We start from the raw sequence: 72,089 nt of genomic DNA on the forward strand, positions 1-72,089 counted from the left end.
ATAGGGAGAAGTAGTACATACCCCCAGTGATAGCAACTCATACAGGGAGAAGAGGGACATGCCTCCAGTGATAACGACTATTATAGGGAGAAGTAGTACATGCCCCTAGTGACAGCAACTTGTACAGGTAGAAGAAGTACACACCCCCAGTGATAACAACTCTTATAGGGAGAAGTAGTACATGCCCCCAGTGATAGCAACTTATACAGGTAGAAGAAGGACACCCCCCCAGTGATAACAAATCTTATAGTGAGAAGTAGAATAGTAGAGAAAAAGGACATGCCCCCAGTCATAGCAACTCATTCAGGGAGAGGAAGGACACGCCCTGTAATAGCAACGCATACAGGGATAAGAAGGACACCCCCCAGTGATAGCAACTCATACAGGGAGAAGAAGTACATGTCCCCAGTGATAGCAACTTATTGAGGTAGAAGAAGGACACACCCCCAGTGATAACAACTCTTATAGGGAGAAGTAGTACATGTCCCCAATGATAGCAAATGATAACAACTCTTACAGGTAGAAGAAGGACATGCCCCAGTGATAGCAACTCATGCAGGAAGAAGAAGGACACACACCCAGTGATAACAACTCATAAAGAGAGAAATACATGTCCCCAGTGATAGCAACTCATAGAGGGAGAAGAAGGACACACCCCCAGTCATAACAACTCATTTAGGGAGAAGAAGGACACACCCCCAGTGATAGCAACTCATAAAGGGAGAAGAAGGACACGCCACCAGTGATAGCAACTCATACAGGGAGAAGAAGGACACACCCACAGTGATAGTAACTCATACAGGAAGAAGAAGGACATGCCCCAGTGATAGCAATTCATACAAGAAGAAGAAGTACACACCCACAATAATAGTAACTCATACTGGGAGAAGGAGGACACAACAGTGGTAGCAACTATACAGGGAAAAAAACTCATACAGGGAGAACAAAGACATACCCCCAAGGGGAATAAGTGCACACCCCCAGTGATAGCAACTCATACAGGGAGAAGAAGGACACGCCCCTGTAATAGCAAAGCATACAGGGATAAGAAGGACATGCCCCCAGTGATAGCAACTCATACAGGGAGAGGGACTCTCCCAAAGTGATAGCAACTCATACAGGGAGAAGAAGGACATGCCCCCCAGTGATAACAACTCATGCAGAGAGAAGAAGGACATACCCCCAAGGAGAAGAAGGACGCACCCCCAGTGATAGCAACTCTTACAGGGAAAAGGAGAATATGCGCAAAGTGATAGCAACTCATACAGGGAGAAGTGCACGCCCCCACTAATAGCAACTCATACAGGTAAAAGAAGAACACACCCCCAGTAATAGCAGCCTATACAGGGAGAAGGACATACCCAAAGTGATAGCAACTCATAGAGGGAGAAGAACACGCCCCCAGTGATAGCAACTCATGCAGGGAGAAGAAGGACATGCCCTCCCAGTGATAGCAACTCATACAGGGAGAAGAAGAACACTCCCCCAGTAATAGCAACTCATACAGGGAGAAGGACATGCCCCCCAGTGATAACAACTCATGCAGAGAGAAGAAGGACATGCCCCCAAGGAGAAGAAGGACGCACCCCCAGTGATAGCAACTCATACAGGGAAAAGGAGAATATGTGCAAAGTGATAGCAACTCATACAGGGAGAAGTGCACGCCCCCACTAATAGCAACTCATACAGCGAGAAGAAGGAAACACCCCCAGTGATAGAAACGCACACAGGGAGAAGAAGGACATGCCCCCAGTGATAGCAAATCATAAAGGGAGAAGGACATGCTAAAAATGATAGCAATTCATACACGGAGAAGGACATGCCCCCAGTGATAGCAATTCATACAAGAAGAAGTATGCACCCACAATAATAGTAACTCATACTGGGAGAAGGAGGACACACTGTAACGGGTCTGGGAGGCGGAACCTCTGAGCTACTGTACAAGGGGGCGGTCCTTGTAAGGAAGCGGGTGGCTCCCAGGGAAGACGGGCAGGTAGTCACGGCAAGTGACAGGGACTGTCTCTGGGTAGAAGGGCAGGTAGTCACGGCAAGTGACAGGGACGGTCTCTGGGTAGAAGGGCAGGTAGTCACCGCAAGTGACAGGGACAGTCTCTGGGTAGAAGGACGGGTACTCACGGCAAGTGATAGGGACAGTCTCTGGGTAGAAGGACAGCAGGCAGGTGACTGGTGAGCGCTCCCAGGTGAGCGGGCGAGAGAGTCTGGACAGGCAGGTGGTCACGGCAAGTGACGGCAGAGCCTCCAGGTAGACTAGCAGGCAGGTAGCAGGTGAGCGCTCCCAGGTGAGCAGGCAAGAGTCTCTGGACAGGCAGGTGGTCACGGCGAGTGACGGCGGAGCCTCCAGGTAGGCTAGCAGGCAGGTAGCAGATGAGCGCTCCCAGGTGAGCGGGCAGGCTGGTCCATAGACAGACTGACAGGAGTCGGAAGGCAGACCGTCGGACCGCAGGCTTGCAAGCAGGTAAACGGATATCAGGCAGGTTTCAAGCAGGAATCTGACAGGTGACTGGCAGGTAACTGGTAACGGGACCTGAGGGCTGAAGCAGAGTGAAGGCTTTGCAACAACATTGCTCGGGCACCTCCATTTTGGAGGAGGTGCCTTATATATGGTGAAGTCCTCCGGCCATTGGCCGGGGACTCCTTAGAACGGCGCACGCGGCCCCTTTAAGAGAGGGGGAGCGCGCGCGCCCTAAGCACCGTGACCGGGAAGCAGCGCGCGCTGCCAGCAGAGCGGGAGGAAGACGCCGGGCACGGAGCGGAGAGGTGAGGGGAACAGCGTCCCAGCCTAGCAGGAGGCAGGGACGCCGACGCTACAGTACCCCCCCTTTAGGCCCCCCCTTTTTTAGGCCAGAGGGAAATTTATCAAGGATGAGAGGGGCATGGATGTTCTCCCGGGGCTCCCACGTTCTCTCCTCAGGACCAAACCCCTTCCAATCTACCAGAAAAAAGGTTTTTCCTCTTACCCTTTTGGTGGCCAGAATGTTCTCTACCTCAAACTCGTTCTCAGCGGAAACCGGAGCAGGAGGCGTACCTGTAGACTTGGAAAAAGAGTTAAGTACCACGGGTTTGAGGAGAGATACATGGAAGGAGTTAGGGATCCGTAAGTTGGCCGGGAGTTTTAATTTATAGGCCACCGGGTTGATCTGTTTGATAACCTCCAGTGGGCCGATGAACCGAGGCCCTAACTTGTAGGAAGTAATCTTGAGCCGGACATATTTGGACGAGAACCAGACTTTATCTCCAGGAGGGAATTGTGGAGGATCCAGGCGTTTCTTGTCAGCGTGTTTTTTCATCCGCTCGGACGACTGAAGGAGTGCGGATAGGGTACTCTCCCAAATGGAGGAGAATTCGCTAACGAGAGATTCCGCAGCTGGATTGTCCACCGAGGTGGAGACGGGAAATGGGATCCGAGGATACTGACCGAAGACTACAAGAAACGGGGATTTGGAGGAAGATTCGCTCTCGTGATTATTGTAAGAGAACTCGGCCCATGGTAGGAGATCCACCCAGTCCGAATGGTGGGCATTAACGAAGTGCCGGAGGTAACTGGTTAGGTTCTGATTGATCCGCTCCACTTGACCATTGGACTGTGGGTGGTAAGCGGAGGAGAAGTCCAGAGTGACGTCAAGCAACTTACATGTGGCTCTCCAGAAGCGTGAGGTGAACTGAACCCCACGATCTGACACGATGTGGAGGGGCAGGCCATGGAGATGGAAGATGTGGCGGATAAAGTCTTTAGCCAGTTCGGGTGCAGACGGGAGACCCGGCAGGGGAATGAAGTGCGCCATCTTGGAGAAGCGATCAGCGACCACCCAAATGACCGTACAACCGGCAGAGACAGGAAGATCCGTTATAAAGTCCATAGCAATATGCTGCCACGGGGCAGCAGGTACTGGAAGAGGAAGAAGGCGACCGGCTGGCAGGTGTCTCGGAACTTTGTTGCGGGCGCAGGACACACAGGCAGAAACAAAGTCTATTACATCTTTGTGCAGGGTAGGCCACCAGTAATGCCGGGTAATGAGCTGGAGGGTCTTTTTCTGACCGGCGTGGCCAGCTAGCTTAGACGAGTGACCCCAGTGTAGGATCTTCTTCCGATCAGGTACTGTTACGAACGTCTTACCGGGAGGGAGACGATTTAGATTCACGGGAGCCACTTGCATTACTCTGGCGGGATCAATGATGTGCTTAGGTTCCTCCTCTAGATCAGATACCAGGAAGGATCGGGACAAGGCGTCAGCTTTGATGTTTTTGTCTGCCGCGCGAAAATGAAGAACAAAATTAAAGCGGGCAAAAAACAAGGACCACCGGGCTTGGCGCGGGTTAAGTCTCTGGGCGCTCTGAAGGTAAGCCAAGTTCTTGTGGTCCGTGTAAATTATTACCGGGTGAAGAGCCCCCTCGAGCAGGTAACGCCACTCCTCCAGTGCCAGCTTAATGGCTAACAATTCTCAGTCTCCAATAGAATAGTTGCGCTCAGAAGAGGAGAAGAGTTTGGAGAAAAAACCGCAGGTTACCATTCTTCCGGAAGATGACTTTTGGGTAAGTACCGCCCCGGCTCCAGAGGAGGAAGCGTCAACTTCTAGGAAGAATTGTTTTTTGCCGTCCGGACGATGCAGCACCGGGGCGGAGGAGAAGGCCTGTTTTAAGGAAAGAAAGGCCTCCTCAGCATCGGGCGGCCATCTTCAGGGATTAGTACCCTTACGGGTGAGCGCAGAGATAGGGGCAGTCCGGGAAGAGAAGTGCGGTATGAAGAGGCGGTAATAGTTGGCGAAGCCCAGGAACCGCTGAATAGCCTTCAACCCCTCTGGTCGGGGCCACTTCTGGATGGCAGACAGTTTCTCAGGATTCATTTGTAGGCCGGTCTGAGAGATTATGTAGCCCAGAAATGGAAGAGAGGTCTGCTCAAAGATGCACTTCTCATATTTAGCGTAGAGGTGGTTCTGCCTGAGCCTGAGCAGGACCTGACGAACATCCCTCCGGTGAGTATTAAGGTCCGGAGAGAAGACCAAGATGTCGTCCAGGTACACCACCACGCAGGAGTAGAGAAGGTCACGGAAGATGTCATTGACCAACTCTTGAAAGACGGCAGGAGTGTTACAGAGACCGAAGGGCATTACAAGGTACTCATAGTGGCCGTCCCGGGTGTTGAATGCCGTCTTCCACTCATCCCCCTGACGGATACGGACCAGGTTATACGCCCCACGGAGATCCAGTTTGGTGAAGATTCTAACCCCCCTCAGGCAGTCAAATAATTCAGGAATGAACAGGAGGGGGTATTTATTCTTCACTGTAATCTGGTTAAGACCTCTATAATCTATACATGGATGGAGTGAGCCGTCCTTCTTTTTGACGAAGAAGAAGCCTGCTCCCGCCGGGGAAGTAGATTTCTGGATAAATCCCCTGGCCAGATTCTCCTCAATATATTCTGACATGGACCGGGTCTCCGCTGCGGACAAAGGGTAGATATGCCCACGGGGAGGAGTAGAGCCGGGTATCAGGTCGATTGGACAATCGTATGGTCTATGAGGGGGTAATGTCTCTGCTTCTTTTTTATTGAAGACATCCGCATAAGACCAATAGGGAACCGGTAGACCGGGTAGATTGACTGGGGTAGGAGAAGGACGAGCAGGATGAACGGGAACTAGACAAGTCCTATGGCAGTCCTGTCCCCAGCGAAGGATTCTCCGGTCTGCCAGTCAAGCACGGGTGCATGTTTCTGGAGCCAAGGTAGGCCTAACAAGAGAGCGTGAGAGAGTCCAGGCAGAACATGAAAGGAGATGCTCTCAGAATGCAGCATTCCCACCTGCAGAGTTATGGATTCGGTGATGAGTTGGATGGGATGTGGTAAGAGGCCCCCATCCACGGCGGCGACAGATAAAGGTACGGCCAGAGGTTTGGTGGGAATGCGGTATTTCTCTACCAGAGACTGAGAAATGAGATTTCCAGCAGCTCCTGAGTCAAGTTGAGCCAGTTCGAAATAGCGGTTCTCTCCGCAGGTGATAGAGACTGACAGCATCAGAGATGGAGAGGGTTTACTTTTGTCTAGGGCGACCTCTCTGAGCGATCCTAGACACAGGCGTTTCCCGACCTCTCTGGGCAGGAACGGATCCGGTGCTCCTTAATGCCACAGTAGAAGCAGCTCCCCTCGGCACGGCGTAAGTCTTGACGGGTTTTGACCATCTTGGTCTGGTCGACCTGCATAGGCTCAGGTGAGTGTGCCTGGGGAGTAACGGAGGGAGTGACGGGTTTCTGGAAGGTGGGGGCTAGACGTGGAAACCTCCTCTCACGGGTGACCTCTTTGGCGCGCTCCTGGAATCGGATGTCAATCCGGGTGGCAAGTGTTATTAAGTCGTCGAGAGTGGTAGGAATGTCCCGACCGGCGAGTTCATCTTTAATACGGCTGGACAGACCCTCCCAGAAGACAGACACCAGAGCGTCGTTATCCCAGGCCAGCTCCGAAGCAAGGGTACGGAACCGTATGGCATATTGGCCCACGGTGAGATCTCCTTGACGGAGGCGTAGCAGAGACGATGCGGATGAAGTCTTCCGTCCGGGTTCGTCGAAGACTTTCCGGAAAGCCGTGAGAAAGGCTGGCAGGTCGGACACTAGGGGATCTCCTCTCTCCCACAGAGGATTTAGCCAAGCCAGAGCCTCCCCCGTGAGGTGGGACATGATAAAGGCTACTTTGGACCGGTCGGAGATAAACTGGTGGGACAAGAATTCAAAGTGCAGGGTGCACTGGTTTATGAAGCCCCGAGCTTGAGCGGAGTCACCTCCGAAACGAGAAGGTGCAGAAAACCGGGGTCCGGGACAGGATACCATGGTATTGGTGGGCAGCGGCGCTGCCGGGTTGCGAGTCATGACACTAGCGGTGGTTGCTGGTGGAGCAGACAGAGTGTCCAGGCGAGAGTTGACACTCCGCAGGTGACTCAGGATGGACTCCTGTTGGGACCTCTGACGGGACAGTTCATGACATAGGTCCGAGAGCGAGGGAGCTTGGGTGCCACCGGATTCCATGGCCCGAACAAACTGTAACGGGTCTGGGAGGCGGAACCTCTGAGCTATTATATAAGGGGGCGGTCTTTGTAAGGAAGCGGGTGGCTCCCAGGGAAGACGGGCAGGTAGTCACGGCAAGTGACAGGGAAAGTCGCTGGGTAGAAGGGCAGGTAGTCACGGCAAGTGATAGGGACAGTCTCTGGGTAGAAGGGCAGGTAGTCACCGCAAGTGACAGGGACAGTCTCTGGGTAGAAGGACGGGTACTCACGGCAAGTGACAGGGACAGTCTCTGGGTAGAAGGACAGCAGGCAAGTGACTGGTGAGCGCTCCCAGGTGAGCGGGCGAGAGTCTCTGGACAGGCAGGTGGTCACGGCAAGTGACGGCTGAGCCTCCAGGTAGGCTAGCAGGCAGGTAGCAGGTGAGCGCTCCCAGGTGAGCAGGCAAGAGTCTCTGGACAGGCAGGTGGTCACGGCAAGTGACGGCAGAGCCTCCAGGTAGGCTAGCAGGCAGGTAGCAGGTGAGCGCTCCCAGGTGAGCAGGCAAGAGTCTCTGGACAGGCAGATGGTCACGGCAAGTGACGGCGGAGCCTCCAGGTAGGCTAGCAGGCAGGTAGCAGGTGAGCGCTCCCAGGTGAGCAGGCAAGAGTCTCTGGACAGGCAGGTGGTCACGGCGAGTGACGGCGGAGCCTCCAGGTAGGCTAGCAGGCAGGTAGCAGATGAGCGCTCCCAGGTGAGCGGGCAGGCTGGTCCATAGACAGACTGACAGGAGTTGGAAGGCAGACCGTCGGACCGCAGGCTTGCAAGCAGGTAAATGGATATCAGGCAGGTATCAAGCAGGAATCTGACAGGTGACTGGCAGGTAACTGGTAACGGGACCTGAGGGCTGAAGCAGAGTGAAGGCTTTGCAACAACATTGTTCGGGCACCTCCATTTTGGAGGAGGTGCCTTATATATGGTGAAGTCCTCTGGCCATTGGCCGGGGACTCCTTAGGACGGCGCGCGCGGCCCCTTTAAGAGAGGGGGAGCGCGCACGCGCGCTCTAAGCACCGTGACCGGGAAGCAGCGCGCGCTGCCAGCAGAGCGGGAGGAAGACGCCGGGCACGGAGCGGAGAGGTGAGGGGAACAGCGTCCTAGCCTAGCAGGAGGCAGGTACGCCGACGCTACACACAACAGTGATAGCAACTATACAGGGAAAAGAATGACCTGCCCCCAGTGATAACAACTCATACAGGGAGAACAAAGACATGCCCCCAAAGGGAATAAGTGCACACCCTCAGTGATAGCAACTCATACAGGGAGAATAAGGACACGCCCCTGTAATAGCAATGCATACAGGGATAAGAAGGACATGCCCCCAGTGATAGCAACTCATACAGGGAGAGGGACTCTCCCAAAGTGATAGCAACTCATAAAGGGAGAAGAAGGACATGCTTCCCAGTGATAACAACTCATGCAGAGAGAAGAAGGACATGACCCCAAGGAGAAGAAGGACGCACCACCAGTGATAGCAACTCATACAGGGAAAAGGAGAATATGCGCAAAGTGATAGCAACTCATACAGGGAGAAGTGCACGCCCCCACTAATAGCAACTCATACAGGGAGAAGAAGGAAGCACCCCCTGTGATAGCAACTCTTACAGGGAAAAGGAGAATATGCGCAAAGTGATAGCAACTCATACTGGAAGAAGGATATCCCAAAAGTGATAGCAATTCATACACGGAGAAGGACATGCCCCCAGTGATAGCAACTCATACTGGGAGAGGAAGAACACACCCCCTGTAATAGCAACTTATACAGGGAGAAGGACATGCCCAAAGTGATAGCAACTCATACAGGGAGAAGGACACGCCCCCAGTGATAGCAACTCATACAGGGAGAAGAATGACATGCCCTCCCAGTGATAGCAACTCATACGGGGAGAAGAAGAACATTCCCCCAGTAATAGCAACTCATAAAGGGAGAAGAAGGACATGCCCCCCAGTGATAACAACTCATGCAGAGAGAAGAAGGACATGCTTCCAAGGAGAAGAAGGACGCACCCCCAGTGATAGCAACTCATACAGGGAAAAGGAGAATACGCGCAAAGTGATAGCAACTCATACAGGGAGAAGTGCACGCCCCCACTAATAGCAACTCATACAGGGAGAAGAAGGAAGCACCCCCAGTGATATCAACTCTTACAGGGAAAAGGAGAATATGCGCAAAGTGATAGCAACTCATACTGGAAGAAGGACATGCCAAAAGTGATAGCAAATCATACACGGAGAAGGACATGCCCCCAGTGATAGCAACTCATACTGGGAGAAGAAGAACACACCCCCTGTAATAGCAACTTATGCAGGGAGAAGGACATACCCAAAGTGATAGCAACTCATACAGGGAGAAGGACACGCCCCCAGTGATAGCAACTCATACAGGGAGAAGAATGACATGCCCTCCCAGTGATAGCAACTCATACGGGGAGAAGAAGAACATTCCCCCAGTAATAGCAACTCATAAAGGGAGAAGAAGGACATGCCCCCCAGTAATAACAACTCAAGCAGAGAGAAGAAGGACATGCCCCCAAGGAGAAAAAGGACGCACCCCCAGTGATAGCAACTCATACAGGGAAAAGGAGAATATGCGCAAAGTGATAGCAACTCATACAGGGAGAAGTGCACGCCCCCACTAATAGCAACTCATACAGGGCGAAGAAGGACATGCCTTCCCAGTGATAGCAACTCATACAGGGAGAAGAAGAACACTCCCCCAGTAATAGCAATTTATACAGGGAGAAGGACATACCCAAAGTAATAGCAACTAATTTGGGGAGAAGGACACGCCCCCAGTGATAACAACTCATACAGGAAGAAGAAGGACACGTCCCCAGTGATAGCAACTCATACAGGTAGAAGAAGGACATGCTCCCAGTGATAACAACTCATACAGGGAGAAGAAGTACATGCCCCCAGTGATAGCAACTTATAGAGGTAGAAGAAGGACACACCGCCAGTGATAACAATTCTTATAGGGAGAAGTAGTACATGCCCCAATGATAGCAACTTATACAAGTAGAAGAAGGACATGCCCCCAGTGATAGCAACTCATACAGGAAGAAGGACACACACCCAGTGATAGCAACTCATACAAAAAGAAGTACTTGACCCCAGTGATAGCAACTCATACAGGGAGAAGAAGGACATGCCTCCAGAGATAGCAACTCATACAGGGAGAAGAAGGACATGACCCCAGTCATAGCAGCTCATTTAGGGAGAAGAAGGACACACCCCCCAGTGATAGCAACTCATACAGGGAGGACATACCCAAAGTGATAGCAACTAATTTGGGGAGAAAGACATGCCCCCAGTGATAGCAGCTCATACAGGGAGAAGGACACACCCCCCAGTGTTAGCAACTCATACAGAGAGAAGAAGGACATGCCCCCCAGTGATAACAACTCATGCAGAGAGAAGAAAAACATGCCCCCAAGGAGAAAAAGGACGCACCCCCAGTGATTGCAACTCATACAGGGAAAAGAAGAACATTATTCACAAAGTGATAGCAACTCATACAGGGACACACCCCCAGTGATAGAAATGCATACAGGGAGAAGAAGGACATGCCCCCAGTGATAGCAAATCATAAAGGGAGAAGGACATGCCAAAAGTGATAGCAATTCATACACAGAGAAGGACATGCCCCCAGTGATAGCAACTCATACTGGGAGAAGAAGAACACACCCCCAGTAATAGCAACTTATACAGGGAGAAGGATATATCCAAAGTGATAGCAACTAATTTGGGGATAAGGACACGCCCCCAGTGATAGCAACTCATACAGGGAGAAGAAGGGCATACCCTCCCAGTGATAGCAACTCATACAGGGAGAAGAAGGACATACCCTCCCAGTGAAAAATATCTAATAACACCTATTTGGATTTAACTAAAGTTAATCCATTAGGTGCCAAATACTTTGATTGCTAAAATCTTTGATACAGACAGGCGAAATTAAGAAAAAAAACAAAAACAAACGTTTTATTTAGCTCAGCAGCCCCTATTACACCATGTGCCCAGCTGAACATGAAACATATAATTAATTCCTCCAGCTGCTTACTAATAATAGTACCACAAAAAATATAGTGCCCGGAAACTTGACTCCCAAAAAAATTGATTGTGCCCCTCAATAATTTCTTGACTGAATATCAGTGAAGTAAGTCCTTTATTCCAAATACAATCTGGTCATTGTCACCACTAGATATGTATTCCACAACGCTGTAATATTCTGGGTTAAATGGAATATCCCATAATGGGCAATCCATACACAGGACAGCGCTGGTGATACATCACAACAACATCATTACTCAGCCTTGAGCTCCATTACAAGTATCTCTCTAGGAAGTGACTTGCGGACCTCTCCTTCATCCTATGTTCCTCCTTCCTTGTGGGACCAATAATCTTTAATTTGTCTTCTAATATCACCGCTACATGGATGACAGACAACTTCATATATCAGTAGAGGAAATCGCATATATATAGTCCCCGGTGCCACTTCTCAATTTCAGTCTATGGGCCTCAATTCATCATGAAGTCATCTAGTCATGGTCAGGATTAAATAAAAGCCCAGTAGACCCTTTACTATCTGTGATAAGCTTACACAAGACTGTGATATCCTGCTCTCCACTGGGAAAATTGCTATATAATCTGCCATGGAATACAGTTTCCAGACATTGCTTTCACATCAGTTATAATGTATACAGATTAAAGGGAGTGTGTCAACAGGATTGACCCTACACAACTGCTGACAGTATTGGAGAGGAGATGTGTAAACCTCATCTTGGTGTATGTTCTTAGTATTAGCAAGACTGATAAGGAGATGTATTATTTCTTCTCGCGCCACACTCACATATGTCCAGTGGGCGGCCCCATCAATTGCAGCGGCCCAGGCTCCATGCAATAACCTCCCCTCTGCTCTAAGTGACAGCTCTCATGTGCAACCAAGCGTCCACTAGACTCATCACTTACAGCACGACAGAGGGGTCAGTGCAGAGAACCCAGGGCACTAAGCATGAAACAACCACATTTGGAAAACATGGGATAGCAATATGAGAGGGGCGGTCAGGAGGAGGCGTATTTGACTGAGCTCCTCCTACCCCCATCAACCTAAGGTTGTTTCTAATCACTGCTGGATCCTACCAGCCCTTTAAATTTATAGACGTTTAGCCATGGAGACTTATGTTTGATATATATTAGGTTTAGGGTCCCATCAAAGAAAAGTACGCCTTGTCATGGCTGATGGGCTCTCATGAATTAGCCAATTTAGGCGCTAAGTACCTTCATTTTATAAGTATGTTCCATACAGCAGTAATGCAGTCAAAATGACGTATATTCAATGTTTGCTGACATATTAGCACTTACAGTGGCTGCTTTATTCGTTTTTGTATATTATCAGTCATACGTAGCTGCTTGCACCTGTTCACACTTGCTTTATTGTGTTAGGACACACATGTCAAACTCTGGCCCATTGGCCAAATCTGGCCCATAGGGTGGTTATATTTGGCCTGTGACACCAGAACAGCCACCCCTGTGTTGGGCCATTATTCAGTATGGAGGACTATGAGGCCCATTATTCTGTATTGAGGGCTATGAGGGGTCATTATTCTGTATGGAGAACTATATGGAACCTATTATTCTGTACTGAGGACTATGGGGGGGCATTATTCTGTATGGAGGACTATGTGGGGCCATTATTCTGTATTGAGGGCTATGAGGGGTCATTATTCTGTATGGAGAACTATATGGAGCCTATTATTCTGTACTGAGGACTATGGGGGGGGCCATTATTCTGTATGGAGGACTATGTGGGGCCATTATTCTGTATGGAGAACTATGTGGGGCCCATTATTCTGTATTGAGGGCTATGAGGGGTCATTATTCTGTATGGAGAACTATATGGAACCTATTATTCTGTACTGAGGACTATGGGGGGGCATTATTCTGTATGGAGGACTATGTGGGGCCATTATTCTGTATTGAGGGCTATGAGGGGTCATTATTCTGTATGGAGAACTATATGGAGCCTATTATTCTGTACTGAGGACTATGGGGGGGGCCATTATTCTGTATGGAGGACTATGTGGGGCCATTATTCTGTATGGAGAACTATGTGGGGCCCATTATTCTGTATTGAGGGCTATGAGGGGTCATTATTCTGTATGGAGAACTATATGGAGCCTATTATTCTGTACTGAGGACTATGGGGGGGCCCATTATTCTGTATGGAGGACTATGTGGGGCCATTATTCTGTATGGAGGACTATGTGGGGCCCATTATTCTGTATGGAGGACTATGTGGGGCCCATTATTCTGTATGGAGGACTGTGTGGGGCCATTATTCTGTATGGAGGACTATGTGGGGCCATTATTCTGTATACTAGTTGGCTCGTGACTTTGTCCATGTTTTTCATTTTGGCCCTCTGTGTGTTTGAGTTTGACATCCCTGTGTTAGGAGGTGCTGGTCAGTTTTTTTTTCTATAAAAAATGTAGTGAAGAGCAAAGAAAGTGGGTGACATTATCAGTATATGGGGGCTAGGATTGAAGGATATTATTAATTTATGGTGCCTTAGTAGGAGACATTATTAATGTTTGGGACAACAAAGTGGGGCATCAATAATGTCTCCCATTGTGGCTCCATACCTTAATAATGTAAAAGGTCAAAATTTGCAGACTTTCCACTGTAACAGGGCATAAAAGGTGGGTACTTACTGTATGGGGTCAGAAATAGTGTATGTTACTACTGTATGAGTAACACTGAGCATCTCTACTCTATTTGGACACAAAGATGGACAATTTCTACTGTATTGGGGCACAAAAGGAAAATCACTGAATTTACCTGTGCACTTACACTATACACTATAGATTATAATGTAAGTGTACAGGTAATATACAGTGATCACCAGTAACAATATACACTGGAGCTCTGTAGATAATATATAGGGTAAGTGTACAGGTAAATCCAGTGACTCACTGGTGACAGGTAGAGAAGAAAAGAGACATTGTGCTGCCTGCACCCTAAAGTAATGTCACTGGTGATCCCTGTATTACCTATACACTATATACAGAGCTCATGTGTATAATGTTACTGGTGATCACTGTATTACCTGTACACTGACGCTATATACAGAGCTCCTGTGTATAATGTCACTGATGATCACTGTATCACCTGTACACTGACGCTATATACAGAGCTCCTGTGTATAATGTCACTGGTGATCACTGTATTACCTGTACACTATATACAGAGCTCCTGTGTATAATGTCACTGGTGATCCCTGTATTACCTGTACACTATATACAGAGCTCCTGTGTATAATGTCACTGGTGATCACTTTATTACCTGTACACTGATGCTATATACAGAGCTCCTGTGTATAATGTCACTGATGATCACTGTATCACCTGTACACTGACGCTATATACAGAGCTCCTGTGTATAATGTCTCTGGTGATCACTGTATTACCTGTACACTATATACAGAGCTCCTGTGTATAATGTCACTGGTGATCACTGTATTAACTGTACACTATACACTTTATACAGAGCACCTCTGTATAATATCACTGGTGATCGCTGTATTACTTGTACACTGACACTATATACAGAGCTCCTGTGTATAATGTCACTGGTGATCCCTGTATTACCTGTACACTGACGCTATATACAGAGCTCCTGTGTATAATGTCACTGGTGATCCCTGTATTACCTGTACACTGACACTATATACAGAGCTCTTGGGTATAATGTCACCAATGATCACTGAATTAACTGTACACTATAGACAATATAAAGAGCTCCTGTGTATAATGTGACTGGTGATTACTGCATTACCTGTACACTATACACTATATACAGAGCTCCTGTGTATAATATCACTGGTGATCCCTGTATTACCTGTACACTATATACAGAGCTCCTGTGTATAATGTCACTGGTGATCACTGTATTACCTGTACACTATATACAGAGCTCCTGTGTATAATGTCACTGGTGATCCCTGTATTACCTGTACACTATATACAGAGCTCCTGTGTATAATTTCACTGGTGATCAATGTGTTACCTGTACACTGACACTATATACAGAGCTCATGTGTATAATGTCACTGGTGATCCATGTATTACCTGTACACTGACACTATATACAGAGCTCCTGTGTATAATGTCACTGGTGATCTCTGGATTACCTGTACACTATACACTATATACAGAGCTCCTGTGTATAATGTCACTGGTGATCACTGTATTACCTCTACACTACAAACTATATACACAGCTCCTTCGTATAATGTCACAGGTGATCCCTGTATTACCTGTACACTGACACTACACTATATAGACAGCTCCTGTGTATAATGTAACTGGTGATTACTGCATTACCTATACACTATATACAGAGCTCCTGTGTATAATATCACTGGTGATCCCTGTATTACCTGTGCACTGACACTATGTACAGATCTCCTGTGTATAATGTCACTAGCGATCCCTGTATTACATGTCCACAGACACTATATACAGATCCCATGTGTATAATGTCACTGGTGGTGACTGTATTACTTGCAAACTTACACTATACACTATATACTATCTACAGAGCTAGTGGTTATAATGTCACTGGTGATAATATAGTGTTAGTACTGTACAGTATAATTTATGTTATTTTTTCAAAGGAAAGGTATTTAATAAAAATATTCCCTCAAACACCGATTCCCTGTGTTTGGATACATTTTTGTAGCTCATGGAAAATCTTAAAGTGTAAAGCAAACACACCATGAACAAAGTTGTATAAAAACCTTCCCCAAAGGACAGGTTACTGCTGACAGACAGAAATAACCTGCCAAGATCTTCTATCTAGAAGGATAAAATATGAAGAATGGCTTCCTGAATAGATGATATAATAAAAATGTTAAGAAGAAACATGCTTTGTAATAAAACTGTTCTATTAGGAGTGAGGGGAGCTCTGTCACTATTGATCTGTTTCTCTGCAGAAATTCTGACATAACTTACTTATGTTGTTTTATTAAAATATATGCCATCTAATAATGTGAGCCCATAGTGTGCAATCTGGGGGTGGAATATGAGAAGATGAGGTCGCTGGATATAGAGGGCAGAAACACAATAGGTGGAGCTGGATTAGCAGAATGGAAGGTGCTGTAGTCAGTCAACCTAAATTAGGGAAAATCAGCAATAAAACAAAAAAAATAATGCGATGTTAAAATGCATCCAAATGTTTTTTATTACTTTAATGAGGGGCATAATGTATAAAAGTAAAGTAAATAAACACAAAGCAAAACATATAAAGCAAAACAAAGAAAGCCACATTTAGCCTAATCTGCAGCTCCTATCCCCACTCCCGAAGACCCAAAACTATGTATCCCCAGTAGAAAAATGATCATAGTGGAACGGGGCTATAGTTTAAAAAAGTTCTTTATTAACACTTTGTGCTATTAAAAAAAAATTGAGAAAATCTCCAAAATTTCCTAACATCACATAAATATAAAATATATTTAAAAAGATTAAAAAAAAGATGTAAAAATTATCTCATTGAACAAACCCCAAAAAATGCTGTGTGCGAAAAAAAAGGGCCTGGCTTTGAACGTGGGAAAATTGTTAGATCTTGAACTAGTAAACAGGCGCACCCCTTTTAATAAGCTGAGGAGTGCCTAGAAAAGTTTCAGAATTTTGCACAAATTGTGAGTTTATGCCAAAGCCTGTTCCAACCTAGTTAATAAACTTGCGCCATTATTTTAACCTTTCCTCCTTTTTATACCAATAGTAGAAAATCGTCATTGCTCGAGATGTTTAGTTGAAGCTAGGAGATACAATTTAGTATCTTTAATCTGGTCACACTGCTGCGTTATGTACTGCTGCGTTCAGGGAATGTAAAATGCGCGCGGTGTAATCTTGATGCAGATAACTACACTTCATGATGAGTAATTTCTACAGAACTTCGCCTCTGTGCCTGGAGATCCCGCGAATGATATTGGTATATTATATAACAAAGCGTTACCTACAACCTGAAGATTCATGCTCCCCATTCTTAAAATAAGTCATCATGATCAGGTGGAGATATGTGCACCACACGTATGTTATATTAGTGAACCTCAAGATTATCTAAAGCAGCTAGACAAAAAGAGAGGAAATTATGAAATTCACTAGATGGTGGCCCGATTCTAATGCATCGGGTATTCTAGAATATGTATGCGGCCGACCGGGTGCAATCAGCAGAGCTGTGTTTAAATTTGGGGCCAAAATCGCCGATTGGTCGGGTTCGGCAACCGCGACCAATCAGCAAAGCGGTGTTTAAATTTGGCGGCAATATCGATGATTGGTCGCGGGCGGCGGCCGCGACCAATCAGCAAACCGTGTTAGTGAGGACTGGAGAGCGTGTTTAAATTTGCCACCAAAATCGCTGATTAGTTGCGACCAATCAGCACAGCGGTGTTTAAATTTGGCGCCAATACTGCTGACTGGTCGCGGCCGGCGACCGCAACCAATCAGCAGAGCGTTGTTTAAATTTGGCGCCAATCTCGCTGATTGGTCGCGCATTGCGGCCGCGACCAATCAGCAGTGCGGTGTTTAAATTTGGCACCAAAATCGCTGATTAGTCGCGACCGCCACCAATCAGCAAAGAGGTGTTTAAATTTGGCGACAATAGTGCTGATTGGTCGCGGCCGGCGACCGCGACCAATCAGCAGAGCGATGCAGAGCGGGGTTTAAATTTGGCGCCAAAATCGCTGATTGGTCACCGGCCGCGACCAATCAGCAGAGCGGTCTTTAAATTTGGCACAAAAAGCGCAGATTGGTCGCGGCCAGTGGTTGCGACCAATCAGCAGAGTGAGGTTTACATTTGGCGCCAATACTGCTGATTGGTCACGGCCGACAACCGCGACCAATCAGCAGAGCGGTGTTTAAATTTGGCGCCAATCTCGCTGATTGTTCGCGGCTGGCGGCCGCGACCAATCAGCAGAGCAGGCTTTAAATTTGGCACCAATAATGCTGATGGGTCGCGGCCGGCGACCGCGACCAATCAGCAGAGCGGGGTTTACATTTGGCCCCAATGCTGCTGATTGGTCGCGGCCGGCGACCGTGACCAATCAGCGATTTTTAACACAAATTTCCGGACCTTTGTAACACCATGCGGATACAGTGGGGACATCAGCGGCTAGGGTGTGAAGGGAGGACCGGGGAGCGGCGCTGCGAGTTCGGATACTTCTGCTGCGAGCGGCCGCTCATGTCCCGGGTTCTTGCAGCGGAAGTATCCGCATAGGCAGCGGCGCTGACATCCAATTGGTCGCGGACGCTATTTAAAATTGCCGCACAAATCGGTGATTGGTCGCTGTCTTGGCCCGCGACCAATGACTGATCTTGGCGCCAAAGTTAAACACTATTGTGCTGATTGGTCGCGGACGCTGACCGCGACCAATCACCGATCTGGGCGCCAAATTTAAATATCGGCCGCGACCAATCACCGATTTGGGCGCCAAATTTAAATATCGGCTGCGACCAATCACCAATCTTGGCTCCACATTTAAACACCGCTGTGGTGATTGGTCGTGGCCGATATTTAAATTTGGCGCCCAAATCGGTGATTGGTCGCGGGCAGCGTCGGCGACCAATCAGCACAGCGGTGTTTAAGTTTTGCGCTTAGATCAGTGATTGGTCGGGTCCGAAGACCACGACCAATCATCGAATCGTCTTGGTGAGGACCGGGGAGCGGCGCTGCCTGTGCGGCTACTTACGCTGCGAGAACCCGGGACATCGCGGGCGCTCGCAGCAGAAGTATCCCGACCCTCGCGGCGCTCATCTCCCGGCAGCATCGCCGCTGAGCTCCGTCCCGCAGATGAGCCGCTAACGGCCGCCATCTTTTTTTAGAAATCCCCGGCGCTGATTGGCCGCTGCCGGACCAATGAGCGACGCGGGATTTCCTGGACAGACAGACACACAGGCACACAGACAGACAGAGACAGACAGACAGACAGACAGACGGGATAAGACGATTATATATATAGATTGTATAAATTACTCTGACTCTTTTCTTCTTTGGCTGCTATGTGCATGGTGCATTGTATGAAAGAGTCTTACCATCAGCAAAATGTTGTAACATTTAAATTAAAAAAAAAAAAAAAATGTATTGCACTTAAAGGGAATCTGTCACCCTCTGGGCGATATCAGACCTCTACTATGGGCATACAGGTGATAGAAAAATAAATCTATACATACGGTAGATGTATGGCCCATAGCAGAGGTTGGATTGCAGAGAAATGTGTTATACACACTCCGCTAAGTTCATATAGGGCGAGACTTGTTTCATGTATTTGTTGGAATCCTGGGTGAACCGTTACTCAGGGCGACCATAGACTGCAGCTTCTCTCAGGCACCCGATAGATTGAATTGTTGACCAGACACATCTGACAGGAGTCTTTTTCAACAGTTTAACAGTGGGATTTAATCTGACGCACGGTCAGTGCAATTCAGGGATATTACAGCAACACTGTTCATTACAATACAGGCTGTTAAAGCAGGCACAGTAACGTCCGTCTCTTCAGTAGCATAATTCAGCACAGATTAGATCTCTTAGTAGCACACTTCTATGCATACACAACAACAAGCTTTTCCTTCACATGGACTCAATAATAAACAGCATTACTTTTCCTGCATGGAGATGGAGGGGAGGAGGGTTTGATGAGGGAGATGATCCCTATGACACGATTCCTTTCAGTCCTTATCTTTCTGCCCAATAATACTCCGCACTGTATGCTCAGGGAGTCTATCTGACCTGAGTTTAGCTTGCCTCCTGGCCTGAATTCTGTTCCCTTGCCTTCTGTGAGATACAGATCGCACACCATCTTTCTCTTAGGCTCCAGCCAGACAGTAAACAACTTCCCCACAATCCCCCTGGGGCTCTGCTAAACACTCCCTGTCTCCTGTGACTGTGTTAATGCCACTAGTTGCTGGATGCTTCTGTAGCAACAGCACTGCTTCTGTACGTCACACTCTTCCCTCCTTTTTGAATGTTGTCCTCGACATTCGTCTTAATTGGTCAATCTAACCAATTCTGAGACAGTGGTGAAAGTTGAATAAGTTTATATACAAATTGGCATTGTCAAATTGGTATAACGTTCATAGACATTGATAACAACCTATTCTTACGACCTTTTTCTTGTAGGACACCTGTAAGAAATAAACAATTAACACAATTAAAACAATCAGCATCTCTTCAGCTGGAGCTTTTCGTACGTCTTCAAGCAGCTCTATTTCACTAGGCTTTAACAGTTATTTGTTTCTACAAAGTCTTTTAAGGAAAATCAAAGCATGAAAACAAGTCTTTCCAGTAGGCAACATCTTCCTTACTGCCTCTCGGTGGTGAATACCGCTAAAGTGGGCTTACCTGGTCCGCAGGCAGAGATACCTGTTTCCAGTCGACAATCCTTGGCACTTGACTCGGTTCACCAAGTGTCTCATACATCAACATCCCGGGCCTTCTCACTTCGCGAGTCGACATCCTCCTGGTGGATTGTTCCTCAGATACCACAGGTTCTTCGGTCACAGGAATTTCTTCCGCTGCACTCATTTTCTGTGCTTCCTCAGATGCTCTTGGAGCTGCCTCTGTAAGTTCCTGGACTTCTTGTGAATTGCCTGCTTCCGCTCGGTCTGGTGATTCCGCTCCTCCTGAGTGTCGATCGGTCTCTTCAGGTTCCGGTGTTCGATCATCATATCTGAATTGGACTTCATCTGTACTCCTTGGTACAAACTCTGGAGCCTCGGGACTAAGTTCACTCTCCTGAGTATGATACATCCCTTCTCTTGCCGGTCCGAGAAATACAACGGTGTGTTCTTCTTCATCGGAACTTTCAAGGTCACCATCCACCTCCGGAGCTTCAGTCTGTGGTGGTCCCTTAGTCGATCTCGGTCGATGTCGGTCTGCTTCTGGGAAGTCTTGTGGTGGTGGGAGATAATCACGGGGTAGTAGTAAATTCCAATGGACTATTCTGGTTTTCTTGTCTCCCGTTTCCAATCGGATTTCATACACTGGGCTGTCATCGGCTTTCCTCCTTACGACCACATACACCTTGTCTTGTCAGTACAAAGTTTTCCTGGACCGCCTCTCTCACGTATGTTCTTGACTAGCACCCGGCTTCCCGGTGCCAATTCTGCTCCATAAAATTTTCGACCATAGTACTCCTTACTCTTTCTCTGTCCTTGCGTAACCAGTTTGGACGCTATGTTGTATGCCTCTGACATCCGTTCCTTCCATTTCTGAACGTACTCCGGATACGTTCTGTAAGTCTCTGACACCGGAGTATCGAACATGATGTCGATTGGCAGTCTTGGTGATCGTCCATACAATAGGAAGAAGGGAGAGTAACCCGTTGCATCGCTCTTTGTACAGTTATAGGCATGTACCACTTTTGACAGAGAACTCTTCCAGTCTTTCTTCTCGTCAGCTGTTAAAATGCGCAACATCGACAATAATGTCCGGTTAAAACGTTCCACTTGTCCATTACCCTCTGGGTGATAGGGCGTTGTGTGGGAATTCTACAGTACTTTCCTAGCTTGGCAAAGAGCTGGTTCTCAAATTCTCTTCCTTGGTCATGGTGTAACCTTGTAGGGAACCCAAACTAACTTCAAAGCAAAATCATTGAAGATCTTCTCTGCCGCTGTTCGACCAGCTTTATTGGTGGTGGCATATGCTTGAGCAAATCGAGTAAAATGGTCCATTACCACCAAGATGTATTCATAACTACCCTTGCACGTCTCGAGATGTAGAAAATCTATTGAGACCATCTAAATCTATACATAGATTGGATGTTGCCCATAGGTGCCTGGGTTGATGTGTTAGGACGTTTATCTTTCAGACACCCACACTCCCTGGTCACGTACAGTACCTCTCAATATCTCTCTGCATGTACAGCCAGAAGAAACGTTCACGGATCAAGTTTGTTGTCCTTTCCACTCCCAGGTGTCCCATATTTTCATGGAGTTCTTTAAAGACCAACCTACGGAATACTCTGGGAAATACCAACTGCCAGTTTTGTCCTCCTCTACGATACAGGATACCGTCTTCACTGAGGTAGAGCGTAGTCCATTCTTTAATTAAAACAGATACTGCTGGTGACTCATTATCTCTCTCCCATTTACGTGGAAACCGATTTTGGTCCACATAAAGTAGTATTCTACCAATTATCTGATCTTCCCGTTGTGCTCTACTGATTTTTCCTTTTGGTAGTTGTTGAATGGACAGGGGGTGATCTTGTTCTCTCGCTTTTATGGCGGTTTCCACCATCAACGGACACCACAATGATGTGTCTTCCTCTTGATAAGCTTGTACTGCTTGGGTAGTGCTCTCAATTGCTTCCAGACTGACTTCCTCTGAGCATTCTTGTATGAACTCCTCAGGCTCTAGTAGCATTCTCGACAATCTGTCAGCATCCGCATTGCATTTTCCTGGCCTGTACTTGATGCTGAAATTGAAGTCAGCTAGTTCAGTGACCCATCTCTGACCCGTTGCATTCAGTTTGGCTGTAATGAGGATATAGGTCAAAGGGTTATTGTCAGTGTATACCTCAAACTCTTTGGCTGTAGTAGAGATAATCTCTAAATCGTTCACAGATAGCCCATTTCAATGCCAGGAACTCCAATTTTCTGGAATGTAGATGGTAATTCTTCTCGGCGTCTGTCAACATTCTAGAACCGTAACCGATGACTCTCAATTTTGCATCTTGATGCTGATATTTGGACAACTCCCAGTCCAACTTGAGAAGCATCACAATGAAGAACAAACGGTAAGTTGAAATCAGGCTATCCCAAGATGAGTGGTTTTACCAAGTAGTCTACTAGTTCTTCCAATACCTGCTGGTGGTCTGCTGTCCAGAGAATGGGCTGTTGGGACGAAATGGCGTTGTTTATTTTAAGCCCGGTCCTACCCGCATTCTTCTTTTTCTCCGTGGGTGTGGTTGACTCTGTCGCCCCCCCCCCCCAAGAGGAGGTATAGTGGGGCGCCAATCCTGGAGAAGTTCCGAACGTAAGTACGATTGTAGGATAGTAGGAGAGGAATCCTAATATCTGCCTCAACTCCCCGACAGTAGAGGGCCGCTTGTCTTTTTAAGGCCAGTACCGGAGCGATTTCTTCAGGGTCCATGGTATATCCTTCTCCAGACACAATTTTCCCTAGAAATCGGACTTGCCTTTTGAACAGTTCACACTTCTTTGGGGTTAACTTAACTCCGTGTTGTTGATACCGCTGTAATAAGGTCCTCACGTGTTCAACATGCTCCCGGAAGGTTTTGCTGCGTACCACATTGTTATTGACTCGCCCCCAGGGCCGTGGGGTACTCGGTAGCCGGGCCTTATGGCTGCTTTTGGGGTAGATCACAGTGGCTGGCCCGGTCCGTGACCCAGGGCGGTCAGTGCAAAAAGGTGGATATGTTTATAGGGGATTTGTCGTGACGCCACCTGTGGTGTCTGGTGAGGATCACCAGCGCTGCAACAGTCCTCTGAGGCAGATGGTAGGGCAGCTTGTGATGGAATGGCTCCCCACAGGTGGAGCGGGCCTCAGGGCAGCGTGGGGGAAGTATTGGATGGTGGTGCAGGGGAGAGACAGCAGGATGGTCCCGGAGGAAGGACGGACACTCACATGGGGGTAAGCTTCAGTACCTATACTGGTGATGCTGCCAGAACGGTCCAGGGTACTCCAGGTGAAGGGCGCACTTCTGGACTCTCCCCAGTGAGCGGGTATAGGGCCTCCTGATCCGTTGCTTATTTCTCTAAGCTTCTGGCCTGCCTGGAGCTGGGCCTAGCTTGGTTACTCTCTCTGCACCTGCTGACCTTGTGGTAGGGCCTTCTCTTTGGAGATCACTCTCCCTGGACGCTGGGACCTCTGTGACTCCTAGCCCTGGTACTTTAGTCAGTGTTTGGTGAACCTGGGACCTGCAGTTCTCCAGGGGTTCCGGTGGTTCCTACTGGGTATAAGGAGTCCCTGTAGGCGCGGACCCGGTGTCCGGTATATAAATCGGGGTGAGCTTACTCTGCCCCCTTAGCTCCACTCTCCTTTTCCTCTCAACTTCAACCACACTCGGGGCCCTCACTACTCGGCAGCTGGCGTGCTGCGTCTTCACCGCTCTCTGAGCGTCAGCACGCTCTCTGCTCACTCAGAGCTGTGTTCCTCTCTGAACACAGACTGTGACTAATCTTCACTTCTAACTCAGCTGCCTAGCTCCACCTTCCCTATATATGTCTCTAACGGGCTCCCTCTGCTGGTCTGAGGTGGAAGGTGGAGGTGTATAAATGTAGTGAGGGCCTCTTGTGGAGAAGTCCATCCATGCACCCTTCTGGGTTCTGTGGCACCAATGCGCAGCAGGGCGCCTCATTCCCCCCTAGTAAAACTCAGTACTCCTGGACTGAGGCAATTTTCAAAACAGGCTAACAATAACTCGTCCCTTTATGGGAGGCACATCTCTTGAACGTTACAGGTGTAAAAACATAATAAATATATACAAATATTGAGCGTCCTCAAAGTCTTACAAGTTAATGGTGTCCATCTCACCGGTGAAAGAACAGGAGGCACATGAGGGACCCACCTGAAAACCCTCAACGTAGGCCCTGGGCGTGGCTACATGGCATAGGTGATCCAGGTGCAGGACCACGTCTTCCCCCACCCCAAACGGGTTTTTGTTCAGTTAAAAGGGGCACTCCAGGGAGTGCAACTATTTACAGGACAGTTTTTGGGCTGCTCACAGTCCTCATCCACTGAGTCCTTTATATATATACCCTTATGGGTAACTAATGTTCATATAAATTGTCCACTATAAGCTGAAACCAATAAATAAATACATGAAAATCACATCAGAATAACATACCCCAGGGGCAACTATTTATACTATAGGTATTTCTACTTATTCACTGAACCTGACAGGGGCCTGGCCTTTGGTGCTACGTGTTGATCTGCGTAGTACGGGAGTGTGGATGGTATCTGTGTCTGCACCGTCTGCTACCCTGTCAGTTCTACGTGTGGGTAGATTGTAAAACTGCCTTAACCTCTCTATTGGACTGGCAAGTGTGCCATTGGCTGGGCCCTCTTGCTCTGCTCCAACCGGGGATCCTTCTTCTGGGGATTCTTCTTGAGCAGGCTCTTCCGGAGCACTTACAGGTTCTACTTGCTGTGGGAGGTCTTCTGGCTGTTGGTAGAAGGAGATCACGGGTATTATCACTGCTCCATCCAATTTCCTAATTCAGTATGTATTACTGCTTCTTTAGGCTCCTCCGGTACAGTGAGAGGCACTTCCTCCTGGGGCTTTAGCAGACCTGGACACAACTTCAGATGGTCTCTAGATACCGTTGCAGTCGTTCTTCCTCCGTCCTTGGTAATTAAACAGGTCTTCCTGTTATCAAATCTTGAATTTAACACAGTGTAGGGTTCCCTCTCCCATTGGTCATCAAGTTTGTGGTTTCTTTTTTTTCTTTTTAGCACAACTTCTCCAGGTGCTAAGGGTTCTGCTGGTGCACTCCTGTTGTACTGTGCTTCCTGCTTGTCTCTTACCCTATTCAGACTGTCTTCGACACAGGCCTATACTCTCCTGTACTGCTCCTGTCGAGTCGTATCCCAGTCCTCAGTGGACATATCTGCTTCGGGTTCTACTACACCAAGCTCCAGGTCCATGGGCAACTTTCCGGGTCTTGCTCGCATGAGATATTCTGGAGTACAATTGGTGGAACTCACATGTATGTGGTTGTACAAATCTACCAGGTCAAGTAGTTTGTCGGGCCACTGGTTTATTTCTTGTAGCGGTAAGGTCTTCAACAGGTCGATGACGATGTTATTCATCTTTTCACATAACCCATTGGTTTGGGGGTGGTACGGTGTAGTCCGGATCTTCTTACACCCGTACAGATGGCAGAACTCCTTGAACAATTCGGCTTCGAAGGCAGTGCCTTGATCTGTCAGCACCTGCTCCGGGTATCCATGGGGCCTGCAGAAGTACGCCTGAAACGTCTTCGCCACAGTTTCTGCCGTCAGATCCTTGACGGGGGCGACCACCAGGAACAGGGAGTAGTGATCCACCATGGTCAGGGCATAGGAATATCCTGACCTGCTGGGTGACAGCTTGACATGATCCAGGGCCACGATCTCCAAGGGTCGAGTTGTCTTGATGGGTTGCAGGGGTGCCTTCTGGCTGCTGTAGTCTTTTCTTCTGAGGCTACAGGGTCGACAATACCGGCACCATCTCTCTATAGAACTGCGCATTCCAACCCAATAAAACCGACCTTTCAGCAGGGTTTCTAGCTTCTTCCAGCCAAAGTGCCCCGCTTGATCGTGGTAGGCCTCCAACACCATCTGAATGTCCGTCCTGGGCACTACGATCTGCCATACCATCTCATGGGTCCTCGGGTTGACGTACCTTCAGCACAGCTTCTCTCCATAGATGAACAGCCGGCTTCTCTCATTCCACAGTTGCTTGGCTTGTGGAGACGCGTCCTTCTCCAGGGAGGAACCTTCCTGGGTTATCAGTTCTTTGATACGGCTGACAACCGGGTCGCTGTCCTGGGTCTCCTTCCAGCTGTGGTGAGGCAAAGGATTTAACGTCTTACCGCGATGCCTCCTGGAGGCTCGTTGCTCGTGGACCACTCCATTACGGTGGAAGGCAGGTAGCTCAATCTCCTCCAGGTCATCCACTTCTTCTTCAGTGTCCGACTGGTGAGGCATCCTGGACAGGGCATCGGCGTTGGCATTCTTGTGGCCTGCCCGGTACTTAATGGTGAACTGGTAGTTTGACAGCCGAGCCATCCATCGTTGTTCCATGGCTCCTAACTTGGCTGTCTCTAGATGAGTCAGGGGGTTATTATCAGTGTAGGCAGTGAACTAACTGGAGGCTAGGTAGTGCTTGAACCGCTCAGTGATGGCCCAGACCAGGGCCAGGAACTCCAACTTGAAGCTGCTATAGTTCTCTGGGTTCCTCTCGGTCGGGTGGAGCTTCCTGCTTGCATAGGCAATCACCTTCTCTCGGCCATTCTGCTTCTGACTTAACACAGCTCCTAATCCCTCGTTGCTGGCATCAGTGTACAGCAGGAACGGTTGGCTGTAGTCAGGGTAGGCTAGGATCTCTTCGCCGGTCAGGATCTCCTTCATCACTTCAAAGGATTCAGCTTGCTCCTTACCCCACTGGAACGGGGGGTTTCTGCCTCTCCCGGACTGTCCTACCAGGAGATCTTGCAAAGGCGCCGCTTTCTTGGTGTAGTCCTTCACAAACCTCCGGTAATACCCGATTAGTCCCAGGAACTGATGTACCTCCTTGAGACTCTTCGGCTCCGGCCATTTCTGGATGGCAGTGACCTTCTCCGGGTCCGGTGCTACTCCTTCTGGACTGACGATGTGCCCCAGGTATTGTACCTTTCGTTTGAGCAGGTGGCACTTGGAGGGCTTCAGCTTCATCCCATACGGCACAGCGACTCAAATACCTCTGCCAGGTGCTTCAAATGGTCCTCGTACGTTTTGGAGTACACTATCACGTCATCCAGGTATAGCAATACGGTCTCGAAGTTGCGGTGTCCCAAACAGCACTCCATCAATCTCTGGAACGTTCCAGGGGCGTTGCAGAGTCCAAACGGCATACTATTGAACTCGCAGAGTCTCATCGGGGTAGTGAAGGCCGTCTTCTCCCGCTCCTCCTCAGCAACAGCTACTTGCCAGTACCCACTAGTGAGGTTAAGGGTGGAGAAGTAATTTGCAGACTTTAATGCAGCCAGGGATTCCTCTATACGGGGCAAAGGATATGCATCTTTGTGTGTTATGCGATTTACCTGTCTGTAATCTACACACATTCTCATGCTTCCGTCCTTTTTCCTGACTAGTACCAGGGGAGCTGCCCAGGGACTACAGCTGTCCCTTACTACCCCTGCCTTCTTCATGTCGTGCAACATCTCCTTCGCCTTCTGGTAGTGTGCTGGTGGTATGGGCCTGTAACGTTCTTTGATGGGTGGATGGTCACCTGTGGGTATATGGTGTTGTACCCCTTTAATCCTCCCAAAGTCAAGTGGGTGTTTACTGAATACCTCCTCGTATTCCTGCACCACCCGGTGTACACCCTGCTTCTGATGGGCAGGAGTGGTGTCTGTCTCAACATGAAGCTGTTGACACCAATCCTCCACCTGGGTTCCCGGGTCATTATGCTCCACTTCGTCTGGTGAGGTTAAGGACTCCGCCATGTGTATGGAGTTGTTATCTACTGTGTACAGTTTGGCAACAGTGGCGTAGCGTGGTAATCTAATCTCGTCCTCACCATAGTTTAGTAGGCGTACGGGCACCCTCCCATTGCGTACATCCACTACCCGTCTGGCCGTCAAGAGTGTAGGTCTATGCTCCGAGCTAAGGGGCTCTATTGGTGCTCTACACCAAATCAGCATCTCACTCATGGGGGGGATCACAATGGGTATCGGGTCTGTCACCCGTACATTACCAATTTAACCCTGTTAGCTTTACCTGTTGCTGGTACATAAGGGCTCGGATCTCTTTCTGGAGCACCCTGGCGTTGTCAGCCATCTGTTGGAGCAAGAACAACACTTCTCCCAAACAGTTACTAACAATATTTGTGCCAAGTACCATATACAAGTCTGTATCATCAGGATTAGTCTGATTAGATTAGTCTCTACTACAATTAGTCCCTGGTCCCTGGTCCTTCAGTTCCACTCTTCCCACCTTTACTGCCACATCCTTAACCTCGACTAGGTTAAGGGGGAGGCCATTAGAGGCATACACGGAAAGGTTTGGATCTGGCGGGTGAAGTTCATCTATGGACCAGAACCTTTTGTAGAGGACATCAGGCATGATGGTTACCTGAGATCCTGTGTCCAGCAGGGCAGGTGTCGCGATGCCGTCCAGCACAATGGACAGGAAAGGTCTTCCTCCCACGAACCGGCGGTACCAGTTTGATGGGCCTGGTTGGTCTACTCCTGGCTGTCGGCCCTCGGCCCCAGGGTTTGGTCGTTTAAAGGACAGTTCCGCGCTGTGTGGCCTGCCTTCTGGCAGCGGTAGCAGATGAAGTCTTCTGGAGGGCGCCGATGGTCATTGGTCCTCCCACGGGGTGGCGTTGTCCTCCTCCGGGGTGGCGTTGCCCTCCTACAGGGTGGCATTGTCTTCCTTCTTCTTCTCATCCAAGGGACATCCTCAGGGCTGTCGGCTAGCAGGATCTTTCCTTCCGGCTCAGGCTCCGTCTGTAGCTGCAGGGTACTCATGACAGTGGCCAGGGTTTTACTTAGCTGGCGCACTTCAGAGCGCAAGCTGTCCTGCTCGCTTGGGGACACTGTTTGCATCCTTGTTTCAGCCGTCAATGGAGGAGCAGTGGGTGCTGCGGGCACTGGGGTGGCCCCACCCTGGTAACGCTGGATAGCAGTGTCTGTTGTTTCCAGGGGCTGCAGGCCCTTTATAGCCATGTCCTTAAGAGTGTCATAGGTGGCATCTGGAGGCCCACCACCGTACAGTTCTGCTCTCTTCTTGGGACTTCAACCCCCAGATGAATTGTTCTGTCAGCATTTTATTTTCCTCATGGATGCTGGCTGGACTAACCTGTTTCAGAGCCCACAGGGCCTCCTGTAAGCACCAGGCGTAGTCCCGGATACTGTCTTCAGGTTTCTGGACACAATGGTAGAACCTCATCCGAAGATCTGTCTCAGTGCGGTTTTCAAACGCTGTTTGCAATCTTTTAAAGATGATGGACACTGATTCTTGGTCTGCGGCTGGCCAGGTTTCAACTTCTCGCTCAGCGGCACCAGTCAATTGTCCTAACAATACAGCGGCTCTCTGCTTGCCAGTCGTAGAATACATATCCAGTATACCGCATATTTTCCTCTTGAATCCGGACAGTGTGTCCGGTTTACCATTATACTGGGGGAACCACTTTGCTCCAGGGATATACGGCAGGGCCATAGGTATCAACGGAGTTATGACCCCTGCTGGTGGAGTGACCGTTCAGGCCTGTGCAGTGCCAGGCGCAGGTTGGGCATCAGGAGCGTTAACCGGTGCTCCGGCGGCTTGCTGGTCGTTGGCCATGGTTGCGCCCCCCTAGTGAACCGGAGCCTACCTTTTTCAACGGGTAGGCCGCAGCTCCGCGGGAGACGGTCTTCTTCCAGGACCTTGCGTCGCTCGCGTATGACGTCAGAGCGTCCTCTGGCTCCTTCCAGGACCTGACGCTCCCTGATTCGACGCCAGGGGCGGGGCGTGTCCTGGGCTTTGCGCGCTTCCAGCGGTTACGCCCCTCTTCTTCCCACGCGGCAACAGGAAAAATGGCGGATATGGCGGGAAAAACCTCAGGAATTGCGGGAAAACTTCACCACAGTGAGTAACACAGTCTTTTAAGGTGCACAGTACCCGGTGGCAACGGGCACGCGATCCTGTTCGTGACGCCAGGAAGTATTGGATGGCAGTGCAGAGGAGAGACAGCAGGACGGTCCCGGAGGAAGGACGGACACTCACATGGGGGTAAGATTCAGTACCTTTACTGGTGATGCTGCTGGCATGGTCCAGGGTACTCCAGGTGAAGGGCGCTCTTCTGGACTCTCCCCAGTGAGCGGGTATAGGGCCTCCTGATCCGTTGCTTATTTCTCTAAGCTTCTGGCCTGCCTGGAGCTGGGCCTAGCTTGGTTACTCTCTCTGCACCTGCTGACCTGGTGGTAGGGCCTTCTCTTTGGAGATCACTCTCCCTGGACACCGGGACCTCTGTTACTCCTAGCCCTGGTACTTTAGTCAGTGTTTGGTGAACCTGGGACCTGCAGTTCTCCAGGGGTTCCGGTGGTTCCTACTGGGTATAAGGAGTCCCTGTAGGTGCGGACCCGGTGTCCGGAATATAAATCGGGGTGAGCTTACTATGCTCCTCTGCCCCCTTAGCTCCACTCTCCTTTTCCTCTCGCCTTCGACCACACTCGGGGCCCTCACTACTCGGCAGCTGGCGTGCTGCGTCTTCACCGCTCTCTGTGCGTCGGCACGCTCTCTGCTCACTCAGAGCTGTGTTCCTCTCTGAACACAGACTGTGACTAATCTTCACTTCTAACTCAGCTGCCTAGCTCCACCTACCCTATATATGTCCCTAACGGGCTCCCTCTGCTGGTCTGAGGTGGAAGGTGGAGGTGTATGAATGTAGTGAGGGCCTCTTGTGGAGAAGTCCATCCATGCACCCTTATGGGTTCTGTGGCACCAATGCGCAGCAGGGCGCCACATTATCCAAGTACAGCTGGCAGATATCGTCCCTCAATCCTTCTAAACATGTCTCCATGCTCCTCTGGCATTCTGCTGGAGCTGAACTGAGCCCAAACGGTATGCGGATCCACTCATATAACCCCCACGGTGTGATGAATGCTGTCAAAGGTCTACTGGACTTCCACAAACCCTTGATGGTATGCTTTACCCTGATCGAGGACAGAGAACCAGGTACTTCCTGATAGGCTATCCAGCATATCTTGAATCTTTGGTATCAGGTACCGATCAGATACTGACTTTCAGTTTAGTTCCTGCTAATCACAGCAGTCTCAACATTCCGTCCTTCTTCCTAACACAAACAATAGGAGAGGAATAAGACAACTTCGACTTTTGGACCCAATCTCGGTTGATTAGGTCTTGTAAATACTCTTTCACTTCACGGTGTAATGGTTTTGGCACAGACATGTAACTTCTGGTTAATGGGGTTGTGTCTTTCAAATTGATTTTCAACTGCAACGACGGGATACATCCTATATCAGAGTCATCTTTAGAGAATGCATGACACTCTTCTCTCAGCATCTGTTTTGCTACCACTCGAACTTCAGCACACATGTGTTCCAGGGGTACTGAGGAATCCCAGGACCCTGAGGTGGGTCGTGCAATTTTCTCCCCTGGGCAACTCTTGTTCCTTGGTGGGGAGACTGAATTCACGGTAGACCCCTGGGCGGGTCTCACACTGGCTGGATATACCGTTTTAACGGTTTCGATGTGACCTGACACAGTCTTTGGATCTAGTCTAATTTCATGTTTCGTAGTATTCATACCAGTACTGTCACTCGAGCAAACCCACCAGTAGGAATCGTAAGCACAGTCTCACCTTCAGCTAGGCCTTCCGGAAGCTCTGAGGAGTCTTTTGGCACAAACAGTCTTTTTTGGACTTTTCTTCCCGGTTCTACCCGGACTCCACACCTCACCCCCACCATTTGGTTTGCAGGTATGATGGTTGGGCACGAGTCTACCTTGACTTCTTTTAGGTCCATTGTATTCTGTGCTTTCTTTCCTCTATGAATCACATTTTCCGCCATGGCGTTGGGTATGGCAAGCGATGTGGCAATTGCATCCACCACCAGCGTCCCTGACTTGTGTTTCATGATGACCTCACTGATTACATCATAACCCATGATAGGATCCTCTGCCACGTTCTGATCACTGGTCACGAGAAAAGGTACCAAAAGCACAATGGTGTTGCTGTTCTTCGTGGCCCTCAGTTGGAAAGTCACTTCCACCCAGCCTATGAAAGGGATTTTGGTCAGGTTGACAGCTTTGCCGTGGAGATCCACTGGTCCTAAAAGTTCTTTTAGCGACCGAAGGCAGGTATGTGGCAGGTAGCGCCTTCTCCATTCTTCATTTAAAAGGCTCGCTTGGGCTCCTGTGTCCCACAGTGCTTTTACCAGGAGTCCATCTAGCTGGCACTGTATAAAGCACCCTGTCTCTCTTGCAGCTGTTGTAGACGAGAACACACTTGGGGATAGTACTGATGCAGCCGTTTTACCTCATGCGATGTCACGGTGGCAGTGACCCGGTCCATGACCCAGGGCGGTCAATAAAAGGGGAATAAAATGAAAGGAATAAAGTTTTTATATATAATGTTCGTGACGCCACCTGTGGTATGCGGCTATATGGGGCCACCACTGCGGTGCTGATCCTCTGGAGCTGATGGTGACGCAGCAGAGTTGGTTCAGCTCTCCACAGACAGATCTTAGACCCAGGGCAGGATATAGTGATTCTATAGGGTAGATGTTGTTGGTGCGGTGTAGTGCAGGTGATAGCGCAGATAATGACCAGTCCACAACTTAATGGCGGTTCCTCTCATCTTTACTTGCGGTTGTTAAGCAGACTTTGGCGCGGGCATTAACTGGTAGTAGAGGTCCGAGCGGCCTGGGAGCAAGTTGGGGATCCACCTCGCCAGGTGAAGTTGTAGGCCTTCCCTCTGCGCTAATCTTTTTTGGCCCTGCTGCTTGTAGCTATGCTGCGGCCCTCGTCCCTGAGTAAAACGTCTGTTCCTCACCCGTATGGCAGGCAGCTCGGGCCTTCCTGGAGTGTCACTCCCACATGGCGGTGCTGGGCCCTATGTGCTGCTGAGCTTCCGGGCGTCTGGTGGGGCCAGGAGACCTGCAGTCTCCTGCCCTCCAGATTCTGCTGCTGGGCCTTCAGTGCCCCACAACCTCGGACTCCGGTGTCCGGTACTTCTGTGCTTCCCTCCTCTGGGGTGAGCTGGCTTACAGCTCCACTCCCCAGGTCCTTCCTCGTCGCTGTCCTGTATTCAACTCCTCTCAACTACTCTTACTAACCCCGCCTCCAGATTCCAGTTGCTAAGGGGAGGAGCTCACCTTTCTGGTCTAAAGCCAGGAAAGTGATGTATGCTGGTATACCTGATTAGGGGACCCCTTCTTGCTTTCAGGCATGGCATCACCCCTTGTGAGGGAGGCAATGCCACTGTGGCAACCGGACTCCTGGGGCGCCACATTCCCTCCTAGTTAAATTCAGTACTCCCGGACTGAGGACACCTTTTTGAATCAACAACAATAACAATTCTCATTACAAATAGTTTACAAAGTCTCAAAAAGCAAAATCACAAAAAAACCAACAAAAATTGGTAGCAGTCACTGCGACGCTTAGTCTTTACTCCACTATCCGGGAATTGTCTTTTTCCGGATAACGGAAGTTTGGTTGGTGGGAACCGCCTCAACCCACTTTGTACATCGTCCCTGGGCGTGACTTCAGGGCACTCTGTCAGTGGGCCTGGTTTTCGGCCACGCCTGCGGTTTATTTTCAAGGCCAATTATTAACTATTTTCACCATTGTCCTGACAAGACTTAGTCCTGTGGTCCAATTGTCCATAAGTTTAACAACTATATACTTTACATTTTTATTCTCTTACACTTTAGTTCCTCCAGCGGCAGGGAGCTGACCTCTAGTACTACGGGTTGATCTATGCAGTAAATTTGTTGCAACTTACCTACCCTGGTCTCTAGTGTCTACCGCTGATGTGGTGGGCTCAATGTGGACTACACTATGGTTAGTCTGAGGTAACACCGGTAAGCTTGGTAGTCTTCTACGAACTCTTTGACTCACCATGGGTATGACAGATTCACAGCTAGCAGAGGGTAGATTCTCCTGATCTGCTGCTGATGAAGCATCTGTTTCTGGAGCCGACTGGTCTTTCTGCTGTTCTGGAGCCTCTGCATCTTCCGGTGAGGCCGCTTGGAAAAGGTCAGGACAGGTACCGCGATTGCTTGGTTCACCTGCGTCCAAGACCGGGGAAATTCTCCAAGGATTGTTTGTACCATTTCTCCCACTATTCCTGTGTGCTGTGGGTTGTTTTGGTCTTCTTCTTTGTGTTTCAACTGATCAGGGCATAGCTTCAAGTGGCCTCTTGAGACTGCCGCTGAAGTTTCCCCTCCATCTTTACTGATGAGGCACACCTTGGTGTTATCGAAATTTGAAGGTAAGACAGTGTATGGCTCAACCTCCCACTGGTCATCTAATTTGTGGACTTGTCTCTTCCTTTTGAGTACCTGTTCTCCAGGTGACAAGGGAACTGCAGGTGCTTGTTGATTGTAAGTTTTCTCCTGCTTCAGTCTTGCCTGGGACAAACTTCTCTCCACACATTCTTGCACCTTGCTGTATTGTTGCTGCCGCTCCATATCCCAATCTGCATCTGGTGATGTCGTCTCAGGTGTTAAAACTCCCATGTCTAAGTCAATGGGTAGCTTGCCAGGTCTTGCTCTCATCAGGTAGGCGGGTGTATAGTTGGTTCAGTTCACTGGGATGTGGTTATATAGGTCTACCAAATCCGGTAACTTCTCTGGCCACAGGCTACGTTCTTCAAGGGGCAACATTTTCAACAGGTCTGTTACCACCTGGTTCATCTTCTCGCACAACCCGTTGGTCGTCCTTATTTTCTTGCAGCCGTACAAGTTACAGAATTCCTGAAACACTTCTGCTTCAAATGCTGGGCCTTGGTCGGTAAGCACTCGTTCAGGGTAACCGTGCGGGCGACAAAAGTGTTGTTGAAACGCTTTGGCTGCCATCATAGCCGTCTGATCCTTCACTAGCACTACTACCAGGAACCGGGAGTAGTGGTCTACTATGGTGAGAGCGTGAACATAGCCTGACCGGCTTGGGGCTAGCTTCACGTGGTCCAAGGCTACCAGTTCAAGTGGTTGTTTGGTGATTATGGGCTGCAGGGGAGCCCTCTGGCTATCACGGTCTTTCCGTCTCAGGTTGCATGGAACACATTCTCGACACCATCTCTCGATCGCTTTTCTCATGCCAGCCCAGTAGAATTGTTCACGTAGCAGGGCTTCCAACTTCTTCCACCCGAAGTGCCCTGCTCCATCGTGGTACACTTCAAAGACCATTGGTGCATCCCGCCTCAGGACTACTACCTGCCAGACCAGTTCGTGTGTCCGGGAGTTGATGCTTCTCCGACACAGCTTTCCCTCATAGATGAACAGCTTGCCCTTCTCCTTCCACAACTGTTGGGTTTCTTGTGGAGCATCTGGATCAGGGTGCGAGTCAGCTTGTGTCAACAACTCATTTGCTAGGTGGACAGCCGGGTGTTAGAACCTTGCTCTTAGGTTTTTTTTCCTTTGCTGGTCACATGACCTTGTTGGCCTATTTAATCCTGCTCCGCCCTTCTGGCTTTGCTGGACTTCATTGTATATCTACTTTCTAGCTAGCCTGTGCTCTGTGTCTTGCTCTGTTAGCTTGCTTGGTCTACTGACCTCTATGTTCTATATATTTTGTTTGTTCGTCTGTCTGCTACTATTTCTGTTAGGAGGTGTCCCATATTCCTCCCAGTCCTTAGTACTTGTAGGGATTCCTTCCCCACATCTATAGGTCTCCGTACAGACTAGCTTAGGACTTTAGCAGGTCTGATCGCAGGATCAGGTCCCCTGTTACATCGTAGGGATTAAGCTGAGTTCTATCGTAGGGACAGATCTCCTCTCTTTCCTTAGCTCTGGTAGCAGAACATAACAGTAAGTCCAGCCAGCAAATTCTCTAAGGAAAGATTTTTCTGTTCCATCATGGTGTCGGTTCAGGATTTGGTTCATCGCCTGCAGGGACTCTCTCTGGAGGTGGCCGAGCTCCGTCAGCACGTGAGTAACTGTCCTGGAGCACATTTCTTGGAGCCTAAGGTATGTTTGCCGGATTTATTTTTTGGTGAACACCGAGAATTTTTTTCATTCAAAAATGCTTGCTTATTGTATTTTCGTTTGAGACCTAAGTCCTCTGGGGATGAATCCCAGCACGTAGGGTTCATAATGTCACTTTTGCGCAAAGAGCCTCAGGAGTGGGCCTTTTCTTTGCAACCTAGTGATACATGCTTCAGATCAGTGGCTAGTTTTTTTTCTGCTTTGGGACTATTATATGATGATCCTGACCATGTCGCATCAGCTGAGACTGAGTTGAAACGTTTAAAACAGGGATCAGGTAATGTGGAAAAATATTGTACTCATTTCCGTCGTTGGTCTACTCAAACAGGGTGGAACGATTCTGCTCTGAAAAGTCTATTTCTTGCTGGGCTCAGTGAAAGGGTTAAAGACCTGCTAATTGCTTATCCTACACCTGAAGATTTGCAACAGGCTATGCAATTAGCTATACGGGTGGATAGGAGACTGCGTGCTAGGGTTAATGAGAGCAAATCCTCTGCTATGTCAGTTTCTGGTTATGAGAATGTGTGTACTAACAGTGGTGAACCGATGGAGATTGGATCGGTGGCACCTCGCTCTCAAGAAAAAGACCGTCGATTTTCTGAAGGCTTGTGTTTCTATTGCGGAAAATCTGGTCATTTGATTAAAGGCTGTGAGCTTCGTATGAAGAAAGAAAAAAAAATGGTCAGTCACGCCCGTATTGCCTGTTTAAATTCCAAGGGTATATTTTTAGCTGCTTCTACGATTGCTCAGAAAAAATTAATGGAATTTCGGGTGTTTGTTGATTGCGGGTCTACTCTGAATGTAATTGATGGGGGATTCGTGGAAAGACTCAATTTAAAACCTGAACCTTTATCATCCCCCATTGCTGTGGTTTCTGTGGATGGTTCCCCTTTGAAGAATATTACTCTCAAGGTCTGTGAATTTCCTCTCACTATTAATGGTGTTCACCATGAGAAATTGGATTTGGTAGTGTTGAATAACTTGCCTTCTCCAGTAATATTGGGATTGCCCTGGTTAAAATTTCACAATCCTGTACTGGATTGGTCTACCAGTGAAATTAAATCCTGGAGCCATAAATGTTATGACAAGTGTTGTAACGGGCGTATTGCAGCTTTGGATAGGGGAGAATTGCCTGTTCCTATTCAGGATTTTTGGAGAGTTTTTTCTGAGAAGGAATCGCAGGTTTTGCCTCCCCATAGAGACTATGATTGTTCTATTGAATTTGTCCCTGGAGCGACTCTTCCTAAAAGTCGTTTATTTAACCTTACTATTCCTGAGAGGAAGGCTTTGGAGGAATACATACAGACAAGTTTGGCCGCCGGTCACATTAGGCCCTCTAAGTCTCCTGTGGCGGTTGGATTTTTTTTTGTAAAAAAAAAGGACGGCGGTTTACGTCCTTGTCTGGATTTTCGTGAGATTAACAAAATTACTGTACGCAATCCTTACCCACTGCCATTGATTCCTGATCTGTTTAACCAGTTAATGGGGGCCAAGTGGTTCTCTAAAATTGACCTTAAGGGGGCATACAATCTTTTGCGCATGAAGGAGGGTGACGAATGGAAGACTGCTTTTAACACTCCTGTGGGTCATTTTGAGAATCTGGTTATGCCTTTTGGTCTTACTAATGCTCCTGCATTTTTTTCAGAATCTGATTAATGACATCCTTAGACCTTTGATCGGCAAAAATGTGGTTGTGTATTTGGATGACATTTTGATTTATTCGCCGGATCTGGAGTCTCATTGGCGGAGCGTGCGTGAGGTATTACAGTTATTAATGGACAATTCGCTTTTTGCTAAGCTGGAGAAATGTAAGTTCACTGTACAGAGAATTATTTTTTGGGCTACATTATCTCCAGCAAAGGTTTTGAGATGGATCCAGTTAAGGTTCAGGCTGTGCAGGAATGGCCTAGGCCTATTGGTTTGAAATCGATACAGAGGTTTTTGGGTTTCGCCAATTACTACAGAAAATTCATAAAAATTTTTTCTAGTATTGTCAAACCTCTGACTGATCTCACCAGGAAAGGTGCTGATACGGTTCAGTGGTCTTCTGAGGCCATTGAAGCTTTTGTGTATCTCAAGGAGAGGTTCACCTCTGCTCCCATCCTTATGCAGCCTGATGTGACTAGGCCGTTTTTGGTTGAGGTTGATGCTTCCTCTGTGGGGGTTGGCGCAGTATTGTCTCAGGATAACGGGGATGGATTACATCCCTGTGCCTTTTTTTCAAAAAATTTTTCGGAGACTGAACTGAATTACGATATTGGTAATCGGGAATTATTGGCTATTAAACTCGCATTTGAACACTGGCGCCACTTCTTGGAAGGTGCGGAATTTCCCGTTCAGGTTCTTACGGATCATAAAAATCTGATATATCTTGATGCTGCCAAGCGCCTGAATGCCCGTCAGGCTAGGTGGGCACTGTTTTTCTCGCGGTTTAATTTCTCCGTTACTTACATCCCTGGTACTAATAATGTTAAGGCGGATGCCTTGTCTCGCAGTTTTTCTCCCATAGTCGGTGCTGAGAAAGAGGAGAACATTTTACAAGAAGGTGTTGTGATAGCTGCTTTGGACTCCGTTTTGGAAAATGAGATTCTTAAAGCACAGGAGAATGCCCCTTCTAACACTCCTCATGGGAGGTTGTTTGTGCCTGGGACCTTTAGGAGAGATTTGTTTGTTGAGTGTCACGAATCTCGGTTGGCAGGTCATCCCGGAATCTCTGAGACCAAGAGACTGGTGGGTCGCAGTTTTTGGTGGCCTGGATGGCAGAAGGAAGTCATTAAGTGGGTGCGTCAATGTACTATATGTGCTAGATCTAAGTCCTCACATACTCCTGCTGCGGGGTTGCTTTGTCCTTTGGAGGTTCCCAGTGCTCCTTGGACACATTTGGCTATGGACTTTATAACTGACCTTCCCCCCTCTGAGGGTTTTACTGTCATCTGGGTGGTCGTGGACCGTTTTAGCAAGATGTGTCACTTGGTTCCCTTTGTCAAACTGCCCTGCGCTAAAACTCTCGCTAAGGCCTTTGTCAAGGAAATTGTCAGACTTCATGGCGTTCCTACTGACATTGTTTCTGATAGGGGTCCTCAGTTCGTGGCTCGTTTTTGGCGTGCCTTTTGTGACAGGTTGGGAGTTCATTTATCGTTCTCGTCCGGATATCATCCTGAATCTAATGGCCAGACAGAAAGGAAAAACCAGGATGTTGAGCAGTTCTTGCGTTGTTTTGTGGCAGACAATCAAGAGGGGTGGTCTGAGTTTCTGCCACTTGCTGAATTTGCTCTGAACAATCATACATCTTCTTCTGCTGGTTGTTCGCCTTTTTTTTGTTGTTCTGGGAGACATCCGTCGTTTGGGTCGTTCTCCAAGTTGGGATCTGCCGTGCCTGAGGAGGAGAATTTTTCCGGTGATTTGGAGAGAGTTTGGACGGATGTGCGTGGTAATCTTCAGGAGGCCAACAGAAAATCTAAGGACTACTTTGATAGGAAACGACAGGAGGTTTTGTTCGCTGTTGGTGACATGGTTTGGTTGTCCTCTAGGAATCTGCGGTTGAGAATTCCTTCTAAGAAATTGGGTCCCAAGTTTGTAGGGCCCTTTAAGGTGCTTCAGGTTGTCAACCAATCTGCTGTTAGGTTGGAGGTTCCTACCTCCTGGAGAATTAATCCGGTATTTCATGTCTCTCTGTTGAAAAAAGCTGTTGTATCGGATTGTGACGCCTCTGCCTCTGTTCCTCCGGTGGTGGAGGATGGGGAATATGAAATTTCTCGCATCCTTAACTCTAGACGGTATAGAGGTAGTTTGCAGTATCTTGTGGCCTGGAAAGGTTTCGGTCCCGAGGATAACTCTTGGGTGAGGTCGGATGATGTTTCTGCGTCCAGACTTATCAGAGCGTTTCACAGGAGATTTCCTGATAAGCCTGGTCCTAGGGGATCCGGAGGATCCTCTTAGAAGGGGGGGTACTGTTAGAACCTTGCTCTTAGGTTTTTTTCCTTTGCTGGTCACATGACCTTGTTGGCCTATTTAATCCTGCTCCGCCCTTCTGGCTTTGCTGGACTTCATTGTATATCTACTTTCTAGCTAGCCTGTGCTCTGTGTCTTGCTCTGTTAGCTTGCTTGGTCTACTGACCTCTATGTTCTATATATTTTGTTTGTTCGTCTGTCTGCTACTATTTCTGTTAGGAGGTGTCCCATATTCCTCCCAGTCCTTAGTACTTGTAGGGATTCCTTCCCCACATCTATAGGTCTCCGTACAGACTAGCTTAGGACTTTAGCAGGTCTGATCGCAGGATCAGGTCCCCTGTTACATCGTAGGGATTAAGCTGAGTTCTATCGTAGGGACAGATCTCCTCTCTTTCCTTAGCTCTGGTAGCAGAACATAACACCGGGTTGCTATCCTTCATTTCTGCCCATCCATGGTGGGGCAATGGGTTAAACGTGGCCTCTCTGTTGGCGGAGCGCTTGTCCCTTACACAGTGGGAGCACTGGGTCATCCCGTGATGATGGAAAGCGGGTAGCTCTATCTACTCCAGCTCTTCCGGGTCTTCTCCCCCATCTGTAATCAACACACATCCTCATTGTACCATCTTTCTTTCTAATGAGAACTAATGCCCAGGGGCTACAACTATCTCTGATCACCCCAACCTCCTTCATCTCCCGTAACACTCCTTTGGCACATTGATAGTGAGCTGGGGGTACAGGCCGGTACCTCTCTTTAATGGGCGGATGATCTCGTGTGGGGATATGATGTTGGACCCCTTTTACCTGCCCAAAGTCTAGTGGGTGTTTGCCTAAGACTCGCTCATGTTCTTGAACGACCCGTTACACCCCATTGTTTTGGTGCAAAGGGGTGGAGTCAGTGCCTACTTGTAGCTTCTGACACCAATACTCCATCTGCCCCTTGGAGCCATTATCCACCACCGGTTTGGACGGAGGCAAGGGTTCCACTGCCTTTATTGAGTGGATACTGACAGTGAACAGTTTAGCAAGGGTAGCATACCGGGGTAAATGGACCTCTTTCTCCCCACAATTCAGAATGTGTATCGGTACTCTCCCCTTGCGGACATCGACTACACCCCTGGCTGTCAAGGTGGTGGGCCTACTATCAGAGTACACGGGTTCTAGCAGGGCATGATAATCTTGACCCCTGAGACCTATTGCTGCCCGACACCATATTAACATTTCACTCCTAGGGGGCATTGCAATGGGGAATGGATCACTCATCCTGACAATGTCGACTTCTCCACCAGACAGCTCTACCTGTTGTCTTTTCATCAGGGCTCTGATCTCCTTCTGCAGAACTCGCTGCTGACTGCAGCTGGCACACTCTGCGACCTGTTGCAACAAAACAATAATTTCCCCAAGACAATTCTCTATCACATTGGTGCCTATAGTTATCATAGGATGACTTTCTTGGCGATCAATATCAACAATAATCATTCCTTGTGATGGCAATTCTACTCAGCCAACTTTTATGGTCACCTCTTTATACCCCACCTGAGGCAAGGGCTGACCATTGCTGGCATAGATGTTAAGATGTTCATCTGGACTGCGGGTAATGTCTGAATCAGTCCAGTATCGTTTGAAAAGGATATATGGCATCGTTGTCACCTGGGAACCAGTGTCCAGCAATGCGTTCATCGGGATGCCATCAAGCACAACAGGTAGGACCGGTCGTCCTCCCACGTACTTGTCTCGCCAGCTTTGTGGGCCTGCTCGTCTTACTCCTGGGGGTTGGCCCTCTGCCCCAGGTGTTGCTCGTTTAAATTACAGAATCTTGCAAAGTGCCCCGCCTTTTAACAGCGGCGGCAGATGGGTTGTCCGTCCTGGTCGTAGCAATCGCTGTTCCTCCCTCTGGTCGGTGGAATTCTTCTCTGCCGTCACCATGGGACATCATCTGGACTGGAAGCAAGCTGGATCTTTTCCTTTGGAGACACTTGCATGGCCTGCACGGTTTTGGTTAGTGTAGCCACACTTTTGGTCAGCTACTGGACCTGAAGGCGTAGGTCTGCAGAGGGGTCATTATCTAGGGTCTGCGCGTCAGCCTCCATAGGTGCTGGGGAAAAGGACGCCACCTCCTGGTGGTATGTGATAGCTGGACGCCGGAGGGATGCAGTGCCACCAGGGTTTGGTTCTCGTAGCACCCGGATGGCTCAGTCTTTAAATTGCGCAAAGTCCAGATCAGGGTTTTGCAGAGCCATAATGCGCAGCTGTGTCCTGGAGCCCCTCAATAAACTGCTCAGTTAGCAATCTGTCCTCGTGTCACACACTGTCGGGGTCTACCTGTTTAATGGCCCGCAGCGCCCCCTGCAGGTTTAGAGCATAGTCCCGTACACTGTCCTGCACCCTTTGTTTGTGACGCGCCCCCTGGGCCATATTCGTTAGTGGGAATATCCGGAGCCGGGTCAGATGGGAGTTGTAGTCTTCCGAGTGGCTGTGACCCGGTCCGTGCCCAGGGTGTCAAACTCAGTTGTATGTGGCAGTCATACAGATGTTATAAGTTCTTTATTGTCGACTACGCCACCCGTTGTGTTGCGGTCACTGTGGCCGCCGCTGCAGCAGGGTCCGCTGAGGCTGGTGGTGTAGGTGCAGCTTTGGTGATATAACCCCCAACGGGTGGGGTATAGCCTCAGGGGGATCAGGTGCAGAGGATGGGAGTTGTGGTGATGCAGTGCAGACGGCAATCAGAGACAGAGTCGGGTTATGCAGTTTAGGATGTTTACTCACTGCTGATGTTCTGGTCACTCCAGCTTCGAGTGACCTCCCGAGCCGTGCTGCGTCCACCAGGTTCTGGATCCAGCCAACTCCCAAATAAGTCCGGAGCGTGACCCTGAGCTCTCCTTCAGTCCTTTCTCTGGCCGTCCCCACTATTGATCCACCCAGGTCCAGCTCCCTCGGGCCTTCTGTTGGGAGACCCTTGGCCTTGGGTTCCCTGACCCTCCTTGTGGTATGCCTTCGTGGTGGATGTGGTGGGTGACCGTGGCAAACGCTGCCCACGGTCTCCGGTCTCTGGCTGGGGAGTGTTTTTACCCCCACCAGCTTGGGTTCCGGTACCCTGTGCCGACTCTTCACCCGGGGATTTAAGTTGGGTTCTTGGAGTCCTTTTCTTCTGGTTCCCCCTCTGGGTCTCTCTCTCTCCTCTCTCACTCTGGGTCTCTCTTCTCCTCCGCTCCTGACTTTCTCTCTGCAACTGACCCTGTTCTTAGTTGGTGCCCACCTTATATACACCCTCTATGTGTGAGCTCAGGTGACCAGCACCCAATGAGCTCCTATCTTTACCCAGGCTGCTCCCCCTATCTGCCCCTACACTACTTGGGATGTACCACCCCCCTCCCACTCCAGCCAGGAACAGACTCGGTCGTACCTGCACATTTCTAAGTGGGAGTACTGTCGGCCTGTTCCTCGGAAATGGGATGTATGTAGTGCATGCAGCCTACCGAGCTCAGATCCACACTCCATCCTTACCCGGGAGTGGAATATCACACCTCTGGGTTGAGGTGCAATACCCCTGTAGCAGCCGAATCCTCAGGGTGCTACATTCCCCCATGGTAAATCACAGCACGTCCTCGGGCTGTAAGACAAAAACACCAAAACATACAAAATTTTTTTTTTTTCATAAACAACATAAAACATATAAAACAACATTATATATATATATAAAACATTCTCGTCGTCTCTTGTTTCTCCTCCGGTCACTGTGCAACTGTTGACCGGGCCAAGTGCGACAGTCTTTCTGGAAAACTGGTTTTCCCATAAAACCGGTAGGGGGCGCTTTAGGACGCGCAACTATATACAAGGATAGTGGCCGCTCTCAGTCCTCGGCCAGTAAAGGAGGGAAAGGGGAATGGCTGCTCACAGTCCTCAGCCTGTGGGATTAAGGGTAAACGGGTAAACAGTTCACTCAGCTGGTCCCAACGGGGACTATATTTGCAGTAACAGTTTCTTTATACCCCGATCGGGTAACTATTTACAGCACCTACTCCGCTGTACTCAACAACGTCTTCCTCCTGCTCCTTCTTTGGGGATCTCAGCTTCAGACCCGTCCGGATCCTCTTGCTCTTCCTCCTCACATTGCAGCTCCTCCTCTGTCAGGCGATGCACATGGAGGGCGTAAGGTCCTTTGGCACAGTTGTGCCGGGTAAAGGTGACCTCGTCCCCGATATAAAGGTCACGACCTCTGTGCCCCTCCGGCAGATGGGACTCCACATCTCTGCGCGTGACAAAGACGTCGCCGGGGGTGTTGTGGTCTCTGATGAAGCCCCACCCATGCTGCATGTTGAACTTAATTACAGTCCCGGTGGTGCGGGGACTGTGCGCTGCACGGGGGTCCCTCCTGGTTCGGCTCTTCTGCTCGGCGCTCCTTATTTGGGCCTGTTGTTCCCGGACCCGCCTCTCTCTCCGCTCCCTCGCAAACTCCTCGAGCTGCTGTCGGCAGCACGCAGCACGCTCCGCTGCAGCTGCCCTGGTTTCTTGAGTGAACCCCATTAGGTCTTCTCCGGTGGGGTCCCACTCAAATTGGGTCTCTTCAAGCGGGGGCGAGATCCTTATCACGGGCTTCGGAGCCGGAATCAGGGGTGCACACATGGCCCCAACTCTCCTCTGGTGCTCCAGTTCATAATATTTCTGGGGCCAGATGAAAGGCTGCCCGTCCGGCCACGTGTGCTGGGCAAACAAGTCCTCTCCCAGACGCGGCACCCTTGGTTTTACGGGTGCGGGCGCGGTGGTGGTGGCGCCCGGGTTGCCCAGGCCTTGCGGCCAGGCCTGGGGCACCTGGAAGGTGAAGGGCACCGTCAGGACGGCGGCGCCCTGGGCTACCTGGCCTTGCGGCCAGGCCGGAGGCTCCGCGGAGGTAGGGGGCGCTGTTGGTGATGCGACGCCCGGGAATTCTAGGCCCTGCGACCAGGCTGGTGTTACTTCCTGTTTTGCCACGCTCGGGGTCGGTGCGCATGGCGTCACAGGGGTCGCGGCGGCGGCTTCCGGTTGGGGCCTAGTCTGCGTCGGTGACATGGCGTTTTCGGGCACAGCAGGGGGACTTTCGGGCTCTGCGACGGGGAGCTGGGGCAGGTAAGCGGTGTCCTGGTTTGGGGTATAGACGTTCCCTTTACCTGCCTCCATGCGTTCGGCTCCCTTCTCGGCGCCGTCTCCGGCCTTGGGTCCTCCCGCGCCATCCTCAGAGGCGGTCTGTCTCCTCATCTTGGCTGGCGTGCTCCGGGTCTTGGTTTGCTGGGCCATCTCTCGGCTCCACTCCGCCAATGTCTCTCGCTGTACCCGGGCCATCCTCCGTGCGAGGCCCTCCAGGGCAGTCTGCGCACACTCCCGGTCTCGGGGGAGCTGTGCGAGGACCTCCACTAGGCCTAGTGGGGTCGTGGTTTCCAGCAGGCTCCTGACCAACGGGTCGGTGCTGCTCTGCTCTTCTTCCAGCAGGCTCCTGGCCAGCGGGCCGGTGCTGCTCTGCTCTCTGGCCATCTCCGGGTGAGCTTCTCTGCTACTCCTCTCCAGGCTTCTTGCCTCCGGGTGCGCTCGCTCTGGACTGCTCCAGGCGGCACCCATCTTCGCTCTCTCCTTTCGTCTCCTCCCCCTTCGAGGGCGGTCCCGGGGCCACTTGGTGATTGTCAGCTCCAGGGGCTGTTCTTTCACGCTGACAGACACCTCTAGCATCACAGTCTCTGTTGGTGGGGGCGGTTTCCACTTTTGGCGCCATTTTCGGTCCTGGCCCACGATGGGAGGTGGCCTCTCGCCACCCTCTGGCACGCCCATAATGGCGTCCGCTCTTCCAAGGCGGGAAACCTTTGGAAATGGCGGGAATCGCTTCCCAGTGGCGGGAAACTCTGCAGATGGCGGGAAAACGCTGTTAATGGCGGACAACCGGCGGGAATCGACTGGTGATGGGGTCCGATGGCGGGGACCCTCCGGAACCGGCAGGAGACTCCCTTTTGAGGTAAACTCGCACTTTTCTTCAGGCACGCAGTACCCGGGTGTTGCGGGCACGTAATCCTGCCGACTACGCCAAAGTTGACGCGCCCCCTGGGCCATATTCGTTAGTGGGAATATCCGGAGCCGGGTCAGATGGGAGTTGTAGTCTTCCGAGTGGCTGTGACCCGGTCCGTGCCCAGGGTGTCAAACTCAGTTGTATGTGGCAGTCATACAGATGTTATAAGTTCTTTATTGTCGACTACGCCACCCGTTGTGTTGCGGTCACTGTGGCCGCCGCTGCAGCAGGGTCCGCTGAGGCTGGTGGTGTAGGTGCAGCTTTGGTGATATAACCCCCAACGGGTGGGGTATAGCCTCAGGGGGATCAGGTGCAGAGGATGGGAGTTGTGGTGATGCAGTGCAGACGGCAATCAGAGACAGAGTCGGGTTATGCAGTTTAGGATGTTTACTCACTGCTGATGTTCTGGTCACTCCAGCTTCGAGTGACCTCCCGAGCCGTGCTGCGTCCACCAGGTTCTGGATCCAGCCAACTCCCAAATAAGTCCGGAGCGTGACCCTGAGCTCTCCTTCAGTCCTTTCTCTGGCCGTCCCCACTATTGATCCACCCAGGTCCAGCTCCCTCGGGCCTTCTGTTGGGAGACCCTTGGCCTTGGGTTCCCTGACCCTCCTTGTGGTATGCCTTCGTGGTGGATGTGGTGGGTGACCGTGGCAAACGCTGCCCACGGTCTCCGGTCTCTGGCTGGGGAGTGTTTTTACCCCCACCAGCTTGGGTTCCGGTACCCTGTGCCGACTCTTCACCCGGGGATTTAAGTTGGGTTCTTGGAGTCCTTTTCTTCTGGTTCCCCCTCTGGGTCTCTCTCTCTCCTCTCTCACTCTGGGTCTCTCTTCTCCTCCGCTCCTGACTTTCTCTCTGCAACTGACCCTGTTCTTAGTTGGTGCCCACCTTATATACACCCTCTATGTGTGAGCTCAGGTGACCAGCACCCAATGAGCTCCTATCTTTACCCAGGCTGCTCCCCCTATCTGCCCCTACACTACTTGGGATGTACCACCCCCCTCCCACTCCAGCCAGGAACAGACTCGGTCGTACCTGCACATTTCTAAGTGGGAGTACCGTCGGCCTGTTCCTCGGAAATGGGATGTATGTAGTGCATGCAGCCTACCGAGCTCAGATCCACACTCCATCCTTACCCGGGAGTGGAATATCACACCTCTGGGTTGAGGTGCAATACCCCTGTAGCAGCCGAATCCTCAGGGTGCTACATTTGCACCCGTAGAACTTCATTTTAATCTCTGCTGCTGTGCGGGTGTCAAAGGTATCCTTTAACCGGGCCAGTATTTCCTTAACAGTGCCTTTGTCCCAACCCGGCCTGGACTTCACCTCTCTCTGGGCTGCACCGATTAGGAGGCCAATGAGGATGCTGACTTTTTGCTCCTCAGACAGGGGGTATACTTTAAACAAACTGAGCAGTCTCTCCTCAAAGTCGGTCAAGGTGTGCGACTCCCCTGAGTCCTGGGTAATAGGGTAGATGTTGTTGGTGCGGTGTAGTGCAGGTGATGGCGCAGATAATGACCAGTCCACAACTTAATGGCGGTTTCCTCTCATCTTTACTTGCGGTTGTTAAGCAGACCGGGGCACGGGCACTAGCTGGTAGTAGAGGTCCGGGCGGCCTGGGAGCAAGTTGGGGATCCACCTTGCCAGGTTAAGTTGTAGGCCTTCCCTCTGCGCTAATCTCTTTTGGCCCTGCTGCTTGTAGCTATTCTGCGGCCCTCGTCCCTGAGTAAAATGTCTGTTCCTCACCAGTATGGCAGGCAGCTTGGGCCTTCTTGGAGTGTTGCTCCCACGTTGCGGTGCTGGGCCCTATGTGCTGCTGAGCCTCCGGGCGTCTGGTGGGGCCAGGAGACCTGCCTGCAGTCTCCTGCCCTCCGGATTCTGCTGCTGGGCCTTCAGTGCCCCACAACCTTGGACTCCGGTGTCCAGTTCTTTTGCGCTTCTCTCCTCTGGGGTGAGCAGGGTTACAGCTCCACTCCCCAGGTACTTCCACATCGCTGTCCTTTACTCAACTCCTCTCAACTACTCTTACTAACCCCGCCTCCAGATTCCAGTTGCTAAGGGGAGGAGCTCCCCTTTCTGGTCTGGAGCCAGAAACCGCTTGTATTTTAGTTTGAAATAAAAATTATCTTTGAATCCGAATATCAAGTTCCATCATCATCTTCAGGAGCGCATATTGCTGGGAAAAACATTCACAAAGTGGTATTGCCCATGAGAGCACTGTCCAGTGCTCTCATCAGCTCCCAGATTTCTGCAGCAAACTGAATGGAAAGAGGAATGGAGTAATCCACTGATTGGATTTACATGCCGTATCTCAAGACAGCAATTAGGTGAGTGGATTTATACTGAGTATATACCCTTGGAATCTAACTACTACACTTAGAAGCCTGCACTTCCTATTTTCTCTCCCTATAATCCCCTCTTGGTCTGGAGTAGAGATGAGCGTTGTTCTACTCGAACTGTTCGCCAATCTCAAATTCGAGCTGTTTTGGGCGGTGTTCGAGCCGTTCGGCGAACACAAACAATTTGAGAAAAATTCGGCTGTTCGAGGTTATGTTCGATAACTGTTCGTGCACCAAAATCATAACTGGATTTTTTCTCAGTAATGATGAAAATTAATGTTAATACGCAGTTTGAGTGTACAGCGGGGTGGGGGGAGGGGCAGGGGATGGATCTCTGCAGGAACAATGAAGATCTCCATTTTTTTTTCTCTTTCCCGCATTTGCAGTGGGGAGGTGCAATCTGTCAGCCTATCAGCATCGCACACACGGAGCGAAGTGCTTTTTTTCACACAAGCAAGGGCATGTGTGATTGGCAGTGTATGTCACATGTCCTTGCCCTATAAGACCAAGCCATTTTCCCCGTCGCCACCATTTTCTCACTGCTGCAGCTGCGTGTTAGACGGCACCGCTGTTGCTGTGTGCGCTATACCTTGTTAATTTCAAGCCAATTTTCGCACAAATCTACAGATAGCTTGGGAGTAGGGAATAGTTGTGATTGCAGTCCTTTTAAGGACTAGGTTACAGCATTTCCTACGACTTTTATCAGGGAGGTCTGTGCTCTTAAATAGATAGGTTGTGGGAGTAAAGACTAATTGTAATTGGAGTCCTTTTCAGGACTAGGTTACATCAGTTCCTATCAGTTTTTGCCAGGCAGGTCTGTGCCAGTGCTGTGCAAGTTTTTTTCACAGCATTTGGCTAAATCTAGCAAAGCAAATCCTTTTTGGCCTATTGCAGAGTGTGTTAGTCAGTGGAGTAGCCTATCTGTGTTGCAAGGTATACCACCTGTGTATAGAATACCAATTTTTTTACTGCACCTAGTGAAGTAAAATCTTTTGGGCATAGCATCATTCTATTAGTCCATCTATACTGACCTCCATCAGGTTGCAAATTGAATATAATTTTTTTCTGCATCTAGCTCTGAAAAAATATTGGGCTTCTAGCTGTGTGTGGGACTTGTTGTATTAGTCCATCTATACTGACCTCCATCAGGTTGCAAATTAAAACTAATTTTTATCTGCATCTACAGTACCTCTGAAAAAATATTTGGGCTTCTACCTGTGTGTGGGACTTGTTGTATTAGTCCATCTATACTGACCTCCATCAGGTTGCAAACTGAATATATTTTTTTCTGCATCTACCGCTGAAAAAATATTGGGCTTCTAGCTGTGTGTGGGACTTGTTGTATTAGTCCATCTATACTGACCTCCATCAGGTTGCAAACTGAATATATTTTTTTCTGCATCTACCTCTGAAAAAATATTGGGCTTCTAGCTGTGTGTGGGTCTTGTTCTATTAATCCATCTATACTGACCTCCATCAGGTTGCAAACTGAATATAATTTTTTTCTGCATCTAGCTCTGAAAAAATATTTGGCCTTCTAGTAGTGTGTCGGACTTTCTCTATTAGTCCATCTATACTGACCTCCATCAGGTTGCAAATTAAAACTAATTTTTATCTGCATCTACAGTACCTCTGAAAAAATATTTGGGCTTCTAGCTGTGTGTGGGACTTGTTGTATTAGTCCATCTATACTGACCTCCATCAGGTTGCAAACTGAATATATTTTTTTCTGCATCTACCTCTGAAAAAATATTGGGCTTCTAGCTGTGTGTGGGACTTGTTGTATTAGTCCATCTATACTGACCTCCATCAGGTTGCAAACTGAATATAATTTTTTTCTGCATCTAGCTCTGAAAAAATATTTGGCCTTCTAGTAGTGTGTCGGACTTTCTCTATTAGTCCATCTATACTGACCTCCATCAGGTTGCAAACTGAATATATTTTTTTCTGCATCTACCTCTGAAAAAATATTTGGCCTTCTAGTAGTGTGTCGGACTTTCTCTATTAGTCCATCTATACTGACCTCCATCAGGTTGCAAATTAAAACTAATTTTTATCTGCATCTACAGTACCTCTGAAAAAATATTTGGGCTTCTAGCTGTGTGTGGGACTTGTTGTATTAGTCCATCTATACTGACCTCCATCAGGTTGCAAACTGAATATATTTTATTCCTGCATCTACCTCTGAAAAAATATTGGGCTTCTAGCTGTGTGTGGGTCTTGTTCTATTAATCCATCTATACTGACCTCCATCAGGTTGCAAATTCAAAATAATTTTTTTCTGCATCTAACCCAGCCAATAGTTTTGGCCTAATACCACAGTTTGGCCACTCAGCTCTGCTCGGTTACCATCCATTGTTTTTTTGTGCAAACAACTCCAGAGTTGTGAATTAGTTAACCACCAAAATGAGTGGAAAAAGGCCTGCTGCTGGTGGAAAGGGGAATAGGCGTGTTGGGAAGGGGAAAAAAGGTTGTGTCCGTGGGGTAGGTGTTAAAGCAACAGTAACATCTGCAGAAGAAAGACCATCTTCCAGCCAAACTAAAATGTCTACTTCTTTTAGCGGACAATGTGATAAGATCCCTTTTTTACGGCCACGCCAATCGCTACAAATTCCAGATGAGGCACAAAAACAGCAGGTGCTTCAACAGATATCAAGTGCTCCTTTAAGTGGGCTCTCCTCCACATCAACTTCAACATCACAAATACTCCAGTCCTCAAAGGTGTCACCCAAATCGCACTTGCTTCCTCACAGCTCCCAAATCTCCAGCTGCCCGTCTGAGTATGAGGTAGAACAGATGGTTGAGTCTGCAGAGCTGTTTACTCATACTATAGCCTGGGAATCAGAGGTCGACTCCAGCGCTTCTGTGAATCCAGACGAGGAAATGATCTGCACTGATGCCCAGAATCTTTATGAGTCGGATCCAGGACCAGACGCAGAAGGTTCTGACCATAATGTAGACCCTCATTCCCAAACTGTAACTCCTGTTGGTGGAGACAATGAGGAAGACGATGATAAGACTCAAATACCTGATTGGAGCGACAACTTTAGTTTTTTGTCAGGGCAGGAACAGGTTGGCTCTGAGGACGACGGGTGTGATAACGCACAGGGTGATGATGATGAGGTCGGAGATCCCACTTACTGTCAACCCACAGTCAGCCAAGAGATGAGGTCAGCAGAGGAGGTGGAGGAAGATGCTAGTGACGACGAGGTCAGGTTGCGCCTTCCTGGACAGAGACGTAGTACTGGAAGCACGTCAACAACTGCATCCTCAAACACAACTCTGCCTCTCACCACAAGTCGTGTTGGCTCTTCAGGTCGCATGGGTGCTAAGCCTTGCATAGCCTGGGCATTTTTTCAGATCGATAAAGATGACCCAACCCGTGTTATCTGTAACATTTGTCAGCAAAAGCTAAGTAGAGGCCAAAAAATACATAGTTTGAGTACTTCATGCATGAACCGGCACATGGACATGAAGCATAAGTTGCAGTGGGAAGCTCAGTGTGCTACAATGCGGCCTAGCCGGCCGGGCCAACCACCGTCTGCCATATCTTGTGCATCCGCGGCCTCTTCATCCTCTGTGACTGGGGGGACAGCAGTCACACCTGTTTTGGGGCGCAGACCTGCCACCTCTTTACCCGCAACAGCCAGCGTGATTGGCAGGTCATCATTTTCTTTGGAGGTGGTAACACCAGCTGGTGTTGAGCGCTGTCCGACATCGATAGCACCACCTTTGGATCAAGGCAACCTAACATGTCCGCCTGCATCTTCCTCACAGACCGGCAGTTTGCCGGGGACACCCTTATCAACCCCGTCTAAGCACAATAGCCAGCCCTCGGTCCCTCAGATGTGGACAAGTAAAAGACCATTTCCTCCTAGCCATGAGAAAGCTAAGAGGTTGAATTTCACCATCTGCAAGCTCTTGGCTACTGAAATGCTGCCTTTCCGCCTGGTGGACACAGAGGATTTTCGAGACCTTATGTCCGTCGCAGTGCCCCAGTACCAGATGCCCAGTCGGCACTACTTCTCAAAGAAAGGTGTGCCTGCGCTCCACCAGCATGTCGCACATAACATCACCGCTTCTTTGAGAAACTCTGTGTGTGACAGGGTGCATTTCACCACAGACACTTGGACGAGTAGGCATGGACAGGGGCGTTACATGTCGCTGACTGGGCACTGGGTAACTATGGTGACAGCAGGACAAGGGGCTGCTGTCCAAGTCTTGCCGTCCCCACGAGTTGTGCGTCAATCCTCTTTATGTCAAAGTTCCTCCACTGCTTCTGCCTCCTCAACCTCCTCTCGGTCTTCCACCTGCACCCAAAGCCTGTCTGGTCATGCCACAAGCTTTCTAACTGCGCAGAAGGGATCCTGCACACCTCCTTACTATGCTGGCAGTAGGGCTCAACGTCATCAGGCGGTTTTTACATTGAAATGTCTGGGAAATGTGAGTCACACAGCTGAGGAGTTGTGGTCAGCTCTGGAGAACCAATTTCATGAATGGTTGTCTCCACTGGACCTGAAACCAGGGAAGGCCGTGTGCGACAATGCTGCAAACCTGGGTGCGGCCCTTCGCCGGGGCAATGTCACACACGTGCCTTGTATGGCTCACGTGTTGAACCTGGTTGTCCAGCAATTTTTAGCCCACTATCCCAGACTAGATGGCCTTCTGCAGAGCGCACGGTCGCTGTGTGCTCACTTCCGCCGTTCGCATCCCGCAGCTCAGCGACTTACATCTCTACAGAAGTCGTTGGGCCTGCCACTTCACCGGCTAAAATGCGATGTGCCTACCCGGTGGAATTCAACTCTGCACATGTTGCAGCTACTGTGGCAGCACCGACAAGCCCTGGTGCAATACGTTCTGACGTATAGCCTGGGCCAACGAGATTCAGAGGTGGGGCAAATCACGCTGGAGGAGTGGTCTCAGATCAGGGACCTATGCACCCTTCTGCACAGTTTTGAAATGGCGACGAAGATGTTTAGTGCTGACGATGCCATTATCAGCATGACTATTCCGGTGATTTACATGCTGGAGCACATGTTAAACAGAATTCGGAGTCAGGTGGTGGCACAAGAGGAGGTGGAGGAAGTAGAGGAGGAGGAGTTGTATGCGGAAGGGCTAACATCTGCAAGGTCCAGACGGTCGGCAGCACCAAGGCGGCAGGCATGTGAGGGTGGGGGAGATGGTTTTACCAGGGCGCATGGTAGCAGCCAAACTAGTGAGGAAGGTGCAGGAGCCCAGGAAGAAGTGGAGGACGAACTGATGCAAGACTCATCAGATGAGGGAGACCTTGATCACATTTCTGTTGTGCGAGGTTGGGGGGAGAGGACAGAGGAAGGAAGCATGATTGTTACCTCGCCACCAACACAACAGGGACTTGGTGCTCCTGGATGCGCAACACACATGAGTGCCTTCTTGCTGCACTACCTGCAACATGACCCTCGAATTGTGAGAATTAGAAATAATCCTGACTACTGGGTTGCCACACTGTTAGATCCCCGGTACAAAAGTAAATTTGCAGAAATTATTCCTGCCATAGAAAGGGATGCACGCATGCAGGAGTATCAGCAGAGACTGTTGCAGAATCTTACATGTGCTTTTCCACAAAATACCAGTGGTGCACGTAGTGAATCTCACAGTTCCAACTTGCCAACCGTGGGACCGTCAAGTGTTCAGCACTCAAACCGTAACAGAACCACAGTATCTGCTGGTAACATCAATTTTGCGGAATCATTTCACCACTTTTTTAGCCCATCCTTTGCAAGGCCACAGGAGACAAGAAGTCTGACACATAGTCAACGCCTAGAGACGATGGTACAGGAGTATCTCCAAGTAAACATTGAAGCCACGACTGTGTCACTGGACCCTTGCTCTTTTTGGGCTTCCAATCTGGATAAATGGCCAGAGCTAGCCACTTACGCCTTGGAGATCTTGTCATGCCCCGCAGCCAGCGTTCTGTCTGAACGTGTGTTCAGCGCTGCTGGTGGTGTGCTGACAGATAAGCGCACGCGGCTCTCCACTGATAATGTAGACAGACTCACGTTCATAAAGATGAACAAATCATGGATCCGAAACGACTTTTCTACCCCTGTGTCATCCTGGGGAGAGTAAAAGCTTGATGATTGGTTAAAATCACCCTACCAACCGTTTTAAGCTTTCAAATTACTAATCATGTTTATCTGTATCTTGACTGGAAAATAATTTGGGCTTTGTAGCAGTGTGCAGCACTGATCCTATTAGGCCATCTATACTAAAGCTTCACCAGATTTAAAATTAATAATAATTTTTAGCTGCATCTAGCCCGGAAAATAATTTTGGGGCTCCGAGATGCGCAAGGCACATAAGTGCCTTCTTGCTGCACTACCTGCAGCATGACCCTCATATTGTCAGAATTCGAAGTAATCATGACTACTGGGTTGCCACACTCTTAGATCCCCCAAACTTTTCGATCAACCTTTTCATTTTAATAAAGACCAAAAAAATGGTCATTTTTGAAATTATAAGCATTAGCAGGTTGTTAGAAACTGAAATCAAACAGTTTTCAACTCAAAACTTTATTCTAGGTGATGTTACATTTTCACATAGGACCCCTTGTTCGAAAGGAGCTTCTGAACTCTCTCGTCCATTGAATTTGTCAGGTTTTGGATGGTTTCTGCTTCAATTGTTTTGCATGAGGACAGAATACCCTCCCAGAGCTGTTGCTTAGATGTGAACTGCCTCCCGCCATCATAGACACTCCTTTTAATGATGCTCCAAAGGTTCTGAATGGGGTAGAGGTCAGGGGAGCATGGGGGTCACACCATAAGTTTGTCCCCTTTTATGCCCATATCAGCCAGAGATGCAGATGTTTTATGTGCAGCATGAGATGGTGCATTATCATGCAGAAAAATGATCTTGCTGTGAAATACACGGTTCTTCTTCTTGAACCATGGCAGGAAGTGCTGTTTGAGAAAATCCACATACATTATGGAGTTCATCTTTAGCGCCTTCAGGGATCCTAAAGGGGCCGACAATCTCTCTCCCCATGATTCCAGCCCAAAACATTACTCCACCTCCTCCTTGTTGGCGCTGTAGCCGTGTTTGCGTGGTGTGTCCATCAACCAGCCATCCTCCACTCCATCCATCTGGACCATCGAGCGCTGCACGGCACTCATCCGTGAACAAAACAGTTTTGAAATCAGTCTTCATGTAATGTTTGGCCCACTGGAGCCGTTTCTGCTTGTGTGAAGTGGATTGAGGAGGTCGACAGGATGGCGCATGCACAGCTGCAAACCTCTGAAGGACCCTGCATCTTGTTGTTCGGGGGACGTTGGAGGCACAAGCAGCTTCAAAAACTTGTCTGCTGCTATGACAAGGCTTTTTTGCCGCTGCTCTTTCAACCTGACGTAATTGCCTGTAGGAAAGAGTCCTCAATTTGCGCTTATCAGCACGCACACGTGTGTACTGTGAATCAGCTACATACTTCTTGATTGCCAAGACACTTCATCCTGATCATCGCACAATGTTGATTGTAGTCATGCCTTGACCTAAACACTCCACAATTTGTTGCTTCTCAGCAGCCGACACATCCTTTTTCTTTCCCATTTTGGCAGAAAATGTAGGCTGCTTAATAATGTGAGAGAGCCTTCTTAAGTAGTCTTGCCTTTCATTGGACACACCTGCCAAACTAATTAGCACAGGTGTCTGCAATTGCTTACAGTGATATAAAGAGCCCTGACACACATCACCATCAATGAGTTTAACTGACAAACAAACAAATTCTTCCCTTATCACTCCTAAACACTTTTTGCATAATAATTTGGAACGCAGTGTACATGTGCTTTTCCACAAAACACCAGTGGTTCACGTAGTGAATCTTACAGTTCTAACTTGCCAACCGTGGTCTGTATGGAGTTGTTCAATAAAGGGCCCAAAATTAAGATAACATAGATGGGAGAGGTCTCTAAGAATAGGAATTCCTAAGTATTTGATACCCTGTGAGGGCCAGGCAAAGGGAAAGTTGGACTGGATGGAATCCTATATGGATTTGGGGAGGGAGACATCGAGGGCCTCAGACTTCGCTGCATTGATTTTAAAATTTTACCATGTAACAAAGTGATCTATTTCAGCCATAACAGCATGGATGGATATATGTGATTGAGTGATATATACTAGGACATCATCAGCAAATAGAGAGCACTTGTACTCGGTGCCTCCCACCTCAATCCACCTAATATTGGGGTTATGGCGAATTGATGAGAGCAGGTGCTCCGTCACTAGGATGTATAAGAGAGGGGACAGAGGACATCACTGCCTTGTCCCATTGGTGATTGTGAAAGGTGATGAAAATGTTCTGACGCACCCCCTGGGCCTTGGGACACCCGGAGCCGGACCCTTTTTGGTGGATGCTGGTGGTTGTAGTCTTCGTGGCGGCGACCCGGTTCCGTGGCTCAGGGCGGTCAAACCAGTGGCGGAACTATTTATGTGGTTTTGATGTTTAAATGTCCGACTACGCCACCCGTGGATTGCGGTCAGAGTGAACCGCCGCTACAGGGCAGACCGCTGAGGCTGGTGTTGTGGGTGCAGCAGAGCGTAGCATAACTCCCCACGGGAGGAGTATAGCCTCAGGGCAGTGTATGCGGAGGATGGGGGTGATGGTGCAGGGCAGCAGCAGTAACGACACGGAGTCAGTGATGCAGTTCAGGGCCTTTACTCACAGTTCTTATTATCCAGACCACGTCTGCAGGTAACGGCTGCCCACGTCGTACTGTGCTCACCAGGTGAGGGGCTCAGACAACTCCCAGATAACTTTGGAGCACTTCACAGGACTCCCTTTGTGTGTCCTTTGTCTGGCCTTTCTTACCAACACTTCTGTCCGGCTGCCTCGGGCCTCCTCTTGGTAAACTTGGCGCCAGTTTCCCTGACCCTATGTGGTGCCTTCCTAGCGGGTGTAGCGAGGGGCTGCGCCACATAAAATGTCAGAGCCTCCGGTTTCTAGCTGAGGGTCGTTTCCTGCCTCCACTAGTTCGGGGACCGGTCTCCCCCTTTGGCCTGACCCCTCCACGCAGGTGGATTCGGGCGTGCGGTGGCGACTCGCCCGTCCGCACCCCTGGGATCCCTTCATTCCTCGTTCCTGGAGCCTTCTCCGCTCCTCTTCCTTCCTTCTCCCTCTTCCAGGCCTGGGCCTCTGTTACTAGGCCCGCCTCCGGAGCAGAGCTCATGCAGAGCCCCTGCTCCCTGCCACTTCTGCTCAGACTTCTCTGCACTGAACTAAGATGGTGCCCACCTTTTATACTCCCTTCTCAATGCACCCAGGAACTGCTTCCTCCCTGCTCCTGCACTACAGGGTTCCCCTTCCTCAGTGTTCCCTCCCCCCACTCCAGCCAGGGACAGGGACTGTCGTGCCCATCTCAGGGGCATATTGGTCGCCCTGCCCCACGGCAATGTGGTGTAATGCATGCAGGTGTCGGGTCCTGATCCACACTCCATCCTTACCTGAGAGTGAGATATCACACCTCTGGGTGAGGTGCAATACGTCTGTAGCAACCGAGCCCTCAGGGTGCTACAGTTCCATTTATCTTCAGCCTAGGTGACGTATTGCGATACAGGGCCGTGATTTTGGCTATAAAAGGGTCCCCTAGACCCCTACCCCAAGCTTTTTAAGAGAATCATATATGGCGTGCCAGGAGACTCTATGGAATGCTTTCTCAGCATCCAACGAGAGTATCTAATTACAAATTTTTAACTGCATCTAGCCCAGGAAATACTTTGTGCCTAGTAGCAGTGTCTGCTAGTCAGCGGATTATCCCGGCTGTTAAGCAAGCTGCACCACCTGTAGTTTAGACACTTAATTTTTTCAAAGGAAATGCTTCGGGACCATGGGATACTTAGTGAAGAGCATCAGGAGGCACCCCAAGGCATAGGGGCTGGGACTGGCAGTAGGATGCCTTGCGGTGGACAGCCGAGCTCGATCCTTATAAAAGCTTTTTAACTGCAGCAGCTTTAGTGGACGCTACTGGAGCTGGAATTACCGCGGCTGCTGGCATGAGACTTGCCCTCCAATAGATCCTTGTAAATGGATTTAAAGTGTATTCATTCAAATTAGAGAGACAATTTAAATTAAAAAGCTTAGAGCTGCCTCCACCACAGGGGGGCTCGCTCGACCCACCAGCGGACAGGCACCAGTATTGGGAGAGGGGGGCTGGCCGTCAGGGTTCACCGCGGCTCTGGCACAAACCCGGCGACACGGAGGTGGCACGGGCAGGAGCGGACTGGCCGTGTCGGCTTCTCACTTTTTGGATTTTAGAAGGGCATGACATGCCTATATCTGTGTCTCCCCCTCCTTTTACTCCTCCACCTCTTTTATTTTCGCATGACTATATGTACTTGTCACTTTTCCATGTGTTAGTTATGTCTTCTGAGCAGTTTGTCAGCTTTTGGACACCTTTGAAGGTGTTTTCTATGTGTTTCTATGTGTTTTTGTTTGCCTGCCATTGGTTTTAACGGTGTTCGAAGGTGTTCGACGAACAGTTCGACGAACAGTTCGGCGAACACACGGGTGTTCGACGAACCGAACCGAACTCGAACACTACGGGGGTGGCTCAACACTAGTCTGGAGTCAGGAAAGTGTTGTATGCTGGTATACCTGATTAGGTGACCCCTTCTTGCTTCCAGGCATGGCATCACCCCTTGTGAGGGAGGTAATGCCACTGTGGCAACCGGACTCCTGGGGTACAACAGCATTCCTTAGCATAATGTCCTTCCTCACCACATCTTAGACAGTGGACACACACCGTACTCTGATTTGATGAACGGCACACTTCACAAGCCGGGTGTCTTCTGTTTTGGAACCCACTCTTGGGACTGAGGGATACAGATTCTGGCCTGGAACGAATCAACTTTTTCACCTCAATCAATTCGGCTCACAGTTCTCCTATTACTTCCTCCCAGTCAGCGCTGGCGGTCCTCTCTTTTGTTGGTTCTTTAAGGTTCCCACTCGGAGGTGGCATTGGAGGGTCTCCATGATGATCTTCGGACCGGCCACCGGGGTTTTCTAACTTCAGCTGACTCATTTTGGTGAGCCTTTCTTTAACTTTTGTTCACTCTCTGACTCCAAACTAGCTGCCTCATTCATATTTTCAATTAGGACTTCGTCCAGAATGCCAGGATCTTCTAGGTACTGTTTCAGCTGCAACTTGATGTCTTTGCTTATTAACCCCATTCCCAATGATCTCAAGAACTTCTACTGGACTAGTCCAGCATCAAGCTTCTCCTCCGCTTCTACATCTCTGGATGCAAACAACAGTCTATCCTTCAGTCTATCCTTCAGTTCAATTGCTCTGAGCAAGAAACTTTGGGGTGATTCATTATTTTTCTGTGAGAGGTTAATGAATTGGTGGAACAATTCTGAAGTACTCTCTTATTTATAGTGCCCTTTTAAAATCATCTTCTGCTGTTGCAAGGGCAATTGACTCTTCATTTCTAGGATACTACGGAGGTTCAGTCCTGGGCTGGTCGCTTTCACCACCCCCTCAACTATCTCATCAGGCTGGTAGCCTTTCTGTAAGCCTGCATCGATCTGGTGCAACTAGTTCATATAAGACAGTTTCTCTTTCTGACTGTCTTCCGGATTTATCTAACCCGAGCAGGTTAAAGTTTCTGAGTCTGTCACCCGTTCAGCGGTTTTGGTCGATTCCGGCCGGGCTGTTGTTAGGCCTTTGAATTGTTCTTTCAATTCCTGTAGTTCAGTCTGCGGACAGAGATTCCCGCTTTTGGTAAGTGGTGCCGCCCCTCCATCCTCCAACTTCAACCTGGTTAAAAACTTTGTTAGCTCCTGGAGGAACGTCCCCAAAACGCAGGGCCGGCGTCAGCACCAGGAGCACCTGGGCATGTGCCGGGGCCCTGATCAAGCGGGGGGGCCCACTCGCCGTCGGGCACCCCGCCGCACTATGGGACCCGTGAGTGGAGGAGAGCGGTGCCAGCGCCCGCTCCCCCACGCTTGCTCAGGGCCCCGGCACCCGGCGCAATACTTACCTCTCCCCGTGCCTCCACAGCAGCTCTGGTCTCTTCCATGGCTGCTGCACAGTGACGTCTCAGGTCAGAGGGTGCGGTGACGTCTTTCCACCGCGCCCTCCCCTGAGCCATCACAGGCAGCGCAGAGCGGGAAGATGCTGGCGACGCTGGAGTCTGGACCTGAGCAGCAGTAGCAGGTGAGAAGTGAGGTGAGTATTTGATTTTTTTTTATTGTATGGGGGCATGGGGCATTATAAGGGAGGGGGGGTGACATCCTGCATGGGGCATTATAAGGGAGGGGGTGGGTGACATCCTGCATGGGGCATTATAAGGGAGGGGAGGTGTGACATCCTGCATGGGGCATTACAAGGGAGGGGGGTGTGACATCCTGCATGGGGCATTATAAGGGCGGGGGTTTGTGACATCCTGAATGGGGCATTATAAGGGAGGGGGGTGTGTGACATCCTGCATAAGGCATTATAAGGGAGGGGGTGTGTGACATCCTGCATGGGGCATTATAAGGGAGGGGGGTGTGACATCCTGCATGGGGCATTATAAGGGAGGGGGGTGACATCCTGCATGGGGCATTATAAGGGAGGGGATGTGTGACATCCTGCATGGAGCATTATAAGGGGGGTGACATCCTGCATGGGGCATTATAATGGGGGGGCATCCTGCATGAGGCATTATAAGGGGGGGTGACATCCTGCGTGGGGAATTATAAGGGGGAGGCATCCTGCATGGGGCATTATAAGGGGGGGTGACATCCTGCATGGGACATTATAAGGGGGGGGCGGGTGTGACATCCTGCATGGGGCATTATAAGGGAGGGGGGTGTGTGACATCCTGACATCCTGAATGGGGCATTATAAGGGGGGGTGACATCCTGCATGGGGCATTATAAGTGAGGGGGGGTGACATCCTGCATGGGGCATTATAAGAGAGGGTGTGTGTGTGACATCCTGCATGGGGCATTATAAGGGAGGGGGCATCCTGCATGGGGCATTATAAGGGGGGGTGACATCCTGCATGGGGCATTATAAGGGAGAGGGTGTGTGACATCCTGCATGGGGCATTATAAAGGAGGGGGGGTGTGACATCCTGCATGGGGCATTATATGGGGGAACAGCCTGCATGGGGCATTATGTGGGGGAAACAGCCTGTGTGGGGCATTATGTGGGGGAAACAGCCTGTGTGGGGCATTATGTGGGGGGAACAGCCTGCGTGGGGCATTATGTGTGGGGAACAGCCTGCATGAGGCATTATCTAGGGGGAACAGTCTGCATGGAGCATTATGTGGGGGCACAGCCTGCATGGAGCGTTATATGGGGGCCAGTATTCTGTATGGAGCGTTATATGGGGGTCAGTATTCTGTATGGAGCGTTATATGGGGGCCAGTATCCTGTATGGAGCGTTATATGGGGGCCAGTATCCTGTATGGAGCATTATATGGGGGCCAGTATACTGTGTGGAGCGATTCGCCGGTTTCTGAGCTATTGTAGAATTTACAATAGATATCGCTCATGTAATATAAGAAGCGAAATCTTTGCATTGTACTATATATATATTTCTCTGTGGTATCTGTGCATCATGAATCGTGGTATGTGTTAAAGGGGCCACTGAGACTCTTTCGCGCAGGGCCCACAAAAACCTGGAGCCGGCCCTGCCATAACGTCTTCAGCTTCTTTCTCCCCCAGCTCATCCGTTTTTGCATTAATGGCAGCTAACAGTTGCCTGCGGTGGTGTGCTTTAGAAATCTGTTCTTCTGACATCTTTATATGTTCAGCTACTGTTCTCAATTCTTCACAGGTTAACTGAAGAAGCAGCTCACTAATTCTGTCCATTTGTATTTCCACATCCATTGCTGTTAGTGAGTTTTCTATAGGGCTGATCCCCTTTAACTGGTGTAGCAAAGTTGAATTGAGGTGCTGTGCTGCTGTGCTTTTCCAGACTTTTCTTCTTCTCCCTCTACACGCTAATTCCAGCTCAGGACTCCCCATACGGGCCACCAATGTTACACGCACGCTGCTAGGTTCAGATAGGGCGAGACGGGTTTCATGAATTCGTTGGAATCCTGGGTGAACCGTTACTCAGGGCGACCATAGGCTGCAGCTTCTCTTAGGCACCCAATAGATTGAATTGTTGACCAGACACATCTGACAAGAGTCTTTTTCAACAGTTTAACAGTGGGATTTAATCTGAAGCACGGCCAGTGAAATTCAGGGATATTACAGCAACACTTTTCATTACAGTACAGGCTGTTAAAGCAGGCACAGTAACGTCAGTCTCTTCAGTAGCATAATTCAGCACAGATTAGATCTGTTAGTAGCACACTTCTATGCATACACAACAACAGGCTTTTCCTTCACAGGGACTCAATAGTAAACAGCATTCTTTATCCTGCATGGAGATGGAGGGGGGGAGGGTTTGATGAGGGCGATGATCCCTATGACACGATTCCATCCAGTCCTTATCTTTCTGTCCGATAATACTCCGCACTGTACGGTCAGGGAGTCTATCTGACCTGTGTTTAGCTTCCCTCCTGACCTGAATTCTGTTCCCTTGCCTTCTGTGCGATACAGATCACACACCACCTTTCTCTTTGGTTCCAGCCAGACAGTAAACAACTTCCCCACAATCCCCCTGGGGCTCTGCTAAACACTCCCTGTCTCCTGTGACTGTGTTAACCCTTCTAGTTTCTGGATGCTTCTGGAGAACAACACTTCCTGTCTCCTGTGCTTGTGTTACTTCTAATAGTTGCTGGATGCTTTTGAAGCAACAGCACTACTTCTGCATGTCACAAATGTGTTTTTATAAACTCCATTTTGCACAGGCTTGGCATCCCCCAGATGCCAAGAAATCCCCGCCTATTTGTTTACATTCCCCGAAATCGCCACCTACAGTATATGCTTAGTTACCATATTCCCCCATTCCCCTGCACATCACAGGGCCCTGTGACCTGCACTGTCTCCCTTACTTCTCGGGCATGCGCACAGCGCTGATCACATAGAGCGCGCTTTGCTTCATCCCGGCCCATCTCTCTGTGCACTGCGCTGCAGGGTTCTATTGCGCAGGCACCGGAGAGTCATTGTCACTTCCCGGCGCCTGCGCAATAGAACCCTGCGGCGCAGTGCACAGAGAGACGGGCCGGGATGAAGCAAAGTGCGCTCTGTGTCAACGGCGCTTTGTGCATGCCCGGGAAGTCAGGGAGAACAGTGCATGTCACAGGGCCCTGTAACGTGCAGGGGAGGGGGGAATATGGTAGCTAAGCATATAGGGGGGATTTTGGGGAATAATAAACAGATAGCCGGGGATTTCTTGGCATCCGGGGGATGCCAAGCCTGTACAAAACTGAATTGATAAAAACACATTTCTCTGCAATCAAACCCCTACTATGGGCCATACAGTTATGTATAGATATACTTTTCTATAACCCTGTATGCCCATAGTAGAGGTCTGATAGCGCCCAGGGGAGGTGACAGATTCCCTTTAAAGTGTAACCTGTTCTTTTACAAAGAATGTGTAGAAAACATGGCCGTCCTGCCCTCATTCCTCACAAGATAAAACTGCTTTTATTGCATATACCAGTCTAATATGTACAGGAATTGTCCTGATTGTCAAGACCTGTAAGTTGCTATACACTTCTTTTTTACTGAATAATTTCCTTTCAGCAGTATTCTGCCAGTACTATAGATGCTGGAACTTCCTTTCCATCTTCTCTAAACTCATCTGTCATGCAAGGTGTAGGAAAGACTAAGTGCAATACAAAGGGAAGAGGGAAAGGGAGCCCAGACTCTAGGAAAAGGGGGGAGCGGAGACCTCTTGGCTGATCTAGTGTCACCCTGTCTCCATGAACGTCCCTATATTGATTCTTCACCAATCGCCGGACGCATACTTCGCCCTGTCTTTCTCTGGTGTTAGGCTCAGGCTAGAGAAGGGAGGGGATGAGCACTAGTCGATCCCCATTGAACACTAAAGACAACAAGGGGGGACAAACAAGGGAAAATTGCTTAGCTTTAGTTGACTCCAGATAAATGCACACACGTCCTCTAGCACCAGAGAGGAAGAAGTACTGCTCTTGCTCAAGCCTTCACAAGGAGTAATGAATATCGTCACCACCTCCCTCTGGCACACAACAGGTATTTTTACACTCAGGCCAAGGTGTTAATGAGCCAGAGGAAGGTAGCTACTGGGTCCTAGAGATACAGCTTCTAAGAAGTTGTCTGTAATGCCAAAGGAAGAGATTTCCTGCAACCAACTGCAGGGTGACTGTCAGACTCATCTGACATACCTGTGACATCAAATCATTAATTCATCAATTCTTCTAGGTACTTACACACAAGCAACTCAGCAGTATAGTTGTTCCAAACATCTTGGAGAGCTAACCACAGTTCTGTGAATGTCACTTGTGCAATTCTTTCTGTCTCATCATGTATTTCCAGTCAGACTTTCTGATATTGAGATCAGGGTTCTGTGGGGCCATATCATCACTTCCATGACTCCTTGTTCTTCTTTATGATGAAGATAGTTCTTAATGACACTGTCTGTATGTTTGGGGTCGTTCTTCTGATGCAGAATAAATGTGGAGCCAGACGCCTACCTGATGGTAGAACACAATTGGTACGTATCTACCTGTATTTTTCAGCATTAAAATACAAATTAATTTTGTCCAAATCCCAACATTTTTTAAAATGCAGCCCCAAACTTGAAAGCAACATCTACCATGCTTCACTGTTGCCAGAAGACACTCATTATTGTCTCGCTGTCTGTTACATCCAAATATTTCAAATTTTGACACATTTGTCCTGAGCACCTGCTGCCATTTTTCTGCACCCTAGTTCCCATACCTTCATGCATACTTGACTCACTTGGTCTTGTTTCCATGCCAAAGGCAAGGTTTTTGGTTGCAATTCTTCCATGAAGACCATTTTTAGCCAGACTTCTCAGAATAATAGATGGGTGTAGCTTGGTCCCACTGGTTGTTGCCAGTTCTGAGCTGATGGCACTGCTGGTCATCTTTTGATTGCACTAATTTTCCTGGCCGGCCAATGCTTCTACTGTCCTTAACATTGCTCATTTTCAGGTGTCCTTAATGTTGAGAAATACAGGCTGATACTTATTCATCATGCAGTGCCATCTGGGTAGCATCTGATTGGCTCCAAATTTATTCTGTAGCTAGTCAACGATCTGAAACATGGAGTCAATGTAATTAAGAATACCATTAAGATTGCTTCTCTAGCGGGCATCTGATGGACGTATCTGAGTTTGGTGAATGTCAAGAGAACGTTACCTGTCTGACTGCATTGTGCCCGCTGTACAGTTTGGTGCTGGAGGGATAACGCTATGAGATTGTTTTTCAGAGATCAGGCTCGGTCCCTTAGTTCCAGTGAAGCTAAATCTTCATGCTTTAGCACAAAACATTTTGGACAATTGTAAATTCCAACTTTGTGGGAAGTTTGGAGAAGATTATTTTCTGTTTCACCATAACATTGCCAGTACGCAAAGCAAAGTCCATACAGACATGGTTGGGGGAGTTTGGTGTGGAACAACTTAAAGGGACACACGGAGCCCAGACTTCAACTCCATCCAACACTTTTGAGATGAACTAGGGCAGAGATTGTGAGCCTGGCCTCTCCCCAATATCAGTGTCTGACCTCACAAATACTCTTCTGGATGAATAGGCAAATATTACCATAGAAACCTCCAAAGACTTGTAGAAAGCCTTCCCAGGGGAATAGAAGCTGTTATAGCACCAAAGGGAAAAACTCCATTTTTAATGCCTATGTCGTGGAGTGAGAGGAGTAATGTGGAAGTGTCCCAATACGTTTGACCATATAGTGTATATATTCATTTACCTCCAAGCATAATTGTACCCTACAATAGTTAGCTTATTTTAAAGGTTTATTAACAATAACCAAGCAATATGGAATATTTTTTTTAATAATACAGTGGAAAGCCGGCACTGACTGCCAAATGGTTGACAGCTATATATGCTTAATGGTTTGGAAGAGATGACCAACTCAAGACATGTGTTTCATTTTGGTAGCCATCTTCTCTTCAGTTAGTGACCAGATGGCCCAGAATTTTTTTTTGTTTTGAATTGGGACTTGCTATGAGGGCTACAAGAAAATAAAATCTATTTTAAACGAATGATGAACGTTTTTCTTGTTCTCACCAACTAATCCAAAATATGGCAATCTCACGAGCCCTCCAGTTGTCATAGTATCGAGGAGGCCAAGAACAAAGAACTTATATTGGTGGATATTAAGTTTGCAAATACCACAAGCCCACGTAAATGCAATTTCACAACACAACAGTATACTTTCACATATATCGGAAATATCAAAGCACAGTACTCGACTTTCTTGGGGCAGTTCCATAAACAATTAATGGAGTGCAAATTGAGCTTGTGCACTTCCTCTCCATTACAGACTGGGCTCCAGAACCCTGCTCTTGGGATTGTAGTTCCAATGGACAGACCCCCAGTGATCTCCATCCTGTGTATAGGAAATAACTTGTTTTTTTTTGGAAGCATCCCTTTAAGAATTTAGAGTCACGAAAGGACAGATTTACAAGTCTTTTATGCCAAGACATTGGTGAAAAATGTGCCAAGCTTTGCATTACGTTTTATACCTATTTATGTATTTTGGATACCTTGTGTACCTCATTTAACAAGTGGGTGTGACTTGGAGTCAAAAAGGGTGTAATTTAACCCCTTTACGACCTATGACGTACCTATACGTCATAGGTCGCCTCCCTTTGATGTGCGCTGAGCCTTCATCTTTTCAGGCACATGACAGCTGATCTGATCAGCTATCATGTGCCCCTAACAGGCGAGGGTGGAATCTCAGTCTACCCGCGACTGTTAACATGTTAGATGACACTGTCAGTCTGTGACAGCGGCATTAAACATGAGCACGCCGGAAGCGCATCACAAACCCTGCCCATCAGCGACCTTGTCACATGATCGCAGGGCACCGATGGATGGGCATAACAACCGGGGGTCTGCAGGAGAACCCTGTGGTTGTCATTGCAAATCTGCTGGCTGGCGTTCAAAGCAGATGATTATTTCTGCTCCTCGTAGCAGGGCTGAAGCCCTGCCATGTGTTGCACAAGCGATCAGACGATCGCAGCTTCAAGTTTCCTAACTGGACTATTGAAGCAAGTAAAAAGTGTAAAAAAAAATGTTTAAAAAAATCTAAAAAAAATAAAAAAATGTAAAAGTTCAAATCACCCCCCCTTTTGCCCCATTCAAAATAAAACAATGAAAAAAATAAAAATGCACATATTTGTTATCACTGTGTTCAGAATCGCCCGATCTATCAATATATAAAAATAATTAATCCGATCAGTAAATGGCGTAACGAGAACAAATATCAAAACACCAGAATTATGTTTTTTTGGTCACCGCAACATTGCAATAAAATGCAATAACGGGCGATCAAAACATCGGATCTACCCCAAAATGGTATCAATAAAAATGTCAGCTCCACGAGCAAAAAATAAGCCCTCACCCTGCCCCAGATCCTGGAAAATGGCGACTTTTTTTTTGTTACAAACTTTTGGATTTTCACCACTTAAATAAAAAAAAACCTATACATGTTTGGTATCTATGAACTCGTAATTATGAGAATCATAATGGCAGGTCAGTTTTAGCTTTTAGTGAACATGGTAAAAAAAAAAAAAAATTGTGGAATTGCACTCTTTTTGCGATTTCAATACACTTGGAATGTTTTCCTGTTTTCTAGTACCCTATATGGTAAAATCAATGGTGTAATTCAAAAGTACAGCTTGTCCTGCAGAAAACAAGCCCTCGCATGGCCAAATTGACAGAAAAATAAAAAAGTTATGGCTCTGGGAAGGAGGGGAGCAAAAAACGAAAACTCAAAAAATGGAAACTCCCAAGGTCGTGAAGGGGTTAAAATGCTAATGAAATCACGAAATTGTACCAAAATTTAGTTACAAAGTAATGCAATCAAGAGTTGATGTCAATTTATTTAACTAAAACTGATTTTATCCCAAATGTCTATCTATTTAATGTAGTAATCTATTCTCTTGTCTAATACACTTTAATTAAAAATTCCCAACCTTTCCCTCTATACTCTAACTGCTTTATTTTTTTTTTTCACAAACTTCCTCTTTAATGACGGTTTATTTGAGATTCCCTAGTGCAGGTTGGGTTAGTCATTATCATCAGGTGGCAGAGGCTTGGCTACTACTCTACTCTAAAATTAAAACCAAAGCCACAAAAAGAGGGAATTAAAATTGCCCCCAAAATTAAAGAATTATCACAGCAAAAATGGGCAACGGTATTTACATGCCCAGGTCACACAGCTAATGCCGTATCAGGATGCAGCAAACCCGTATGATAAAGATGGTGACAACACAGGTGCAAAATACTGATCTCATGCTATGATAATTCTTGGATTTTTGGGGGAATTTTAATTCCTTTTTGTGACTTTTTATTGTAGTGTAGGGACTCGCAAGTATGAGGACGCTTGACACGGGTTGCGAGCTTGCATATATTGGCCAAAATATCGACCAATTCCTCATATACAATATATTACATGTACAGTACAGACCAAAAGTTTGGACACACCTTCTCATTTAAAGATTTTTCTGTATTTTCATGACTATGAAAATTGTACATTCACACTGAAGGCATCAAAACTATGAATTAACACATGTGGAATTATATACTTAACAAAAAAGTGTGAAACAACTGAAAATATGTCTTATATTCTAGGTTCTTCAAAGTAGCCACCTTTCGCTTTGATGACTGCTTTGCACACTCTTGGCATTATCTTGATGAGCTTCAAGAGGTAGTCACTGGAAATGGTCTTCCAACAATCTTAAAGGAGTTCCCAGAGATGCTTAGCACTTGTTGGCCCTTTTGCCTTCACTCTGCGGTCCAGCTCACCCCAAACCATCTCGATTGGGTTCAGGTCTGGTGACTGTGGAGGCCAGATCATCTGGCGTAGCACCCCATCACTCTCTTTCTTGGTCAAATAGCCCTTACACAGCCTGGAGGTGTGTTTGGGGTCATTGTCCTGTTGAAAAATAAATGATGGTCCAACTAAACGCAAACCAGATGGAATAGCATGCCGCTGCAAGATGCTATGGTAGCCATGCTGGCTCAGTATGCCTTCAATTTTGAATAAATCCCCAACAGTATCACCAGCAAAGCACCCCCACACCATCACACCTCCTCCTCCATGCTTCACGGTGGGAACCAGGCATGTAGAGTCCATCCGTTCACCTTTTCTGTGTCGCACAAAGACACGGTGGTTGGAACCAGAGATCTCAAATTTGGACTCATCAGACCAAAGCACAGATTTCCACTGGTCTAATGTCCATTCCTTGTGTTCTTTAGCCCAAACAAGTCTCTTCTGTTTGTTGCCTGTCCTTAGCAGTGGTTTCCTAGCAGCTATTTTACCATGAAGGCCTGCTGCACAAAGTCTCCTCTTAACAGTTGTTGTAGAGATGTGTCTGCTGCTAGAACTCTGTGTGGCATTGACCTGGTCTCTAATCTGAGCTGCTGTTAACCTGCGATTTCTGAGGCTGGTGACTCGGATAAACTTATCCTCAGAAGCTGAGGTGACTCTAGGTCTTCCTTTCCTGGGGCGGTCCTCATGTGAGCCAGTTTCTTTGTAGCGCTTGATGGTTTTTGCAACTGCACTTGGGGACACTTTCAAAGTTTTCCCAATCTTTCGGACTGACTGACCTTCATTTCTTAAAGTAATGATGGCCACTCGTTTTTCTTTACTTAGCTGCTTTTTTCTTGCCATAATACAAATTCTAACAGTCTATTCAGTAGGACTATCAGCTGTGTATCCACCAGACTTCTGCACAACACAACTGATGGTCCCAACCCCATTTATAAGGCAAGAAATCCCACTTATTAAACCTGACAGGACACACCTGTGAAGTGAAAACCATTTCCGGTGACTACCTCTTGAAGCTCATCAAGAGAATGCCAAGAGTGTGCAAAGCAGTCATCAAAGCAAAAGGTGGCTACTTTGAAGAACCTAGAATATAAGACATATTTTCAGTTGTTTCACACTTTTTTGTTAAGTATATAATTCCACATGTGTTAATTCATAGTTTTGATGCCTTCAGTGTGAATGTACAATTTTCATAGTCATGAAAATACAGAAAAATCTTTAAATGAGAAGGTGTGTCCAAACTTTTGGTCTGTACTGTATACACCGTATTTTTTGGATAAGACGCACTTTTTTCCCCAAAAATTTGGGGGGGAAATGGGGATGCATCTTATAATCTGAATTAAGCGGTGGAGCTTACCGGCAGAGTTGCTGCTGCCGGAAGCTTCTTGCAGAGGCAGAGAGGCAGGAGTCAGGAGATAACTGCAGACCCCCCAGACCTCATGCTGGTAGGATAAAATGTTCGGTGGTGCGGGGGCTCCACCTGCATTTTGTGAAAGCCGGAGCCCCGCACTTTCCATACTCTTCTATGCGGTGGACTCCAGGAAAATGGCTGGCGGAGGTGGCGCAATGCTCAGATTGAGATCGGGAGCCGAGATCTCAGGAGACAAGATCTCGGTGCCGAGAATTTTTAATTAAAGTATATCAGAAAATAAATTAGATTATATCATTAAATAGACATTTAGGATTACATCAATATTAAATTTGCATCACCCCTTTAAAGATGCATCCAGCACAAACCACTGTGATAAATTTGGCATATTTTCAGACTCTTAAGTACCAAAATAGTAAGCAGAATTTTTAAATAACTTTTGCAGCTATCTGATATGTTAATTTACCCTAATCTTGAAATATTAGTCAATCTATTAACTCACTAGGGGGCGGCACTGAGTGCTGTAGGCAGAATAAAGTTAACACCAACCCTGCTCTCTCGCCTTTAAATCCAGACAATATGTTGGGAACTGTCAAGTGGAGGAACCCACCCTGGGGACCATGATGTGAGCGACCTCGTACTGATCGAAGAGTAGACACCAATAAGCAGGTGCTGAGTCTTGTTAGAAGTCTCAAGGGCCGTCTACATCACCTCAAGCAAGAGCCCTGTCCTTGTTATCTTAATTGATTAGAGCCTCTGGGAAGCAAACCCCCCAAAAAAAAAAAAATCCCAAACATTTCTTCACCTGATAACTGATGAAAAGTCATTTGTGGGTTTCGCTCTTAATTATTTTCTTTAAGAAAATATGTTCACTTAGCGTAACGTAGTAACGTGTAACGCAGGTAGCAGGCCATTACACTGCGATTGCTTATGTTCTATTATATGCTGCTCCTCATCCATAATGATCCTTAATGATGTCTCCATAAATAAGATTGCCCCCCTAGGAGCCGTTGACTGAAATTTTGG

This window comes from Phyllobates terribilis, unplaced genomic scaffold (genome assembly GCF_046119375.1).
Source record: "Phyllobates terribilis strain yellow unplaced genomic scaffold, ASM4611937v1 Scaffold_4__5_contigs__length_816908805, whole genome shotgun sequence".
In the NCBI taxonomy this organism is placed as follows: Eukaryota; Metazoa; Chordata; class Amphibia; order Anura; family Dendrobatidae; genus Phyllobates; species Phyllobates terribilis.